A 60,948-nucleotide genomic window follows, 5' to 3' on the forward strand; every position below is an offset into this window, starting at 1 on the left:
ACATTATATAGTCCTTCTTGGTTGATCTTAGCCCTCCACTTGTTGGTCAGGCAGGTGCTTACTTCTGTACCCGTCCCATCAGCTGTCCCCTCTTACTTTCTGTTAGTTGCGATGATCGAAGTCACACCGTCCAAGCGTCTTTTCTCATTAACATGACCAAGATGCTGGCGGGTGCATTTAATGCGGAGGGGACGTATTTTCCTTGATCCAATTTTGCACTGTACCTCCACGTGGGCCCCATTCCACTCACATCCCCTTCAGGGGGCTGTTCGGGGATAGCCTTCATCGAGACGTTGCTCTTCCCATTGAAGTCCTGGAGTGCCGAGGATAGGGTTGTCCTCAGCTGTTCCCCTTGACACTTTGGCCTGTGATCATTCGTCCTTGGCACACGACCTCCTCGGCACGGGCCCTGAGCCCGGATAGAGCGTGGGCCGGATCATAAGCCCCCCGGCCCCACAATAGCCCCTAAAAATCCTGCTATCCGACTCCTCGGACGGATAGGAGGGTTTTGATGACATCAGATATCTGCCAACGCCTGTCAATCCTTGTCACCTATCGGTTCCCGAGACTTTTTATCTGCCCGAGACACGTTCCTAGAGCCCTTGGAAGGCGAAATGTGGCCTCATTAAATACGGGCGGCTTTGTGTTTCCCACGTTCTACGGCATGATGAAGATCGAACGGTGGTGATCCCTTGGTCTTTATGGGCGGGAAAATTTGTGCAGTTACCCTAGAAAGTATAAGAGATTTTTTGGAACGGATCTGTCTCTTCAGTTTTGCACTTAAGAGTTCTAGCGCGTATATTCTGGGTTCATCTGAACTTTCGTCCAAACTCAAGTCTATCTCCAACACAAAAAGCCTATCCGAAGTGCCTTTCCTCTTTTATGTAAGTTCCCTACCTCCATTAACTCGTGCTTTTTCTTTTCTGGGTTTATTTTTCTCTGGTTCCCTTCCTTCTCCCGTTGCTGGTTAAGTTTGTTGAGTAAATCATAGAAATGGTTAAATCGAGACTAAGAAAATTAGTCGATACTGAGGAGGCGATGAACAAGTTCATCGCCGATTACAAAATTCCTCCCAACGTAAGTCTGAGGCATTGTAAGATGGGGGAGTGGCACTATAAGAGGGAAACGGGCGAGGTAGTAATTCCCGTCCTCGCCTTTGTAGAGGGGGGTATGAGAATCCCTATGGGGCCAGTAACGAAGGGTTACCTCAGGCACTTCCGATTAGCCCCCACCCAGTGCGCCGGCAACGTGTTTAGGATTCTGGGTTGCGTGGATGCTTTAAACGAAAGGATGGGGCTAAGACTGACCCACCATGACGTGAATTGGTGCTATAATCTCCAAAATTTGAAGGGGAAATCCTACTACATGAAGACGAGAGACGAGAGGGTTCGACTAATCCAGTGCTTCCCTGATTCCAACAAGGGATTAAATAAGGATTTCCTTATCGTCTCTGGTGAATGGCACGATGGCGATCCGTGCCCCACAGTAGAAGGAGAACCAGGTGGGGTACTGGGAATGGAAGGGTGATGACCCTTTACGCCATTTTAAGCTGATGTTGTTCGGTAACTAAGCATGCATACGTGTTTTTCTTTTTGTAGATCCACACGCCTATCAACGGCATTTTCACTTAGTCAATCGGGCGAACTTGGAGACTGTTCTACAAGTGGCAGTTTTCGTAAATGACGGAGATGGTCAAGTCCGAGCCGCTCACAAAATACTAGGGTACCCTCCTGTTCAGAAGTCATTTGCGGACGCAAGGCACGTGATCAGCGCCAGCCGTCCTTGGCTTCCAAAAATTACCGTGGTCGAGAAAGGATTTTTAATCTCCCAGGAACCATCTGTCCCCGAGAACATCCCACCGGTGGGCCCTTCCTCGTCTCATCAAGTAGCAGAGGACGAAGGCGAGCTAGACCAGCCCGAGGAAGGTTTTGGGGTATTTGACCTAGCCAACCAATCCGAGGATCCTTCTGGTGACATAGGTGATCCAGCCTTGTCCGAGGTGGAATTGTCGTCAATAGGCACCTCTTCTCAAGCCGAGATGGGACTCAAGAGAAAGCCCCCGACCCCCCTACTCGAACTTCTCGCGGGTCAACTTGGGAAGGATACGCAGGGAACGCCACAACCCAATGCTCCTTCCCCACCACCTCAGCCCCAGATTGTTCAGACTAGGTCATCTTCCACCAAGTCACAGCCACAATCCCCCCGCCCCAAACTTCCTGCTTCCTCCCAACCATCTCTGCCTCCTCGGCCGGAAGGCACTGATTCAAAGAGAAAGAGGAGCCCCAAGGGCAAGGAAACCATGGACGGGGGAAAATCCCAACCTTCTAAGGAGAAGGAGGAGGCTCCGCGTATAAAACAACTGAAGATTGGGCACCAAAGCAAGGGTAAAGAGACTGAAGTCCAATCCTCTCAAGGCAAGGGAAAGGGGATCGAGGCTCAGTCCTCTCCAAGCGCCTGGCTTCCTGCCCCAATGCTTCACGGGGGTCCACTGTTGGAAACTACATCCATGAGGGACCCTGGAGATGGCTAGGGTGGCTACATGGCGGACGCACTAGGGAGAACCATGCTGCTTCCCATTGACGTGGATGGATTGAGGAAAATGAGGATGTAGGAGGTCTTCCTCAGTACTAAGAGGTACTTGGGCATGGTAAGGTTTCTTGAAACCCAAAACTTTATTAACTCTCACTTCTGGTTTGTCATTAACTATGCATTTATCTCCCTTGCCAGGCCACCTATAGGATGGAGGAAGAGGTGAATAATAAGAGTAAGGTGGCCGAGAATGAACGCACCAAGCGCTTAACGACCGCGAAGACTCTCCAAGCTTCTGAGGAGGACCTTGCCAAGGCCAAGGTTGACCTAACAGTCGCTATTCGTGAAAGGGATAGCGCCTCGGCGGGCTTAGCTAGAGCCCAAAAATAGGCCGAGGACCAAACAAAACGTTTACTAGAAGCCGAGGATCAGTTGCAAATAGCTAAAGAGCTGATCAAGGATTTAAGTAAAAAACTGGCCGCGGCAGAGCATGACAAAGGTGTGGCGGAGTATGCCCGTGACGAAGCCATAAGGGCCAAGCAGGAGGCCGAGTTTGCCAGAAATGAGGCTGAGGTTGCCAAGGAAATGGCTGAGGATGATGGTTATAATGCGGGGGTAGCTGAAACCCAAGCCATCCTTAAAGCCCAGATTCCTGGAGTATGCAGGCTTTATTGCTCCCAGGTTTGGGAAGAGGCATTGAAGCGAGCTGGGGTGAATGCTTCATCCGATTTGTGGAAAGCGGAGAACATATTCTACCCTACAGCCATCCGTGAGGCCACTTCCTCCAGCTCCGTGGCTATGAGCGACCAACCCGAGGAAGGGGTCACTTAGTCGAAAAACTTACAAGTCGGCGGCTCTCCTGGCAAGATGCTCAAAGAGGGAGGACTTCAGGATGTGATAGAAATATCTCAGCATACGGATCCTGAGGTACCCAAAGGGGTTACTGAGCCCGTGGTTGGCACTCAGATGCCTAATGCTGAGGAACCAGCCATACTTGCCCAGCTTCCACAGGCAATTCCCCTTGCTGTGGTCCCCCAGAGTACCGATACTGACCCTGTTCGGCCTTCCCCAGAAGGGACTATCCTCCAGGGCGTCGAAGCTGATTCCGTTCCGCCTTCCCAGGACATGGCCGACGCAAGACTAAAGAAGTAGAAACCCTGGCTAGGCTCCGTATTTGTTTTTAGTTTAACGATTAACTTGTTTCTTTTTCATTTTTATACTCTGAACAATGGTTAGGGCAAACATCCCAGTTAAATAAAAAGACCTTGTTCCGTGCTCATTGAAACTATTCGGCGTAATAATGCCGATCTGAACAAATAATACTTAGGGCATAAACCCTTACTACTAAGAAAGAAAGAGATATTATGATGAACTTATCAGAGCTGTCTGGCATAATAGCGCCGACCTAAGAAAACAATACTTTAAAGCCGAAATCCTTTATCAAGAAAAACGATGTTATTATGAACTTATTGGAGCTATTGCGTGCAGTAAGACCGACCTGAAAAATGGGTCGTATACCCCAAATTTGAATGAGACGATGGCCGAATGCTCGGTGCCATGTAGGAAGTAATCATCCGAGGATACATAACCCAAAATGAACAGCCCCTGTAGGTCGTTGAGAATTATGGCGCTTCGCCCGCTGCCTAATGACCTTCATAGCCTTAGTATTTTCTGGTGTTTGGTTTGAGGACTGGGCGACTTAGAATTTTTCTTAAGCGGCTGACTTTTCCATAGGTTTGAGTCCGAGGACCATGCAATACCTTGGTTCTGTCCAAAACTTGATTTTTAAGTAGTTGGTTTCCCCATAATACCTTGGTTCTGTCCAAAACTTGATTTTAAGTAGTTGGTTTCCCCATAGGTTTGAGTCCGAGGACCATGCAATACCTTGGTTCTGTCCAAAACTTAATTTTAAGTAGTTGGTTTCCCCATAGGTTTGAGTCCGAGGACCATGCAATACCTTGGTTCTGTCCAAAACTTGATTCATAAGTAGTTGTTTCCCCATAGGTTTGAGTCCGAGGACCATGCAATACCTTGGTTCTGTCCAAAACTTGATTCATAAGTAGTTGGTTTCCCCATAGGTTTGAGTCCGAGGACCATGCAATACCTTGGTTCTGTCCAAAACTTAATTTTAAGTAGTTGGTTTCCCCATAGGTTTGAGTCCAAGGACCATGCAATACCTTGGTTCTATCCAAAACTTGATTTTAAGTAGTTGGTTTCCCCATAGGTTTGAGTCCGAGAACCATGCAATACCTTGGTTCTGTCCAAAACTTGATTTTAAGTAGTTAGTTTCCCCATAGGTTTGAGTCCGAGGACCATGCAATACCGTGGTTCTGTCCAAAACTTGATTCATAAGTTGGTCTATGGCGCGAGACCTTGGTTTAGGGGGATTAGCTCCTCGGCCAAGCCCCTAGTAAAGAAACGTAGCTCATAACGAAGAAACGTAGCCCCTAGTGGGATTTTACGCTAGAACACTACATCCGGAGGTTGGGGACTGACGCGAGGGATTGTCTCACCACCTGTGTCAAGACACAAGCCTTCCCCACAAACGGCGCCAATTGTAAGGACACGATTTGGAAACGACCCAAAACGATATTGGGCTCGCACGTAAAAAGGCCCAAACAATATCATTTGTAGAGCGTGGGTTTGAAAGGCTAGGCCTTGGTCACCGGACGGTGGGTTTTTCGTGGTGTTCATGCATGGTTAAGCCGTTTTCGCCCTAGGAGTCCTTCTCCTAGAGGCGGGCTGGGAGGCTCTGGTTTTTTGCCATTTTTCCCAGCCCCTTTCTTGGTGCACTAACTTTTACATTATATAGTCCTTCTTGGTTGATCTTAGCCCTCCACTTGTTGGTCAGGCAGGTGCTTACTTCTGTACCCGTCCCATCAGCTGTCCCCTCTTACTTTCTGTTAGTTGCGATGATCGAAGTCACACCGTCCAAGCGTCTTTTCTCATTAACATGACCAGGACGCTGGCGGGTGCATTTAATGCGGAGGGGACGTATTTTCCTTGATCCAATTTTGCACTGTACCTCCACGTGGGCCCCATTCCACTCACATCCCCTTTAGGGGGCTGTTCGGGGATAGCCTTCATCGAGACGTTGCTCTTCCCATTGAAGTCCTGGAGTGCCGAGGATAGGGTCGTCCTCAGCTGTCCCCCTTGACACTTTGGCCTGTGATCATTCGTCCTCGGCACACGACCTCCTCGGCACGAGCCCTGAGCCCGGATAGAGCGTGGGCCGGATCATAAGCCCCCCGGCCCCACACTTCCCTTTCTTGAGCCTCTAACACCCTCCCCTTTTATTTACATTAATAACAAAGTATTTTAAATTTCTTTAAGAATCTCTTATAAATTTAGAATAAAAATACAAAATTTATCAAGTACCAAAACATTTGCAACTACAAATCTCTCTATAACTCATTGAGAAAAAAAAAATTATTACTTAATATTTTAAATTACACTTTAATTTAAAATTTAAAAATAAGGGTTTTTAATTTTGAAATTGAAGATAATTTTGGAAACCTACCCTTAAGCACTAGGTTAGTACACAATATTTTAATATTAATTTAATAAAATTTGATCAAACAAATGTAATGGGGAAAATTTTTTTTCCCTTCAAGTTTGGGGTGAAATGTCATTTCTCCAAACTTCAAGAAAGGAGAATGTAATCACCCCTAAAAAAAAACGTGTATATTTGTTAATTTATTAAAGACGTTAAGCTAAAGTTCGACTATTAAATAATTGAAATTCAAATATAATAGTATATTCATGAACAAGTTATTAAATATCAAAATATGAGACTCAATCTAAGTTATATAATATTATATGTTTATATGCGTATATAATAGATTTGAAATTTTAGACTTCTGGCTAATGCCATTACCTTCACATCTATTAAATTATGCCATAAAAGTCATAACATTAACGTAGTCCTTTTAAAATAAAAAATAAAAAATCATAAAATAGTCCAGTTAAGTAATCAACATGGTCCAGCAAGCTTACAGTTTGTGGGATCAAAAAAATGAATAGGACTATAATATAATATCGTGTTGACATTTTAACACTATACTATGGTTGTGGCTTTATCTTGGCCATAATTGCCAACTGCCTGATAAGTGAACAAATGAATGGTATAGAGCCTAACACGCTCAAAAGTTAGCCTTCATAAATCTTTATGTACAAATCTATAATTGCATTTGTAGAAACTAAAATGAAGTAATAAAGACATCCTTATTATGAAAGTAGGTTCGCTCACTCAATAATACTGGCAAGACAAATCTATAATTGCAAGACTATTTTGTGTTAGCAAGACAGATAGCAAACGTGATTGTTGTGCTCACTCAATAATACTGGCAAGTCACCCCACCTTAAATATCCTGCATTGTTCAATGACTTTTTAAGGGAAAAAAAATGACTTATTATTGTAGAAGAAAATGTTACACAGATTTATTACTTTGAGAAGATAGTTACAGATAGAAGTATATAGCAATCTCACTTCTATAATCTCAAGTATAAGGCACCTAAAACATGCATTGTAGTTGATGGCATCTAAAACATACATTGTAGGCTTGTAGCTGATAGCATCTAAGGTTTGTGATGTTCCAGTTTTACTTGGAATTGATCGCCCACCAAATACCAAAGCTAATTTCATTTGATCTCCTACTTGAATTCCAATCATAGCACGAGGGGCTGAACATCAAATAGTTCACCGCAGTAAAACCACAACCATATTGGACACCATCAATAATCCAGATGAAAGCAAGTTTACAAAAAAATTTCCATGAGTAGCATCACATGCATGTCAAAGGAGGATGATGGAAAATAAATGCATACTCCCGAAAGCTTCATGGCTATACACAAGTCACAGCACACAAAAGGTTCAAAAATCTGGAATTACATGTAAATGTTGGATGCAAATTCTAGGCTCAAAATTGAAAAACTGAGTTCACTGGTCATAAATTTCTTGGTGTGCAGTGTGCCACTGCTTCACGATATTGTTTCTTGAACTCCATGACATGCTACATTAATGCGCCTATGATATGTTAATGGAGCATTGGAGCTTCATCAATCAACACTGTTGTGTCTACAAATCAAGCATAGAGATTTTCCATTTTGCCCGTTGGAGCTCTGTCATTTGACTGTGTAGAGCTTTAGCAATCAACTGTACTTGTACCAGAATGTAAGAAGTGGCTTTCTGAGGTACATCGTTGCTTATTAATTCCCACCAATTTAAAATATGCTTCACCAAATGTTCAAGACTGCACAGCCAAAGATGTAAGGGGAAAAAATTGTTAAAAATACTCATCAGCAAAGCCCATAAACAAAAACCTCCAAACTAAAGGGGTATTTAGACAACTCCATGGAAACCTTAGCTTTAATACTAAGATCATTTTATTAATTCACAATAATGGTAAATCCTCTCAATCACCCTTTGATTTGTAGGTTATGGTATTGGTGGATTAACTGACTATAAAATTATTCTTGTGAAAGTGTGAACCAGAAGTGAATTTTGATGAAATTCTCCGCTCCAAATTTTGTGAAAGTGTAAAGAATATGAGAATAACTCCAACATTTAAGCACTTGTAAACTCAATTGAAGAATCAATCAGGTGCTTTCACAATTAAATGTTTTGAAAACCATATTAAACATCATGATAAATTTTCCCAACATTGGATGTAAGACCATCATTGCTATGAAAATTTTAGTGGATTTGACACCAAAAGAAAATCACAATTATTTAGTGTAAGTATACAAAACGTGCAAGATTCAGAAAATTATGTAATTCCCAATGGCAGAAAAGGAAGAGTTTTAATTTGGCTGGAGTAGAGCATAACCATTGCCTACAATAACATAGTATAATGATATTGAGCAATGTGTTGGTTATAATAAGAAAAATGGAAATTATAATTACAGATTTAATTGTTTAAGTTCTTAGATAATATGAAAAAGGTAAGATGATAAAGAAGAATAAGGAGAAGTAATTACCTACATGTTGAATGAGATACACAATACCATAGCCTGTACTTTATGGCCTTCAATTTCACGTATATGCAAATAAGTGGCCTTCAATAACTGTAAAATTTGTGGACACTTGGACTGTAAGAGCAAATTAAAAATTTTAAATTTAGTGTATGGTTGTAAAAGATTACAAAAACGACATTGATCAATGAAAAAAGCTTTCAATATATCCCTCACTACCTTGAATTCTCTAGCCGCAAATACACAGGATAACATTGCTTGCAAATTTATATGACAAAATGCCCCATCAAGTCCCTTTCTCAAAATATGCTGAGTTCAAGGTAACAAAAATCAAATTATCAAGGTAAGCCTATTGAATGAGAGAAATCAGACTATGTTAAGGCTACAAAGCACAAGACTGGAAGCCAATCTTTTGGACCATCAATACAAACAGTCATGAACTAGGAACTTCTAGTTATAAGATAAGGGTAAAGCTCACCACTGCAGCGTGCAAATCCTTCTCAATGCTTACAACTTCAAACATGGGCATCAATACAGCATGTTAGGCCTCATCCATGTGAGTGTCAGAACCAAAAGACTTTGTAACCTGAATCAGGATTAATAACCAGCTTGAGACAATTTTGAGATTAAATTATATGCATCAGGAGATAAGATCAGACTCACAATGCACAGGTTAAACAAAGCATATGATTACCGGAGTTCCACTATCAATGTTTTATGGGGGTCCAGCCACAATATCTTTGAATGCACACCTTCTAGTTTCCTACAGAGAAGGATACTCTTTTATGCAAGTTACACATTTGTAGATTATCATTTTCACAGCAACTTATTAATGTTCCATTGCATAGCCCACGCCTCTCAAAATAAGGGATCATAAAATGAATCCAATTTTACCTCTGCAACAAGAAAACCAATATTCACGCCAACCCGAATTTCCTTACCACGTAGATCATAGAGTACCTCTTCAAGTTCCATTTAATCCAAGTAAATGCAACTGGTTGGAATGCATAGATAAATAACCACTGAACATATAAACTGGAGTTGCCAAGTTAATGACAAATATGAAAATGAAATTATAAAGTTATTTGTGGCAAACAATATATATTTAGTATATTCCCTGGGCCTGAATGGTTAAACTACTTTGGAGGCATCACTAACCCATGTGATGTCCAGATTATGGTGCTACAAAAAAAATTTACCTTTTGCATGACATTTCCCTCTTGCACAAGATTTTCTTCCATGAGGAACATTGTTTCAAGTTCACCTTGCATAATAAATAAGACAAAATGAATTATAAATAAAAGAAAAAGAATAACATCATCTTTAAAGATTGCCACATAAATTATTTTGTGTTTATAATTGTGCATTCTAAGCCTTTGAATTGTTCTTGTTTTTGTTGTTGCCATTGTAGTACTAACTGTGCATTCAAGTGCAAATTCTAAAATCATAGCCACCAAAATGGTGTCTAACAAACTATGCATTGTTTTGGTCTCTTTATCTCTCCTCATTGCCCCCTTTCTTCTTTAAATTTTATAATACAAAATATTAATCTTAATTTTATGCTTAGAAACTAAACAATCTTCCAACTCATAATAATTCATTGAGAAAGGAATCAATATAAGATCGCAGACCAATTTTAAAGAAATTTCTTTTCGTTAGTAAAAGATATCAAGGTGAACTATAGTGCTTCAGAATGCTAATCAGATAAAAGCTAAGCAACTAATAGTAGTCAAGCAGACGTTGGCCCAAAAGAAAGGTAGCCTTGAACTCTTGTTACGGTGTGGTTTGTTATTTACAATTACTTATTAGTCTTTTACATAAAAAACAGATAGCAATAACATGTTGAAATTTAGTTCTAATCAATGGTGAGAAGATGCAGCAATTATTCAATGCAATGATGTGGGGCAGTCTAATAGGAAAAATTGACAACTAGTTAAGAAAAAAAAGTGAATTGAATTTATGAAACATGAGTATCTAGTTCTTGATTGTATCAGAAACCTGAAAATCCTCATAAATGAATTTATGACGTTTCCCTCTTGCACAAGATTTTCTTCCATGAGGAACATTGTTTCAAGTTCACCTTGCATAATAAATAAGACAAAATGAATTATAAATAAAAGAAAAATAATAACATCTAGTGATTCTCTCTTGTTGTTCCTTATTAGCTCTCTTTTTCTTTGTAATTAGTTTTTCCTTTATGTTTCTGCTTTTCTTTCCTTTTTTGTAATCTTTCTCTTGCTTTGTGCTACTTTGCATAAAGCAGATTTTTTTTAATAAACATCTTTCTTACTTATCAAAAAAAAAAATCATCTTTAAAGATTGCCACATAAATTATTTTGTATTTATAATTGTGCATTCTAAGCCTTTGAATTGTTATTGTTTTTGTTGTTGCCATTGTAGTACTAACTGTGCATTCAAGTGCAAATTCTAAAATCATAGCCACCAAAATGGTGTCTAACAAACTATGTATTGTTTTGGTCTCTTTATCTTTCCTCATTGTCCCCTTTCTTCTTTAAATTTTATAATACAAAATATTGATGTCCAATTGGCTTTTCAACTAATTTTAATTTTATGTTTAGAAACTAAACAATCTTCCAACTCATTATAATTTATTGAGAAAGGAATCAATATAGGATCGCAGACCCATTTTAAAGAAATTTCTTTTCATTAGTAAAAGATATCAAGGTGAACTAAGTGCTTCAGAATGCTAATCAGATAAAAGCTAAGCAACTAATAGTAGTGAAGCAGACACTGGCCCAAAAGAAAGGTAGCCTTGAACTCTTGTTACGGTGTGGTTTCAGTGTTATTTACAATTACTTTAGTCTTGTACATAAAAAAAATTCCGATTGTGATAAGATGTTGAAATTTAGTTCTAATCAATGGTGAGAAGATGCAGCAATTATTCAATGCAATGATTTGGGGCAGTCTAATAGGAATAATTGACAACTAGTTAAGAAAAAAAAGTGAATTGAATTTATGAAACATGAGTATCTAGTTCTTGATTGTATTAGAAACCTGAAAACCCTCATAAATGAATGCGATACATCAACACTAGAACAGTATGACAGAGAGGAGCAGAAAGGCACGAAGAGTCATAAGCAATTTTACTTTGCCTCAGCCAAACGAGGAGGGAGAAAAAGAACATAAAGATTTCCTCTGTGATTTCCATTCAAAAAAGGAAAGTAAAAATCTCCTCAGCAAAGAAATCATAATAAGCCAACAAGAAACTCTTATTCACTTCCATTAATGTTGGTTTCATAAAAGCAGTATCCGATAGTTACCTCCCATGCCCACACTCTTCCAGTTGGGATGTTTGTAATATCTTCTTCTACCCGGTGGTTGCTTCCCAAGCATGCCACAGAACACTCTAGCCTTGAGACAAGAAACAAGCATATGACATTGATTAAAAAGTCAATATATATATTTTTAATGTAATAGTTACGAGCATTCAAAAATATGGATAAGAGATTCCATAAAGATTTTGCTGGCCAATTACCTCGGTTGCTTTTTATGTGTCACCAAATAGACTGGCCCCTACAGAACACCAGCATTTGAAGTCAAGATTGTTTTTGCTGCATCTTTGAAATGATAACAGAGCTTTGTAGTTAGAAATTTACTCACAATGTCTGAGGCCCAAGGGAACACAACATTTTGCATGATGTCTAGCCAGAATGAAGGCTAAGTATTCCTCGACCCTTAATAGGTTGGAAATTATTGTTACTAACTATGGAGCAAAAAGAAAATGCAGCAACATCATGGAAAGAGAAGAATAAAAAGTTACCTGAAGGAAAATTAGAATTGAGGTACCCTTATCAAAGGCAAGAGTTATATGGCTTCAATACCTATATTTTTTGCTCATTCTGATGACAAATTTGGATTTTTTTTTTTTCTTTAATTGGTCCAATCTTCTCTTGTCCACCTTTTATTAAGCCATTCCAGAATTAGGAAATTATGGATGGTAACAAAAGGTAAGAATTTTATTTATTTTTTTTTAAAAAAGGAGCATTTACTAGTCTCTCTTGCATGGGATGTTTTATCCAAACACATCACAGTTCCCAACTCACCCTGCATAATGAACAAGAAGAAAGAATGAGAGAATTAAAGGAGAAGATTTTTTTTATTGGGTGTTACTAAAGGGGCATTCTAGTTTCACTTCTAGGATTACAGATACCATAATTATGTCGAGCAATATTTTTGGCCTAAAAAATCATTGTCATTATCCTTTCTCAACTATACAATTTTTATAACAAAAAAAATAGAAGGGCTAGTTGCTTCTTTACGACTAAAATTCTTCTCTTGCTAGAAACTATAAAATGCTCCAACTCATAATTGCTTAAAAGGAACGGACATAAGAACACATCCTATTTTTCAAGAAATTTGTTGGAAAGCGAAAGCGAAAACAAAGAACATAAAAACTATTCATTTCACGTGTACCTATTTCTTAACTATAAACAATCATGTAATGTAGTTATATGGCTTTCTGCTAAGAAAATCAATTAACTAACGCATACAAGAAATAAACGAAAATTTATGGAGCATTTTTAACTATTTTGATTGTTTGAAAAGCTAGAAGTACCTAGTAAATAAATGTGTGATCAAACAAGAGAGCTATGGCTCCAAAAAGAGGTGAAAAGAGAAAGAGGGAAGAGAAATCACACTTTGCCTCAACCAGAAATGGAGGGAGAGGGAGTAGTTACAAAGTACATTTATCTTCAGCATTCTGTAATCATCTGTATAATTAAGGAAATAAACCAAAATTAATGAGGAAACTCCAGGAGTGAAAGACATGATGGGATTGAGGCAGTAAAGACCAAAAAAGTCATAAGAATCTAGTAGAAAACACTGTTCATTCAAGAATCTAGTTGGTCCTCATATGGGAAAATTTATCTACTTTACTAAAGAAACAAAATACAGACCTTCAAAGTAAGGCTGATAAGAGGAAGAAATCAGACAATGCTAAGTCTACAAAGAAGCATTTGGAAAAAGCCAATCTTTTAGATCATTATCACTTTGGAACATTCAAAAACTAGGAACTTCTAGTAAAAAGATGTGTACAAACCCTACCTGTAATGCACAACACCATTCTCTATGTGTAGAACTTCAAACACGGGCTTAATGAGTCTTGTTTACGGTATGTAAACAGCAAGGACCTTTTTCTGTGGCCTGCATTATGAGTGGCAACCAGATTTCGATTATATGAGATTAAAACATATGATTTCATTAGGAGATAAGGTAGATGTGATCTAAAACTCACCACAAATTATTCAAAGCATCCCAGACTTCCAATGTCTTTATCAATGGTTTTAGGAAGTCCATCCATAACAACTTTGAGAGCACACCTTCTAGTTTCCTGCAAAGAAGAGTGCTCTTTTACACAAGTTCAAATTTTTACTTATCATTTTGCAGAAGCTTCTTAGTGTTACTTTATATATATATATATATATATATATATAGTTACAACCTGGATGTTTCCATTGGAAACACTGAGATGTTGAGCTAAAAGGCTCTTAATATTACACAACCCAGTCCTAACAAAATCAGGGATCCTAAAATAATCCAATTTCACCTCCACAGTACAACAAACCAATATTTGTGTTGAATCAAATTGCATTACCACATATTAATATCACAGAAGTTCTTTCCAAGTCCCATCTACTCCACGAAAGTACAACTGCTAAGATGCAAGAGTTAACAATTACTAAACATATAAATTGGAGCTGTTTACCAAGGCAAAGACTACTATGTAAATTCAAATCTTAAAGTTTAATGTCAAACATTTTGCAACATGCTCTGCTCCTGAATTCTGCAGACAGCTTTGGAGATGCAACTGACCCCTCGAGATGTTCCAATCATGGTGCCAAAGTTTTTTGCATGACCATTCCCTCTTGTGCAAGATGTGCTTTCCCAAATGACACAGTTTGGAGTTCACCCTGCACAATAAAACAAGATGACGGAATGATAGAATGAAACACAAAGCATGAGCTGAGAAAATTTTGTCAAGCTTTGCAACTGAGATTATTTTGTGGTACCAAACATGAATTCTAGTGAAACTTCTAGAATTACTCAAAAAATGAAAATAAAAGATAAAACTAAAAAGCATATCTAGCAATGGATTTTTTTTTTTTTTTTTTTTTTATTAGTCATATCTAAGCAATGGATTATGGACACATATACTTTCTTATTGCACTTTTCCTCACAAAATTTGTAATCAGAAAAAAAATGACAGCCAACTGTCTTTTTACAAAACTAAATTCTCTGCTTTGAAACTACTCAATATTTAAAGTAAAGGCTAATTGCTTATAAGAAAGAATTGACATAAGACCACAACCCATTTGAAAAAAAATGTAACAGTTGGGAAAAATACAAACGTAGAAAAAAAAGGGGGGGGGGGGGGGGGGGTTATGAAGCATGATTAAACAGTTCTTGATTTTATTAGAAAGTTGAAAGCCCCCATGTATGAATGTGTGATAAAAGACATGATGACAAGTGAAAGAATAGAGGCAAGAAGTTATAATTTGCCTCAGCCAAAAGCAGAGAGAGAGAGAGAGAGAGTACATCTATGTGTAGTGTTTCTATAATTACCTATATCACGAAGGAAATAAACCATAACCATAGAGGAAACTTGTCGAGTGAGGATAAGATTGAGGCAGCAAAGAAGTTGTAATAGGCTATTAAGAAAATGTTATTCACTTCCACCGTTCCACGAATGTTGCTCCAGAAAAGAGTATCCAACTCTTTCCAACCAACTAACAAAGCCAAGGTATTTGTAATTTTTTCTTCTTGACTGGTGGTCACCTCTTATACTTCACACTCTTCAATGTAAAGAATCACTTCAGCCTCTGAGACAAGAAACAAAACATACAATATTGACATAAAACTTGCAAGCATCTAAACCTGTATCTATAAAACTTGATCATAAGCAAAATCATTTTGGAGCCTAAAGAGCCCTTCTCTTTCATCTTAAGATTAGCATATAGATAAAAGATGCGAATTATCTAATTATCTTTGAATTGATAATGGAGATTTTTACCCAAAAAAAAAACCTGTGCTATGTGCTAGGATTTTAAAACTTTTAAAATAATATACTCAATGATATCCATTAAAAAAGTACATGTATCACCAAATCAAATCAGATTGAATGAGGCCCGAGGAGCATGAAACACTTTTGCATTATTTCTGGACTAAATGAGAGTGAAACATACCTAGACCCTTGATAGGTTGGACATTGTAGTTGTTAAAAATGTACAAAGAAGCAAATGCAACAATAGCAAAAAGGGGCTGAAAAAAAACAAGAAGTTACCTGTAGGAGAACTATAATCTAAGTGCCCATATTAAACAAAAAGTTGAATGGCCTTGATTCCAGAATTTGGGGAATTTTTGAACTGGTCCAGTCTACTACTCTTCACCTTCTACATCGTCATTCCAAAATTATTCAACCATGGATGGCATAAACAGACAAACAAACAACAGACTTCTATCTAGTTATTCCCTCTTATCCCAGTGCTAACATCCTACTCTCTCTCTCTTTATTTGCATGAAACACTCCAATCGAAAGGACAAGAAAACCACATGCACTCCTCTGGATTCAAACTCTTTAAACTGCAATGTTAAAGCTGATGATTATGAGCTAAATGCTCATGCTAAATATTTATTCTAGAAATTTAATAGATAGAAGACTGCATAAGTTGCAAATGATCACATACCTTAATGACCTTTCATTTGTCAGTATGCAATACAAAATGCAAGCCTTTCTTTTGTGGGTGTTTTACAAACATGCATCCATACATGCAAATTTTCTCCAGCACAAGATATGCTTCTCATTTGATTTCTGGTTTAATAAGGCCTACAAAATAAATATTTAGCATGAGGATTTTACCACAGAGAAAACACTATAACAAAGAAGAACTTTAACAAAGAAAAGTCTTCTTGTCATTGGTATGAAGAAGAAAAACCATATAAAATAAAAATACAATAAACAAAGGTAACTTTCTTTTTTTTTTTTTTTGTTTGATAATCATAAAACAAGACAGCATAATGATGAACAAGGGATTATGAAAATAATTAAGACACAGTAGTAAAATCTCCAACACATTTTTGTAATTTTGTGAATAGTATTAGTGGGCAAATGAAATTGAACTATTTGGTCACAAATCTGATGAATTTATCTACGAACATTGTTAATTTTAATTTTTTTTCTATGGTGGGAATTATTTTCCTAGACAAATAGAATATAAAAAGAAAGAAAGAAAGAAAAAAAACGAAGAAGACAAAGTGAAAGAAGTTACCTTAACTGAGATTCAAGTTTGCATTGGACGACCATCTCTTCGCACAGATCTATAATCAATAAGGATGTTGGGTATGTGAGAAATCTTGGGCCATTGATCTCCTATATCTGTTTTGCAACATTCACTGAGAATTGGACTATATTCGATATCCAGATTCTTTAAGGGAGTTGTAGGAAGGAAGTCTGGCAGCGATTTCAGCTTGGGGCAATTATGAATTCGCAATTCCTGAAGACGTGGCATAATAGTGATAGTAACACCACTTTCTTGTGCTTCTTCTTCTCTCATTGTTCCTCCAATCCCATCCCATTCTTCCCACTCTTTCAACCTCCAAAATGAGAGGGACTTTAAATTAGGGAATAAGACAAGTGAAGATAATGATGATGATGTTGATCCCTTCTCTTCGTCTATCTTCTTCTTGTTGTTGTTGGATTCTTCTATTCCCAAAAATTCAAAGCCCACCTTTTTCACACTTTCCGCATCACATATCGTTAATGATTCGAGGAACCGCGGCTTCCCCAAAGTGGGAAAATGCTCTCCGCTATTCAGATTGTGACATGTAAGTGATTTCAATCTGGGTAAATGGCATGCCAACGTCATCCAATTGGAAATTCGACAATCGATAGTCAATTCCTCTAACGAAGTTTTCTCGAGGAAGTTGGGCAGTGACTTTAGCTTTGGGCACTGGCAAATTGTCAAAACCCGAAGACGTGGCATAATTAGAACTGATTCTGAAACACCACTTTCTCCCATCCCATCCCATTCTTCCCACTCCTCCATAAACCTAATATCGAGATATTTCAACTTAGGGAATAAGATAAGTGATGATGTTGATGTTGATGCCATCTCCTCATCCTTCTTCCTATTGGATTCTATTCCCAAAAATTCAACACCCACCTTTTTCATACTACTACAATCACTTATATATAATGATTCGAGGAAACGCAGCTTCCCCAGAGGAGGCAATTGCTCTAACTTATTGCAGGAATCAAGCACAAGCTTTTTCAAATTGGTCAAAGACATCACCCAATTGGGCAGTGCCTTTAGCTTTGGGCATGAGTAAATAGTCAAAACCTGAAGACGTGGCATAATTAAAACTGATTCTGAAACACCACTTTCTCCCATCCCATCCCATTCTTCCCACTCTTCCATATTGCTAAAACGGAGAGATTTCAAATTAGGGAATAAGATAAGTGATGATGTTGATGTTGATCCCATCTCCTCATCCTTCTTCCTATTGGATTCTATTCCCAAAAATTCAACACCCACCTTTTTCACACTACTAAAATCACTAATATCTAATGATTCGAGGAAACGCAGCTTCCCCAGAGGAGGCAATTGCTCTAAATTATCCCACGAATAAAGCTCAAGCTCTTTCAAAATGGTCAAAGACATCAACCAATTAGGATACCCTGTACCCCTGTAGTAATGAATCGATAAACTCTCCAACTCTGGATGTGGCTCCAACGCATTAAGAACTAATTCATCATTCTCCCCTCTTCTATCCTCCTCATCATCCTCATCATCCTCAGCTTCCCCACCAAACTGTAATCTCAACTTACGGAGGTGTATCTTATTTTTTAGTTGTGCATTTTCAGCCTCTTGTACATCTGTTACGTTTTCCAGGCCTTCTATCCCAAGAGACCCTTTAAGGTGGACTAGATTCTTCAAATCTCCAAGTTTACACTCTCCAAAATTGTTTAGACCACCTATTATGAATCTGTTTAATGTTCTGAGAGAACTCAATCTTCCAATCCCTTTTGGAAAGGGTTCGGTCAATCCTTCACACTCATCAATAAGAAGATGTCTCAATTTAATTAGTTTACCCATTCCTTGGGGTAATTTCATAATTTCACCACAACCACTAATATCCAGTGTTTGTAAATTACATAAATTACACATCATTTCAGGTAATTCTGTAATGTTAGAACCTGATAAATTGAGCAATCTTAAATGTTCTAATTTTTCCACTTCATTTGGAAGTTTCTCAAAGGAACTATCTTTCAAATTCAATGACCGGAGGCATGTCAAATGTAGGAATAAATCAGATGAGAAGACCATTCTTCCAAAATAAGGAGTTCGTAGAAAAAGACTCCGTAGATTTTTTGCACTATAGAGAGATACAGGAAATTGTGTTTCCTCCTTTAATTCTAATGTCAAATGACGGACACTTTTACAATCTGTCCCCAACTCTTTGTCACCATCAATTGTGACGCATTCATTTGTTGACATAAATTGGGCAAAGTCATGAACCACATCATGCATTTTGCATCTTATTATCTTATCATCATCATTGTCGTCTTTCTCAAAATCTTGGAAGAAGGAGTGCATAACTAATTTTTCAAAGTACCTTTCTCCCGTATCCTCCATATTAGATTTTGAGCCACAATATCCTTGTGCCATCCATTGGTAGACCAACTCATTTCTAGAAAAGGGATAATCCTTTGGAAATTGAGCACAATACAAGAAGCATTGTTTTATTGCTGATGGCAACTCATTATAACTAAATAATAATGGTCCTAAAAAAATGTCCTCTTTAACTTCTTTTAATTCCCATAAATTACTGTCCAAAAGGTCCTTCCATTTTTGCCTACTTCTTTGGCTGCCCATGACACTTCCTAGAATCTTTGCAGCTAGTGGCAAGCCCTTACACTTATTTGCTAGTTCTCGACCAAGTTTTCCTAGTTGCTCATCATCTCTGTCAACAGATGCCATTTGACTGCATATCAACCAGCTGTCTTCATTAGACAGTACCTCCAAATTGATGGTATAAGCACTATTTACCATCTTTGCAACTCCCTCCTTACGTGTGGTGATCAAAATTCTACTACCTTGAGCCCCACATCTGAGTGCAAGTTTGAATGGCTCCCAATCATTGTGTTTTTCAGACCACACATCATCTAAGACAAGAAAAAACTTCTTTCCCCTAATCAAATCACAAATTCTATCTAATAGATTTTGCAATTCAGAAATGTTGGGGGATTGACGTTCAATAGATTCAATGATTGCTTTGGCAACCCTGATCTGATCAAAAGGAACAGAAACACATACCCATATTCGCATTTCAAAATGGGCCCGCACATCATCACTATTGTAAGCTAGTTGGGCAAGAGTTGTTTTTCCCATACCTGCCATGCCTATTAAGGAGATGACATGGGGGCTCTTTTCTTCTTGGCTACCCTTGCCCAAGAGGTTGCTCACTAGCTCACTCCTTTCCTTATCACGACCACATATTTTAGACACATCAATAAGGGAGGTAGTTTTTGGTCGAGCAACTACTTCAGTATCCCTATTCGAGTAAATCCTAAACTCGAACCTGGCATTCTCTTTGTGAAGTTCATCTAAGTTTCCACTCAGTTCTTTTATTTTGTGAGCAATATCGTGACGCAAACCAAGTTTTTTAAATTGACGAAAAAAACACAAAGAGGAAGGGATGAAAGAGCATACCTTCTTCTTTAGAATAGGGGAGCTTTCAGCTTTTTCTTGTTTCTCAATTTCTGATTTGATCATTGCAGTGTTCCACTCATCCAGCACATTGTCCATCTCGTAGGATACGTCTTTGAGCTCTTGTAACCAAACCTTCACAGCTGTGTCTGTCAGTTGTCTTTTCTCAGCATCCTCAAGCACTGCATGGATGGTTTTGAGTTTGCGTTCAAGCTTTTCGACTTCTTTTTTAACACCAACTACCAATCTTATCTCTTGTTCCGCCTCCCGAGCAGCAATTGAAACAAACTGATCCAAGATAGCAGAAACTAGAGGTTCGGCCATACTTGCAGTTGAAGTTTGATAGATATCAGAAGCAAATGAAAGAAACTAAGGTAATGGATTTGCGAAAGTGATTAGAGGTGCTACAGATGTTCTTCTTTCCTGCTTTTATATTTAACAGGAAGAACCAAGGAATCTATCACGGGCACTCAACATTATAAAAGGCAATTATGTAGGGACAACTTCCTGTTGTATGCTGGCATATAATTCTTACAAGATCTTTGCCACCAAACAAAGAAAAGCATAACCCTTGAGAGAAAAAGCAAAAGAAGGAAGAAAAGAATCAGAGGAAAAGCTAAAGGACCATCTGATGTTTATTACGCTCGCTCAAGCTTTGTTGGATGCTGTTAGGAGATTAACATTTACGCAACGCAAGGGATCCATATATATGCATTGCTTCTTGTCTTGGTAAAGTATTTATTCCTCTAGTTTTTTTTTGTGAACTTGAAACAGAGACTATCTGAACACATTACCTTTTTGCAGTTTGAAAGATTGATGCTTGCTTTATACATTGAGATGGGCGGTGACCTTAATTAAAACTCTCCTTGTGGGAAATTAAACGTTGCAAAAAATATCAAACTAATTAAACTATTTAATGTTTCTCAAAAAAAAAAATTTTTTGAAGTAATTAATTTGTAGAATCATTTAAGTCGTCATAGAACGAAGGAAATGCTAGCCCTTTTCAATCTATGGTGCTCTGCACCAACAACTTTACCCCAATAAAGCAAAGCTACAGTCGTTTTATTAACTAAACAAAGCTACCTGTCGTATTTCCACTGTTATGTGAGATGAGTTGTAAAACACGTGATATGCACGTGGTTAGTTAGTTAATCAAGAATCTTTTAGTTAGTCGTGGAACTGATTTAGCAGTAAGTTAGTTTTTCTCTTGGATTCCATTATCTCCGTTTATTCACATATAGAAGCAGAGGACCATATGTAATTATTCAATTTTATTCATTCAATGAAATCTGAGTTTTCCTCTCAGTCTTGATAGATAGGTTTCTTTGTTTGTGGTGCTTCTTGTGGCTCTAATGGCCCAATTATGTTTATATGCAGATTTTGAGCCTTTTTTGTGGGTTGTGTCTTTAAGCCCAGGAAAAAATAAGTCATAAACAAAATTTTTCCAGTATCAAAGGATGGATCTATGTTAACATTAAAAAAAAAAAAAAAAACATATATTTTTGGGAAAAATGCTCATATATCCCCTAAACTTTCAACCACTGGCCAAAACATCCCTTGAACTTTTATATTGGCTAATTTACTCCATAAACTATACACATCTACCAAATTAATACCTCTGTTAGTTTGGTGTGAAAAAATTAACAAAATTAGATACACATGAGATTTAAAAATGATCAAACTTAATTTTATTAACATGAAATTGATGGAAAGAAGAGAAAGCTAGGTCTGTGGCACTAGAGAAAGGAGAGACATGGCAGAACCAAAGTCATCGTGATAGGTAGCCCTGTCGTATCGCTGCCAATGTCTCGATAGCGGCTTGTGCTTCCACCGCCGTTCGACAACCACCACTTGGTATGTTTGTTTTTTTTTTTTTCTTTTCTTTTTCTTTTTCTTTCTTTCATTCTTTCTTTTGCTGGTATTGGTATTTAAATCCACAAAGAACCTCTGTTTATTTTTATTTCCATGAGTGAATTTCTAGAGGAATTTCTTGGTTTGGTTTAATTTTTTGGAGTTGGGTTTCTATGAGCTTGTTAGTTTCATAGAAGTTAATAGAATTTACAAATCAAACAAATATTAAAATTTGGGGTTGAAGTTATAGTATACATATCAGGTGAATGGAGTATATTCTTTATATTGTTTTGCAATTGATGTTTATGTGGCTAGTGCTCTAGTGAACGTGTATTGCATTATTACTTTTGAGTATGCTATACAACTGTTTGATTAAATGCATAAGAGAGATATCTAAGAAATATAAGAAAACAGAGCAAGACTTTTTGAATCCTCGAGTTTAGTGTTAAAGTTATGGCTTTTGGTTTTTTTTTTTAATAAATCTTAGGACACCACGAGGTTTAGCTTCCCCACCTTAAGGGTCTCAGTGTAATGATTTCAACCATATGGTCTATTGACTAAGCCACCATACAAAAGAAAGAAAGAAAAAGGAGCACAACAAAGCAAGTAAAGAAGATAAAGCAAATTGAGTTGGTATTTGTTACAGATTATTACCCCATCTATTGGAAATTAATTTATAATATATAATCCTATATGTTAAAAAAAAAAAAAAAAAAATCAGTTTAATAGTAAACCTTTTGAAAAATTCAAGGAGAATCCTTTCCCCCACACGTATTATATTTTTCTTATGAAGTTTTGTGTATTTGTTGTTTTCTTTCACCAACTTCAAACATGAAATTGTTGTTGATGAGGCCTTTGCAAATAACCTTGTAGAAACACCAATCCCAAAGATTAAACCAAGCAACCAAACCCCATTAGCAGTAGTCATATCTCTCTCAGGCATTTAATCAAACGAATCTGTAGCATACTCAAATGCAACAGCTGGTGAAAGGCACATGGAGATAAAAAATAAAATAAAATAAAATAAAATAAAAACCAAGAATTTGGCGGATGAGTATAGTTTATGGAGTAAATTGGCCAATATAAAAGTTTAGGGTTTGTTTTGGCCAGTGGTTGAAAATTTGGGGAGTGAATGGGCATTTTTCCCAAAAAAATTACAATTTGCACATGCAAATAAGCATCATTGCTGCTAATTCAATTCACATAATTCAAAATATTACCATATGCATGATTGCTGCTAATCAATAGCATTGTTTACCATTTATAAATAGATTATGCACATGATCAATGATGCTAGTTTCCACGGTAGTGGCTTAGCATGACCCACAAAATACTGAATTAATACTCAAATTCTATCACATGTTCTTAGCTTTTACAATATTAATCAAATAAATAAACTTTGGAAAAAGTAATGGAGCAGGGAATTGTTCAAAGATGGGGTAATAATTTGTAACAAATACCAACTCAATTTGCTTTATCTTCTTTACTTGCTTTGTTGTGCTCCTTTTTCTTTCTTTCTTTTGTATGGTGGCTTAGTCAATAGACCATATCACTGGAATCATTAAACCAAGACCCTTAAGGTGGGGAAGCTAAACCTCATGGAATCGTAAGATTTATAATTAAAAAAAAAAAAAAAAAAAAAAAAAAAAAAAAAAAAAAACTAACCAAAAGCCTTAACTTTAACCCTTGCTCTGCTTTCTTATATTTCTTAGATATCTCTCTTAGGCATTTAATCAAACAGTTGTATAGCATACTCAAAATTAATAATGCAACACACATTCACTAGAGCACTAGCCACATAAACATCAATTTCAAAACAATATAAAGAATATACTCCATTCACTTGATATGTATACTATAATTTCAACCCCAAATTTTAATATTTTTTTCATTTGTAAATTCTATTAACTTCTATGAAACAAACAAGCTCACAGAAACCTAACCCCAAAAAATTAAACCAAACCAAGAAATTCCTCTAGAAATTCACTCATGGAAAAAAAAACAGAGGGTTCTTTGTGGATTTAAATACTAATAAAAAAAAAAAAAAACGAAAGAAAGAAAAAGAAAAAAAAAAGTACCAGGTGCTGGCTGTTGAACAGCAATGGAAGCACAAGCCGTCGTCGAGACACTAGCAACGATACGACGGGGCTACCTATCACTGTGGCTCTGGTTTTGCCGAGTCTCTCCTCTCTCGGGTGCCATAGACCTAGCTTTCTCTTCTTTCCATCAATTTCACGTTAATAAAGTTGAGTTTGATAATTTTTAATATATGCACAGTTATTGTAGCATGTGTATTTAATATTTTAATAATTTTTTCTCTCTCCTGGTCTCTGCTCTCCCTCTCACTCTCACCTAACTTTCTCCTTATCTCTACTCTCACCTCACCTCACTCACCCTTTTCCTCATTTGCTTTCACTCTCACCACTCTCTCTTTTCCTTATGCCTCCATTGCCGCCAATCATCAAACCCTCACTCTCCCTTTTCCTCATTTGATCAAATCATTTGATAAAATAGAGAATAAAAGCCATTCAAAAAGAGAACTAAACAAAAAAAGAGAAAGCAAAAATTAATTCTCTTCTCATCTTTAGATCTGATTGGGAAAAAAAAAAAAAGTCTTCTTCATCAAGTTTTAGCGGCGACTTTGTCCCTTTTTTTTTCAAGTATGGGAGCAGCATATGGAACAGCGAAGAGCGAAGTTGGGGTGCATTGATGGGTGTGATGAGACCAAAGTTGGTGATGAAGTCGATCGTGCCGGTTTCGGATTGAGCTAGTGATGAGACCAAAGCGTCAATGGCATCGATTGACTGGGTTTCAGATTGAGTGAGTTTCGAAGTGTTTGTTTCATGGATTGAGTGGGTTGATTTTCCTAGATGATGCTGGTTGGGTGGGTGATGATGGTGGCTGGGTGTGGAGAGATCATTGGTATTGTTGGGTCTATGAGAGAGAGGGGTAGTAAGGGAGAGAATAATAAAAAATTGTAAAAAAAATGAATATTTTATTGAATAAATGTGTAGAATAGATAAACTGATATGGGTGTTTTGTAAAATTGGATGTGTAAAATAAAAAAAGTAGGTTTTTTTGTGCAAAATAGAAGGAAAATTTGCACCCACTGATGTGGATGCTCTAAGAGGTATTAATTTGGCATATGTGTATAGTTTATGGAGCAAATTGGCCAATATAAAAGTTCAGGGAGTGTTTTGGCCAGTGGTTGAAAGTTTAGGGGGTGTATGAGTATTTTTCCCTACAATATAACCAAATTTGAAATATTTTGAATGAAATAAAAAAATATGGGCTAATGATTTGTTGTCATTTTTTTTTGGGAGATAAATTTTACTTTAAACCCTCTAGTTTAGAGGTAATTCAAATTAAACCTGTAGGGACACAAAATCTTTAACGGCCCAACAACGATGTTTGGCTCGCACACGGAAAGTCCCTCACAATAATATTTGTAGAGAGTGAGCTTAAAAGGCCAGCGTTGGATCACGGGGCGACATTTCGGGCCGGACTATAGGTGAACCAATATGAGAAAGAGCTTTGGGCTGGATATTCAGGCCCTTCAATCTTGTATCTAGGAGGATTTGGCTCCTCGAATCATGTCCGAGGAGAGATGGTGCTGTCCCCGGTTACCCGTCGGCGGGTTTTTAGGTGGCGTCCAGCGTATATTCTCCAGGCATTCTCTTTCATCAAGTCTTTCTCAAGAAGCTAGATGGGAGCCCCCCTCTTTTGGTCACATAACATTCTCTTTTATACTAGCTTACGTTCGTTGTCCTTCGTCCACGTGTAGGGTCCATCTTTCCAGGACAGATATCTGTCCCATCAGTCTAATCCCAAAATTGCTGGAGATGATCCATAAAGCCTAAGATCCCGGCTCTGTTAGGGGCAGTGTCATGTCAGGGAAGGGTATTAAAGACAACTTCCCCAGGATATTTTCTGATCTTTCTAGCTTACTCGTGTTCCATTCCTATCCCTGAGGTTTTGGACCTGCTGAGGACGAAACCGTCCTCGGCTGTGTCTTCGGGCCACTTTTTATGTTTCCTAGTTTCGAGTTTGGGCCCTGGCCTCATTCAGTTTAGAACCGGTGGGCTTCCCATAAGCGCGTGGGCCGGACCCATAAACTATTGGACCCCACAAAACCCTATAATTTCAAAAGTATCAAATTAAACTTTATATATGAAATTTTTTGTGTCTATATACTTTCTCCAAATTCGAACTCCAAAAAGAAATTTGTTACCTTTCACTAGAATTAAATTGTTTATGCAAAAACAATTAAACTAAGAAAACAATGTTCCCTTTCTCCGATTTTCTTAATATATTTTATTTTTATTTTTTTTGGAGGTGAGTTGGGGGGCCAGCATTAATTCAAATGATATATTAAAGCATTTTCTTGCCATAAAACCTTTTATGCCTAATAATGGCGAGACTTATACAAAAGCTCACCAAAAATAAATCCTCCCTAAAAACAATAACAACCCTCTAACACCCAATTATTATTAATTTTCAAAACCCAAACTTTCTCTCATTCCCCACCAAACCCATATCACTAAAACAAAACAAGAAGACTATGTAAACAACCCAATTCCTCCTTTGGGTTCCACAAGTGTAGTAGAAGTTTTCGATTTGGAGAAATTCTTACATGCTCTGGGAGCAATGTTCCCTCCTCTCACATGAGAGATGGGCCCCATTGTGGGACCCATGTGTGAGGCCCTCCCCTCATGTGAGAGGAGAGAACATTTTTCTCAGAGCACTTAGTATTTCCCTCGATTTAGGTATTGCATAAACCCTATTTACTCAATTGGGTTTGTGCAATTTTTGGAGAGCAAGGCTAGTGAGGTTGACTTTGATGATGTGAGGACGGTTTGGGTTGACACTATATTGTGAAGAAGGAAGACGAACAAGCATTCTTTTGTTAAATTTTTTGGGCCGAAGAAGATGAACAAGCCTTTTCTCTTTTTATTTTTATTAAGTTTTCGTTAAAAAATTTTGGGCTAATTATTTGTGGACTGTGGCGATTTGGGCTAATATGTTGTTTTTTGGGTTAATTTATGGAGTTATTTTGGCTAATCTATGTAGGGAGGCCAAGATTTTAGTGGGAGTTGGGAACCAAGTTTTATTTTCCTTGGACCAATTCAAATTAGACCTTAATATATGTACAAAAAATTTTCTTTCATGAAACTCAAGGGGGCAGGGCCTCTTTAGGCCCTGGTGTGGTTCCATCCTGGTTTAATATCACACAAATAACATCCTAAAAATCAAGATCTTGAAAAGAAAAGAAAAAAGTGTTAATGTAAAGTCTTATTTTAAATAAATAAAAGACGATGCAATAAGATTTATACATTTCAATTCAAAATGAAACAAGATGCAAGACTCCAACAATGGAAAGTTTAGGGGCTTTGATGTCTGAAGGAGAAGGAAGGTTATATAACACAAATAAAAGAACGTTTAGAAACAAAATAAATAAATAAATAAAAAGACTTGTTTTCGACATCATTTAACAGATTAGTATTTGCATTCTAGTGACAGTTATGGGTTCCACCATTCAATGCAATAAAGTAAAGCGTTCTATCTCCTGAAAGGTTTTATCTATACTATTTAGAAAAGGATCCCCACTTTGGACTGGACTTTTATATGATTCAGAAATATTCTTAAACCTTAGGTTTAACAAGAAAAAAAGTTAAGGACAACCTGGTAAAAATTTATCTCCAGCACCACTTAAAATGCCTACAAAATAGGATACTCTCCTACTAATCCATGTCTTCAAAACAAACTTATTGATTTTTTTTTTTTTAAGGAAAATTATGACACTAGACCCAAAAAAAAAAAAAAAAAAAACCTCATTGCATGCGCAAAACGCGTGTGATGTGGCTAGTTTTGATACTAATTGTTTAGATTTACTTTTAGAAATAAATGTTTTTAAAATATGTTTCATATAAATAGGTGAAAATATTTCAATTAATGTATTAAATTATAAATTATACAAAATGTTAGATTCTTTTTCTAATGCGTGTATTTTTTATAAAATATTAACTAACAATACATGCATCTATAGAAAGAAGTTACCAAAATTTAAATTGATAAAATCATATTTAAGATTGACTATGTCACAAAAAAAATTAAGTGGATTAGTGATATTACCAATTGAAATGAAAATTTAGGGAAACTTGAACACAAAAGCATATTATTAGTAATCTTGCATCTCATAAGGTAAGTTTTTTTTTTTTTTTTTTTAAATGGAAAATATCAAAACATAAATATTATTTAATTAATATTTAAAAATAAGAGAAGACTCCACTATAAATTGCTACCTTATGTCCAAAACTATGTTGAGGTGGCCATAATTGAGCCCTATTATTGTGGACTGCAAATTTGAGCAAGGTTTGAACGAATCTATTTAAAGTTATACGAGGTATTCGACACAAACAACACCATTCAAAATTTACAAGTTTTTTAAAAATTTATTTTATATTTAAAATACATTATACATATGCAATATATTTGGGGCCATATTTTGCATGGAATGCATTTAACGTGCTAATAACAAACTTAATATTTCATGATTTTGGCATGATCATTCTAGTATTAGTAGAGAGAAATCAATTTAATTGAGGCTTAAGTTATTATAAACACACAAATATCAAAATGATAGTTGAAATACTAGTTGCGAAGAAGTGTTCAACGATTACCACTATTAGGATATTGGAAGAAACTAATAATTCTTCACAACCAAGCCAATCGTTGGGGGGAAAAAGCTATGCACTTTATTCTTTTCTCAAGCACATTCATCATCATCACTTTTTTTTTTTTTTTTTGGCAATAATGGTATCCATAACAGGCCAAACACCTAATTCTACTCTCTTTAATAACTGATTTAGAATCTTTCTTAAATGAATCTTTAAATGAGAATTGAAATTTGCAATCTTCTTTCCATAGCAGCAATCCTAGAAAACCCATGTTTTCTACTCCTTCCCATACTCCATGATCTTTCTTAACAAGGTGCTTTTGCCAATTCAACTGTATTGAAATCTTAATACTCAACAAATGCCTGTTCTCTTGAAATTCATTCTTGCCTCCAAAGCTGTCTCTGCCATCTCTACACATCCGTTTATTAGTAATTGAAGATTTGGATATGTCTGGAAAATTGAGTCAACTCCTCGAGGAGTTTCTTGAGGTTGAATGCATTGCAGTCATGTATCTACAAGCTAAATCTCTCTTTGTATGGTTTTTTGATTGGAGATTCTAAGTTGTTGTCAAGATCATTCAAAAAATAGTGGCATTCTTGTAACATAGGTTCAAAGGTCAAACTAATATAGCATTTGGCTAATTCATTGATCAAATCAACATGGAAGAACAAGAGAGAGGAGATATTGGGGACAAAAAATGAACTTTCTTGATGCAAGCAATGACATTTTGGATAGGAGTAGGACCTTTCATTGTTTTTGAGGGTGAAGCTTCATTTATACAACAAATTATTCATTGTAACAAATTATATATTCATTTATATAATTTGAGGGTGAAGCTTCTATGTATTGTTGTGTGTGGCTTGAGGGTGATGAAGATGGTGGTGTGGGATTAGGAGTAGGATCTTTCATTGTTTTTGAGAGATGGGATTGAGAAAAAATAAAGGGAGAGATAAAATGAGGGATTTTTCTGAAATACTAATTGCTTGTTCTTTACTCAAATGGATCAGCCTAACTAATTCTCCCTCTATTATTCATTTCAAAATTTACTAATAGCTACTAGTTACAACGAGATACCACGTGACTGTTTTGAGAGAGCATGAGCATTAGTTCCAAAACTCTAACATTTCTTCAAAGTTTTAGGGTCTTGTTGTGCTCTTTGTTTCATGGTAACATTCAATTACTCTATTATCAAAACTAACTCCATTACATATATAAGTTAACTCTTTTTTTCTTTTCTCTTTTTTTTTTTGCTAAACTACATATATAAGTTACCTAATTCATAAAAGAAAGCAAAACAAAATTATGGAGCATTTCTAACTGGTTTTTTACTTTTCAAAAAAGCTGGATGCACCTAGTAAATAATTATTTGATCAAACAAACTTCTTCTACTTCTTTTGTTTTTTTTTTTGGTAAAATTTTATATACTTTCTTTGACACATAGGGATATAACCGCACCCAAAAGTTTTGCAAAAATAACAATCCTCTTTGTGATAAACCTAACAATTATAATTAGGGGTAGAATTAGGATTGCGTGAGTTTTAGCCAAATCTCTAGAACAATATAAAGTAATAAATAAGTAAATAATAACCTCTCTCTCCAAATTATAAAATTTCCTAATAGAAATTACTATTTTATTATATTTTTAATTGATACGAAAACAATAGACACCTATTATTATTTTGTCAAGTGAGGCAAAAGTGTAGGTGTAAGTGTAACCAAGGTTGTCAAAATCGGGATCTTACATAGGATCATTGAAGGTAGGTGGGATCGTAGATCGTAGATCGTAGGATCGGATCGTGAATCGTAAGATCTTACATATTTTCATATTTAAAGCAAAAAACACATTGATAATGACTTTGTATATTGAATAATCACATAAATTATAAATTCATCCACAAAAAAATAAGATTTGCATTATATGATGTAATTTGCATGCCATACAGCGCTAAGTCTATACTAACGAAACAAATATATTTAAGTTTTGACCAAATATATCTAAAAAATCCAATAAATGTTTAATTAGCAACCAAATACCAAAATATTTATCAAAACATATGAAAAATATTTTCTAAGTTCTAAGTTCCAAGTTTGAAATCCAAAATAAGTTAGCAAATGGAAACTAGCTAACTACAATATGAAATCCAAAAGCAAGATGAATATTAAGGTGAAGTAAACATTTAATTATTCTCATTCTAAGATTCTTATAACAACCGTCCAAAATTCCTAATTATCATCATCCATTTCATCATCTATGTAGACATTATATATTTGTATACTAGAGCTGCAAAAGACATCAAAATACAATTTCACTCTCAACTATTTAAGTTATACCACTTAGTAACAATTAAAGAGTATGCTAAAAAAAATTCAATCAATCAATATACAAATACAAGCATAACTAATAAAATTATATATAAAAAAATATTTTAGTAATATTAGAACACAAATTAGTATATTGATAAAACAAATTTAACAAAATTATAGCTTAAAAGGCAGCAAAACCAACATCAAATTCTTCATTTAAAAATGATGAAGCATTCCTTTATTTTGATTACAAGTGAACTAGAAACTAGAAAACATTTGCTTAGGTTAACATAATTTTATAAAAATAAAAAATAAAAAGTCATACCATCACAACATGAAAAAATAAAAACCCTTAAAATTTCATCAAAACAAAAAATTTATCCCATAAAAAAATTTTATGTTTTTGGTAGGATCGATAGGATCCCATACAATCCTATGCAATTCTACACGATCTTACGTATGATCCTACCATTTTTAAGATTCTAGTGCGATCATAAACGTTTTGGTGAGGTGGGATCATAAAATCATGCGATTCTACGATCCAAATCGCAATTTTGACAACCATGAGTGTAACAAGAGTTAACCTAGGTGGTTTGGCACTCGGTTTCAAAGTGCTTGTCTCAGGTTCGATTGGTTGTGCTCCCTAGTTCAAGCTCGAGTATCTGCATTTTTAAAAAAAACCCCTAGGCTAGCGATTTACTCCATTAGGACCCATCCATCGCGAACAATGATTAGTTTCTGGTTGAAACTTTGAAAATGCACCGTGGGAAACCAAAAAAAAAAAGTGTAACAAGAGTTCAAATAAATTACTTGTACTACTACTAACCAAACATTATTAATTAGTGTTCGTTTGATTAAGTTTTTTTTTTTTTTTTCAAAAACATTTATTTTGTTATTAAGCATAGGTTTTTATCTTCTATTTTATTCAAATAAATTTATCTTGATCTAAATAAGTAAAGAAAGTATCTTCTAAAAAAAAAATTAAAGAAAGTATCAAAGTACACTAAAAAAAAATAGGGAAAATAAAAAACTCTAATTATTTTTTGAAAAAATAGATTTGAAATTCGCGGGGTTCTGTCATATATTTCAACAAAAACCCCTCTCACATAAACCCTAGATAAACCCAGTCCAGGACACACACATTCTCTCTGTCTCTCTCATATGCAAGTCTCAGACATGAGAGCTCTAAGACTCATCTTCTACACCCAAAACCAGAGACTGCAACGCCTCAATCCTTCGATTCCCAATTCACTCTCTTCTTTTCCCCAAATTTCCCGCCACTTCCCTCACTCCACTCCCTCTCTCCACCATTCCAACCCCACCGCCGAAACCGCCCCTCGCGCTTGGTCTATTTACGACCCTGCCCCTGGCACCGACGGAAATGGGGATGCGAAGAAGCCCAATTTGGACATTGTCGGGAACAAGAAGAAAGGGAAGGCGAGATTCTCTTGGGTCTGCGCCGATTGCGGCCACTCCGACGGGCAGTGGTGGGGCACGTGCCGCGAGTGCAATGCCGTTGGTACCTTGAAGCGGTTCTCGGAAGGTGGATCAGCTGAGGTTTCCGAGGGGAAGACGTGGCTCTCGCACAAGGCCGGAGGGTCGCGGCCGATGCGGTTGACGGACGTCAATCGAGGGATCAATCAGTTGAATTGGCGAATTCCACTGTGAGTTTGGTACTCTCACTCTCTGTTTGGTTGCTAAGAAAATCACTTCATTTCCACCAAGAAAATGTGTCACATAAATTGCTGACTTGGATCATCAATTTGATGACGTGGATCATCTTGTTGTTTGCCACATCATCAACTGGATTGGTACTTGTTTTGTAAAATTTAATTATTGTTTGATTATCCTCAAAAAATAAAAGGTCTTTTTTTTATTATCAAGTTCTTTGAAATTGATGGGGGAGTGTATATTTTGTTTATTTAAGAATTGCATAGTGGTTTTGTTCTTAAAGATATGTGATTTTGTGTTTTGTGATTCGTATTTAGGTACGGACCCTTTGGAAATGAGGTTTCTAGGGTGCTTGGTGGTGGTATTGTACCAGGTTTGCCATTTAGTGTTTTTATTTACTTTTTAATATTTTTTGCTTTTGTTTTCTCGACCTTTCTATGACTATGATGAGTATTGTTAGCTAAAAGTTAGTAGAACATAATATTGACATCATGAAATTCAATTAATGTATGTTTGATGGGTATTATTTAACGTCAATTTAGCTTTTGGGAATGATAAGATTATGCTATTTGGCTCTATTTCTTTGTGGCTTGTTGACCGGCTATTGCTATAGTTTCTGCCTCAAAGGGAAAAAAAAAATACACACACATTCTTTTAATAAAATTAATTTTCGTTGGATGTTAAATATAAAAATCATAAGTTAAACAAAATTATAATTTCTCTCATCTATATTTTTCAGTTCATACATCAGCAATTCTTTTGGTTTCTGAATTGTGATTTTTGAACACAAACATCCTTTCTTGCAGAGTGACCTTGTTTTGATTTATACAATTAACATCTGATGGCTATTTTTTTTTTGGAAAAAAATTTAGTGTTGAATTATATAGAAATGGTTTTGAACTATTTTTCACTGAGTTACATTTTACTTAATGTTTAAAAGAACAATTTATATACAAGCCTCTGCCTTGGTTATTAATCTGGCAAAATGAATCCTGTTCTGCTATTTTTTAGCCTGTGATAAATTTTTTCATTAGTTAATTCTTCTGCTCCCGTGACAAACTATTCTATTAGTTGAATGTTTGAGCTTCTAATTCAAAGAGAGTTCAATGCTTATTTTAGCTGTGTGTCTTTTGGGTTTTGAAGGTTCTTTGGTTTTAGTTGGTGGTGATCCTGGAGTTGGCAAGAGTACACTGTTGTTGCAGGTATAAATTTGTTAAGGATCAAATTTTCATCTATGTAGCTTTACATTGTGAGCATACAGATGACTTTGTTTCTTAAAGTTGCTCAGAAATACTTGAACTTTTTATACCTGGCTGCACTCGTAATTATTATATTTCTCTACAAATGGTTTTATTCTGATATCAGTTCTTACTTATAATTCGAAGATTGCTGCTATGATAGCTGAAAGGAATGATCTTGGTCAACCAGCACCAGTTGTGTATGTTTCTGGTGAAGAGGTTAGCGTTTGTGAAACTTCATACTGGCTTGTTGCCTTGATGAAAGCAGAAAACTGTATTTTGTCAATACATTTTTGGTCGTGTTCTGGCTTCCTAATTCTTGGTAGGCATATTATTTTCCTTGTTAGGTAAGAAGCACACAAACATGAAATAAGGGTCAAATTTTTAGTTTTAATTTTTAACTGATGGTTTAATTATACTCAATTAAGTTGGGGAATATTGCTTCTAATTCCTTTGAAATAGACTCAAATCCTCTTATTCTTGAAATGGTTTCCATAAGCCTGTGATGTGTTGACTCTAGATGGAGTTAAATCTTCAACTTAGTGTTTCCAAAAATGGAATTTGTGATTTCACCATGTTTGTGTGGATTTTTTTTTTTTCACTTTCCTTGGACCTTGCTATGCATCTGGAAGTAACTTTAATGCTGTTTCTCCCTTATGGCAGAGTGTTGAGCAAATTGGAAACAGAGCTGACCGTTTGAGTATAGGAGCAGATGAACTTTTCTTATATTCTAATACTGAGATTGAGGTGCATGATTCTGGACTTGACAGTTTTTATTTTTTTATTTTAATGATTATTTTAATTTCAGCCAATCATGTTGCTCGTACTCAGATCATTCTAAGATTTATGTAATTTTATTTTGATATAAATCACTCTTGTTTTATGAGTTTCAAATCTATGTTGTTGGATTTCTCATTGGGTTACATAGTGTTGATGTAAGATATCAGCATCAAGTGGCAGAAAAAAGACAACTTTCATTAAATCCAATATATAATGTTATAAATGCTAAGTGAATGTTTGAAGAGGACATTGATGCAAAGTGAAAACTCTTGTTGATTTAAGATGAGGTGCAATCTGACTTGAAAAAGATGAGGTGCAATTTGTCCAGTAAGTCATGCTTAGAAACTACTACTTGTATATATCTATCAAATGCTTCATAAGTATAAAATTGCTGGTCTGCATATCTGGAACATTGGTGAATGTAGCCTAAAATAATTGATGCATTTGCCTGTTTTCAGGACATATTAGGGAAAAGTCAGCCCCTCTCGCCTCGGGTTATAATTGTCGATTCAATTCAAACTGTTTATTTAGAAGGTGTGGCTGGAAGTGCTGGAGGGCCTGCACAGGTTAGAATTTTCAATCCTTATACCATACCAGGCAAACAAAAAAACAAAATCCTGGTTTTAGCTCAAGATGTTTGACCCATATGGGCGGGCTAGTTCTGTTCTGCTTTTTTCAAGGTGATGCATACAATGGAATAGTCCTAGGCTCCTAGCTCCCTTTTCTGTTTGAATATATTTTTTCTATTTGGTAATGTTTCCAAATCCTCTGATTTTAGAGTATTTCGTGTAGCATTTATATCCATGCTAATTTCTCTTTTAGGTTGTCAACAACTCAAAAGGTTTTCAATTTGAAAATGATTTCTTGTATTCTTACCTTCTCTCAGATTATGAATATAATAATGCACTTTGGACCAGAATATAACTTTTAAAGTGCACATATTTGCTGTGATGTTATGTGGTGGTTTCTGGACAGTACATATACTGGGTTCTGAGATTGCCCTGATCCATGACAGGTGAAGGAATGCACATCAGCCTTGCTGCGTTTTGCGAAGAAGACTAACATCCCCATTCTTTTGGTGCGTATACATTGTCTAAGTCTGAAAGGAAGCCAACATTTGACATTTTTGGATGCATATTCATCACATCTAGGTCTGAGTGTTTAAGCACACCACTAATCTTTTATTTATTTTATTTTTAATTTAATAAGACAATTTAATGTTTTATGTTAAATCCTTTAAGTTGCATTTGTCAGCATCTGGGGTTTAAAATAGTTTGGCATGTCTTTACCGAGGAAACACGGACACAAGCACGGGTTCTGATACTACACGTCAATTTTTTTAAAATTAGGACTCGGCACAATAGGGATACACATAAACTTAAATATTTTTTAATTTATATTTTTAAATATTGTTAAGAATTTATTTTTTCATATAATGTTAAACATATATCAGTTTAAGAGCAGTAATGGATAATAAAGTGAATTCATGACTTAAAAATGATGTTTAGAAATTAGAATACAAACTAAGAATGAGATCCAAAAGTGTAAATAAAAGATAACTAGATAAGCGTTCAAGATTGAAACTAAAAAGAAATAAAAGATAAGTGTCCCTCTCGTGTAACGCAATTTTTCAAAAAAAAAAAAAAAAAGTAAAAGGAAACGGCTGGGACACATATGTAGAAGTGTCCTAGTCTCCCAGATGTGTCCTGTGTCTGAAACAGGTATAGAACCCCAAATGAAGTGTCTATACTTCATAGGTCTTCAACTTCATTAAAAGTTGCCAAATTTATGGTTGTTTTGAATGATAAGCACTTGATGATGGGAGAAGATGATTTGCCAATGAGTTGTAGCTCAAATGGTACATTCTCCTCCCATTATAATGGGAGAGTGGGTGAGGTTATGGATTCATGATTCACTGGGTGCCTATATATCTTACCAATAAAAATTAATTCGAATAGATGTGTTTTTTCGTTGATAGTCAGTTAATCATTTTTTACTTCATTATTTGGTGGGTTTTCACCTCTGTGTGTTGGTTATATTGTGTTTCTGTTTAAATTTAAAATCTTTATTATATTGCCACTGTAAAAAGAGACTGTGATCAACAATCTGCTCTGCATGAAATTGTTTCATGATTCTCTTGTTCCATGCCATTTTCTTGTCAGTTATTAGTTATTACCACCTATGTCCTCTTGTTTTGAATAAACATGCAAAGCAATAAAATACAAGCAACACAAGATACAAAATTAATATGGTTTAATAAACTCTATGCCTAGATCCATAGGCAACATCAATAAAAAATTACTATCACAATTATGAATTACAACGTCATCCACAAGCTCTCACAAATATAATTATATAAACCAACCTAAATCCACTATATGCCCAAAAGTGCTCTCACCCTAACATATCTGACAAATCTATCTTCTAACTCTCTCACACACTACAAAAGCTACACCACCACCCTATTTATTGGGGTTGTTACACCTCTCTATTTCTTTTTTGATATGTGAATAACACTCTATAAGAATTATTGCACCCTCATATTATGCTTCTAATCAATATGGGATTCTAAAACCAACAAGTAAACCTCTAAGCTTATCCCCTCATGGGTCGGACTTAACAATTTCCACTCCAGCCCATGTGATGTCTTCATTAGTATCCCTTTTTGTACTTTCTTTGCTCTCTTTTGTTGGGAAAGGGAGCTCCCTAATGTCCTTAACAAAATATATGATTAGTTGAGTTTAAGCAATTTTTAAATTCACACTCAAACTCAGCTTATAACCAAACCAGTTGCATTCTCTACAAATTATCCTCTTTTCTATCCATTAGTATCTTTCCTCTTCGGTTGTTGAACTAAAGGCTCCTCTTTGCTTTTTCTCCTCTATGCACTTCACATATCTCTTCCTTCATTACCATCAAAACAATTCTATTAACTTATATAACATTGCCTCTTATAGAATATTATCCATAGCCAAAATAATCCAAGCAACCTAAAGAAATTATATTTCTTCTAAGTTTTGGTACATGTCTCACACTACCCAAAATCTTCACGCTCTCATTGAACATCTTAATTTTTATTGTACCTGTTTCTATTACTTTACATTCCACATTTCTAATAACAGAACTTTCATCATAATCTTTTTTTGTCAGACCTACCTCTATTCCTACACATATACCTATCTTTATTACTACACATACAAAAGGAGCTGGCAGAATCTAAAACCCAAAATTTTTTTTAATGAAATCTGTAATTTTGCTAACTACAAGAACATCGCCACTATTTTCATCCATGATATCTATTGCAGCAATTGTTGTATTTGTGTCCTTCTGCTATCTTGACTTTTTCTTGGTCAAGTTTTAACTTCTTATGTTGATATTAGTTATGTTGTCTCTGTTGACAATATTATCACTAGACTTTGATCTTGACTTCTTTATATCAAAATTCTTCTTGCACAACATACTCCTACCCTGGCTTGATTTGGATTTCACCACAAATGTCTCAACTTCCAAATTATTTGTTCGCTTTTTAAACTTTTTTGTCTCTAAAAAAAATTGACATCTCGTCTTCAAACTTGAGTGTCTCCTTACCAACAGTGCAGTCACCAGGTATCTACAGTCACCAAGTATCATAGGAAGGTGAAAGTGAGTCTAAAAGCAATAGGGCTTGATCCTCCTCAATCTTGGTATTTATGTTCAAGAATTGAGTAGTTAAATTATAAAAGCATACATATGATTCTTAATTTTAGTAATTTCCTCCACAAGCAGTTGATATAACTCTCTCTTCAAGTACAAACGACTTGTAAATGGCTTTTAACATATTTATCTTCTTTAAAAATTTTCACTGTTCTTAAGGTGAAATCTCGTTCAACACACTATACTTCTAGGGAAAGACTTAAACGAATAATACCCACCACCTTCATCTTAAGTTCTTCCCATTATCATTGGAAATAGTGGCCAGCTTTTGAATTTTTACCCAATTCCTTAATCAATCCTTATTGCACTAAAAATACGATATCTTTGATAGTGATTTGCAAAGACTAAATTGTTTTTTTCATCAAAGGCTCCATCACCTTTGTTCATCAACGTGGGATCCCAAAACTAACAAGTGAACCTCCAAACTTATCCTCTTTTGGGCTGAACTTATAATAGTATGATTGGTAAGTTGGATATGCAATACTGAGCATCACCTGAACTCATAACAAGTGAACCTCCAAACTTTATCCCCTCATGGGCTGAACTTATAATAACATGACTGATAAGTTGGATATGCAACGCTAAGCTTCACCTTTGTTTAGTATGACTGATAAGTTGGTTATGCGATGCTAAGCATCACCTTTGTTTTGGCACTCGAGTAATTTTGTCAAGTGTTTTGATTTTTTATTTGTCTTCTATACTTTAGACATGCATTTAAGTGTAACCTTTTCTTTTGCAGAGTATGATCAGTTGATAATATGGTATTGTATTAGACTGATCTATAGGCTTTTCTTCAAATATTGTCTATCAATTGTAAAGTTTTCAACTTTTGTGATAGCTAAGTAATGCTTTTCTGCTCTTTTGTATTTCAGATTGGACATGTGACAAAATCCGGAGATTTAGCAGGACCTCATGTCTTGGAGCACATTGTTGATGTTGTTTTATATATGGAAGTTGGTACCTTGTTACCTTTTCTTTTCCAGCATAGTTGGTAAAGGTGGCACATGGTCGCTTTGTAGTCTTCCTTTTTATATTTTCTTTCACTAGTGCTAGGAGTCTCATAGCTCAATTGGCACCTCCTGATGTTTCCAACGGAGACATCCAAGACTCAAACCCCCCCCCCCCCCCCATTGTAACTATTGGATTTATCAAATATATATATATATATATATATTCTGTTACTAGCATGTAGTCTATTTTTGGATCCTTAATATCCTGTATCAAATTAGAACCACAACCATAAATTATCCTAGACTTTGCCAAGTGAGCCAGTTGGAGATCAGATATTCCTTGCATTGGAAGCCATCAAGATTTTTACTTTATTCTCATCTGAGTGGTTTTATTATATCCTGTCTTGCATGCATATTACTAAAAATAATTAGCTTCTAGCAATGTATGTATTTCATGGTTAGTTGGAGCTTCCAAATGTGATGGATGTGCTAACTATGCCATGATGCCAGAAATAGATAACTGATATTCTCATGTCAATATTTTAGGGGGAGAAGTACTCATCCTATCGTTTGCTTAGATCTCTGAAGAATCGTTTCGGATCCACCGATGAGGTATTCCATCAAGAGATGCTGTTGCTTCAATTTTATTTATAATATGTATCCTACATCATTATGCTGTTTATGCTTCAAATTACATTCCACTTAAAAATTGCATGCAGAACCATTTAGAACTAAATGGGCATATTGCCCTTCAATCCTTATCTTTACATCTTTTAATTGGCAGCGCTGATAGTGATGATTGTCATGACTGTATTAAGTTTTATTTTTGAGTTTGAGGTTGTTGCTTCATGTTTTGGTTGTGCTTGCTTTTCTGTCCATGGCTACACTAGCTGACGCACTCAACAAGTCATCTTGAGCTTATTGATTTTTTTTTTTTTTTTTGGGGGGGGGGTGGGGGGGGTGGGGAGAGAATTGAGCTTATTGATGTTGATTGAACAAAGTGGTCTGTCTTCAATCTTTTTTGTGTAAGTTGTGTAGTTTATCTCACATGGTCTAGCATCGGAATGAAAAAGAACGTGTTGACAAGTTATATAAGTTACTTATCAAAAAGGCATGGTAATCAGTAAATAAAGTTTCATTTTGAATACATTTCTTAAAAAAGTAGTATCCGTGCACAAAACTTCCACTTTTCTTGTGGGGTCTAGGAGAGGCCATGGTTGGGCAGCCTTACCCCAAATTTTTTTGGAGAGGCTGATTCTTGGACTCAAACCTGCGACTTGTCGCTTTTGGTGGAAGGCATTTGCCATCGCACCAAAGCTCAACCTCTAGCAATGAATTGAATGCATTTCTTACAAAGCTCTAAGTTAGTCTAAATGGACAATAGGCTTTCTCCTTGAAGTTTTTATTTTCTAGTGTAGCACTTATATTACTTAGGCAATTATGTATTTTTTGAGCCATGAATTTTTTAGAGGATAGAGGATGCATATGATTTTCATTTTTGTGAAGGGTATTCACCTAAAAATTGAATGGTAAGGTTTACTTAAGGAGCTTCATCATCCTTCTAAATAATACTAGAGTTTCTTCAGTTTGGGTTGATAATAGGATTAATGCTTGCTGTCAGCTTGGAGTATTTGAAATGTCACAATCTGGACTGCAAGCTGTTTCGAACCCCAGTGAGATGTTTTTAAGTGATCAGTACTCAGATTCAGAGTATTTAGCTGGACTAGCTGTGGCTGTGATTATGGATGGATCTCGAACTTTCCTAATCGAAGTTCAGGTAGTTTTTTGGTAATTTTGTACTTCATTTTTAATCCTTTGTTGCAGCATACATTTGAATTTGACATGTTTCCACAAACTATATGATTCTATGACACAAAAAGGAATAAAAAAAGTAGCGCTAGATCTCATTCTAGCTTGAGCAAATCCTTTAATTCATAAGGGGCTCGGTAAATTAAAAAGAAATAAATTTGGATCCACAAGATGAAAGAAATAAACTGATTGCAATTTTATTGATAATATCTACAATAATTTTCAATTGATTTGCAACATTAACTAGCAATGAATTGAAAGACCAAGTCAAAATTATCTACTTCCAGAAAATCTATAGAGTTTGAGGTATTGCTTTCCAATGAATAAATGGAATCCATAGACTTGACTGTAATAGGCTTGCTATCATATTTGACTTGTCTAGAAACATTTTGACTGACGTTTGAATATCTATGTAGGCATTATGTGCATCTGGGTCAATAGCTTCAAGGCAAGTTAATGGCATTCAAGCAAGCAGAGCTGACATGATTATTTCTGTAAGCAATGGTCTGGAGTTCTTTTAATATACATGCTCATGCAATATCTTCCATACCGATCTCTGTCTTTTTGCTATGTTTCACAAAATTTCCTTGGATGGTGAGAAATAATTAAATTAAACATTCTCTTTGTCATGTAATCTGACACCCACCTTATCAAATTGTAGTTTTCAAATGCTCATTGCCATTGTGATGTTTTACTCTCATGCTACTAGTGCTTTGCAGGTTCCAGTTCCACTTTGTTTGTGAGATTACAATGATTCAATTGAACCTATCATTTGTATTTAGCAATCAGATTAGGCCAACCTTTGATTTGTTTATTAAGTCAATTAGGCCAATGTGGTTGTTCATGCATTGACCTAAGGACAGGGTTCAAACTCAAGACTACATGCTCTAATATCATAACAGATTATTGATTCTCCCAATAGTTTAGGCATTTAGGAAATTGTGAATTTAATCATTTAACTATAATTCTAACAATGATCTTTCCTCAACTGCAAGACAAACTGTTGGGATTATTTGATTTTTTTTTTTTTTTTTTTTTTTTTTTTTTTTAAATTTAGAATTCAAAACAGAAAAAAATGTAGTCTTAAAAAATCTTCTTTTTTTTTTGGAAATATGTGTTATATTTTATTTTCAGCAACCAGAGGGTAAGGCCCACTTTGTCACTATGTTATTGCTTTTCAGTTTTTTTTTTTTTTTTAAATAAATAATTCAAATCACTATTCTAGATGATCATCAAGATGACATTGTACTTATTGGCAGTGAACATAAAAGGTTGCCTTAAATGATGGTCCACACTTGTAAGCTTACCATCTTGAATCTCTTAAATATTGTAGGTTCTGATGAAGCAAACTGGCCTCAAGCTTCAAGAGAATGTAAGTTGATGTTTCCGCAATAGATAAAGTTTTATCTTAAATCAGTTTGGATGAATATTTTTTAACCTAGTATGTGGCAATCAGATGACCATCAACATGCATTTTAATCGCACAACTCATTAAGTATTTAAACAAGTCACATGACTAAATAAGTTGTATAATAAAAAATGCACGTGGATAGTCATTTGATAGCCACATATGGATTGGAAGAGAATTTCATCCCTCCAACTCCATAAACCTCCATAATAGTTGTTCCCCAATTTAGTTTTCTTCTCTGTAGTTATGTGGCTTATAATTGGGTTCTGTCATTTAATTTCTTTTGAAGTTTTTCCCGGATTGAGGCTTTCAACTGAAAAAGATTAGTGAAAACTTTATAATGTTTTGAGGACAAGGTAACAAGGGAAAACATAATGACTTATTAAAAAAAGAAGAAGGTGCAGAGCTATTTTTTAAGCTTATGAAGCATGATGAGGGCAACACGTTATGCTTTTAATAACAATAGAATCAGCTTTTTTAATATACAGTCAAACACATGAATATAAGAGAAATATCAGTTGACAATAACATTCAAATTATGTTTGGAAGAATTTGAATATATGCCATTTAAACACAATACTATTATTCCATACACAGCAGATCCTGATAAACCCTACTTATCCTACGCTCATACCCAACCTCCATGACATACACGTTTGATCTAGGAGACTAGCATAGTAAGACTGTAAAAATTTTGACACCAGACCATTATTCTAACAAATTCATTGAAAAATCTGCACATCACCTTAAACTGCTAAAAGCTGTAATGCATTTTCATTTTAGAGTACTATAGCTAGTAGAAGTATTCAATCGCATGATTTTTTTTTTTTTTTTGGTTTCAATGCAAATCCTCCATGGTGACTTTATTGTTGCCATTGGTATAATTTTTTAAATACCGAGCCCTTTGGTGCCTTTTATTCAGAGATTGATGTATTTCAGGAAAAAGAAGATGCAGTTGATTATTTGATTATGAAATGTGTTCCCTTGTATTTTGCTATCTCTTGAGCTATGTTAAGCACTTGGGCCTTTATTGATCCTTTTTCCTTAAATGGTTAATGTATTTTAACTCAGTGGTTTCCCTTGTTTTTGTACTTTTTACTATAGGCAATCTTTTTAAATGTTGTTAGTGGGGTGAAGCTGAGTGAGACTGCTGGGGATCTTGCAGTAGCGGCAGCAATTTGTAGCAGGCATGTGTTTTATGATCCAGTTCACCTCATTACCTTTTCCCTTTTCATGCTTTATTTCTTTAAATTAAATATTGGATTTTACATACTTTATGAGATTTTTCATAGCAAATTTTAAACATCCAACTTGATGCATTTGTTAGTATTTTTCAGCATTTCTACAAGTTTTGCAATGTTGATTGAAATAAAAATAAAAATTGCCTCCTGCAGTACTTTCTTTTTTCACTCTCTTGCCCCTTGGATGTATTTACTGATTACAATTATCATTTTCCTTTCTTTTTTTTTCTTTTTTCTTTTTTTCTTATTTTTGCCTCCAGTTTTTTGGAGTTTCCTATTCCAAACAATATTGCGTTCATTGGTGAAGTTGGACTTGGCGGTGAGGTTCGCACGGTAAGCAATATAGTTCCATTTTATTGGTATTAATTGTTAACATTGCTCTAATAATTTATTTAAAAAAAGTTACTTTCAGTAACAAAGTTTCAGACGTACAATCTTTGTTGAACTTAGCCAGTCTGGTAGCATCTCCTTCCCTGTTTTCAGTTATGGAATCTTCTTTCTATTCCATTTGTGACAGTTACTTTTGTTGCTTATATTGCATTCAGTTATATATTTCCTATGCACAAAGTATATCCTCCAGCATTTCCAGATTTTATTTTTCTGCTAGCCCTTCTGAAAAAAAGAATGTAAAACGGATTTCAGGCAGCCCCACCAGATTTTACTACTTTTTGGTTTTTGTTTAGTGATACTGTAGTTTAGCTGAGTTATCACGCTCTTCATGTGTAGAACTTATTGGAATTTGGACTCTATCAAGGCTTGGCCCTCTTTATGGTCTGCTTGCCAAACTTTTGACTAGATTGGTGAGCCTGATTGTGAATGGAGCTGAGCCCAAGTAACCTTTCTGGTAGTAGTAAGCCTAGAGCTAGGCAAAGCAACTAATTCCATGCACAAAATTTTGATAAAATTATTGGATATTGTTGATTGGTGTTTAGAATTCATTTCAATAATGCAGTACCAAAGTTTATAAGTGGTCCTTGTCTTAGCAGTTCATATGAGATTTGCTAGCATTGCAGCTAGCACATATATTTGGAATACTTTTTCCTTTGTTTATTTATTTTCCTGCTTAAATGGGACTTATGATTTTTGAAACTGTTTTGTTTCAATATTTTAGGTACCTAGAATGGAGAAAAGGGTAAACACAGTGGCAAAACTGGGCTATAAAATGTGTATTGTTCCCAAATCAGCTGAGAAATCTTTAGGATCTCATGGTTTTGAAGGAATGGAAATCATAGGCTGCAGGAATCTGAAAGAGGTTATTAACACCGTGTTCAGGGCACACTGAAATGAAGAAGGAGATCAGGTTTACTCCTTGTGTTACATTAAGATTTGTAGAAATTCTGTAAATCTTAGGTATGAAAACGTTACACATGAAAAATAGTACAATTATTCCAACCGCATAGCAAAATGAATTAATTGTTTATTTTGGCGCCCTTTGCTGATCCCTAATCAATTATATTGTATTTTCCTTTATGTATTTAAATGTGCTGCTGCATTCCACATCAGTCCTTGGTGTATCATTGACAAATATGTAAATGATAAGATGTTTCATGTTCAAAACCTTGTCAGAAGAATGTTAGTGCCAAAACTAATCAAATGTTGCCAGAGAAACTTCACAAGAATGAGCATCTCATGCATTATTCAAGCGAGTGGTGGCAATACAAATTTTAATTGGAAAAACTTTTCCTGTTGAGAATGATGTGGTTATGTTAGTAGGGAATAATGTTTGCTTGCCAGTTGCATTGGTGTAAGCTCCTAAGCAAACTGACATTGTACGTGACAGAAGTATTTGCTTAAAGATTCCTTTTGGCCTTGGTAAACTTAAAATAAAACTTGTTCATAGAGTGATGCAAATGATTGTTATTGAACTCAAGAGTTCCACTTATCCTGTTGCTTCCTTATATATTGGACATATTCTTCCTCCAGCCCATTACATGATCATTGATGATTTATAAAACCTTTTTCGTGTAATAAACATTTAAACAAATCACATAACTATTAAGCAAGTCATGTAATAAAAAGTAAACGCATATAATCTTTTTATTTTTTATTTTATAAATATGATAGTATTTCAAACTTATGGTGTCCATTTCATAATAATTGTTCTTTATCATTAAGCCAAAACACCAATTGGTTTTTAGTGTAGACTAAGGTTAAACTCTAGATTTTTTATTCAACAACAAAAGACTTTATTTGTTAATTGAAACTCATAGTAAATAATCTTTTGAGTTGTCACGAAGTATATTTTGGAGTAAAATTCTGTCCATGCTGGAAATGGCAAGATTGACTTGTATTTGCTAATCACTAAAGTCTTATAGATGGCCTTGCTGGCTTCGCGTTCAAAGCTACGAACTAGGGTTTTCTCATGGAAACGGTATCTTTGATTTAGGGCATCCTAACAGATGGCCTTTGGTGGTACCAGCCTTCAAAGCAAAGCCCTGTCTTTCTCATGGGTATGCCTGGTTTAGGGAAGCCGGGGGGCGCGGGGGGGGGGGGGGTGCGGGAGAGAAAAATTGCCATGACATGTTTCCTCAAGATCTTTGATGTTTATAACTCTCTCTCTCTCTCTCTCTCTCTCTCTCCAATCTGATCTACAATGAAGTGGAGAAATGCTCGTAGACACAGAATTTAAGTGCAAATATATCTATTTAGTACTTATGAAATGCTCAGAGATAATTGTATATTCCCGTATAATAATGTCATAACCACCGTTCAGAATAATATACAGTGGTTCTTTATGAAAATATTGTAGCCCCCATCTATGGTAGGGTAATTTCACACTAAAATTATATGAATCACCACTGGGTATAGGGTTCACTTGGTAGAACTTATATCAGCATGCAACAAAAAAAGAAAAGAAAAGGGGTACCCCCAATGACAGATAACTTAAAATTAGCAGCTGCTCAAATTGAATTGGTGCTGCTAGTCACTTTTGGTTAGCCATTATGGCTTCTAAATGGCTGTTCCCATTTACTAGCAGGATTGGTGGTTCTTCCTCTCTTGTGTCCTCAGTGACATCTTTCGGCTCTCTATGCTTAGTTGCTCTTGCTTCTAAATGGTTCTCCCCATTTATTGATTGGATTTGTGGTACTTCCTCCTTCTCGTCTCTGACGACATCTTTATGGTCCAAAAAGCTTGGCTGATTGGTTGAACACAGCAACCTTGCCCACATCCTGTCAGTTATCACAACCTTGTTTTGTGTCTCGATCACCCGCTGCACAGAAAATTCGATTTACTTGAGCATACTAGTCCATATGAATTTAAAAAAAGAAAGAAAGTTGTAGTTGCTTTTAATGAAACTGATATTGCTCCAGCTTTTTAATTGAAAGAGCTCATCTCTCGTTTAATCCACTAGAATTTTTTTTCTTTCTTTTTTGGATAAGTTGCAAATTCCCTTCGGCAATATTTAAAGAGGAGAAAATTAGGCTTGATATTATCAAATGTCAATTAAATCTGTTCAATTTACATGACATCGTAAACTGGAACTTTGTTCAATTGGGCTTCCTGGATATGTATAATGTAGCAAGAAGCATAGTTTCAGATTGCTCGCACATGCAGGGGCCATACATATGCAATTCCAGCAGTTACGTGCAAATAGCCCATAGAGACAACTAAATATGATTTAAGGGAAGATAAGAAATTTGTTTGGAATCAAAGAAACTCACCCGGAATGGTATGTAAGTATGTCTTCCATTAACAGGGCCAACTGTGAAGCCTGTATACCCTGCCATTGCACCATGAACTGCACTGTGTGCAAGGAGGGTGCAATAAACATTATCAGATGCATTGCAGCTAGCACAAATAACCTTTCTGATAGTAGTAAGCCTAGAGCTAGGCAAAGCAACTAATTCCATGCACAAAATTTTGATAAAATTATTGGATATTGTTGATTGGTGTTTAGAATTCATTTCAATAATGCAATACCAAAATTTATTAGTGGACCTTGTCTTAGCAGTTCATATGAGATTTGCTAGCATTGCAGCTAGCACATATATTTGGAATGCTTTTTCCTTTGTTTAATTATTTTCCTGCTTAAATGGGACTTTTGATTTTTGAGACTGTTTTGTTTCAATATTTTGGTACCTAGAATGGAGAAAAGGGTAAACACAGTGGCAAAACTGGGCTATAAAATGTGTATTGTTCCCAAATCAGCCGAGAAATCTTTAGGATCTCATGGTTTGGAAGGAATGGAAATCATAGGCTGCAGGAATCTGAAAGAGGTTAGTAACACCGTGTTCAGGGCACACTGAAATGAAGATGGAGATCAGGTTTACTCCTTGTGTTACATTAAGATTTGTAGAAATTCTGCAAATCTTAGGTGTGAAAATGTTACACATGAAAAATAGTACAATTATTACAACCGCATAGCAAAATGAATATATTGTTTATTTTGGAGCACTTTGCTGATCCCTAGTCAATTATATTGTATTTTCCTTTATGTATTTAAATGTGCTGCTGCATTCCACATCAGTCCTTGGTGTACCATTGACAAATATGTAAATGATAAGATGCTTCATGTTCAAAACTTTGTCAGAAGAATTGTTAGTGCCAAAGCTAATAAAATGTTGCTGGAGAAACTTCACAAGAATGAGCATCTCATGCATTATTCAAGCGAGTGGTGGCAATAACAATTTTAATTGGAAAAACTTTTCCTGTTGAGAATGATGTGATTATAAGGAATAATGTTTGCTTGCCGGTTGCTTTTGGCCTTAGTAAACTTAAGATAAAACTTGTTCATAGAGTGATGCAAAGGATTGTTATTGAAATTAAGAGTCCCACTGATCCTGTTGGTTCCTTATATATTGGACATATTCTTCCTCCAGCCCATTACATGATCATTGATGATTTATAAAACCTTTTTCGTGTATTAAACATTTAAACAAATCAAATAATTATTAAGCAAGTCATGTAATAAAAAGTACACCCATATAATCTTTTTATTTTTATTTTATAGATATGATAGTATTTCAAATCTGTAGCGTCCATTTCATAATAATTGTTCTCTATTATTAAGCTAAGATACTGATTGGTTTTTAGTGTAGACCGGGGTTGAATTCCAAATTTTTTATTTAACAACAAAATACTTTACTTATTAAGCTAACTGGAACCCACAGTGGATAATCTTTTGAGTTGTCATGTGGTATATTTTGGTGTAAAACTCTGTCCATGCTGAAAATGGCAAGATTGACTTGTATTTGCTAGTCTTATAGATGGCCTTGCTGGCTTAGCCTTCAAAGCTACGAACTAGGGTTTTCTCATGGACAAGGATCTTTGATTTTGGGCATATAAGATGGCCTTGGTGGTACCAGCCTTCAAAGCGAAGGCCTATCTTTCTCTTGGGTTTGCTTGGTTTAGGGAAGCAGGGGGGAGAGGAAAAAAATTGCCATGACATGTTTCCTCAAGATCTTCGATGTTTATAACTCTCTCTCTCCAATCTGATCTACAATGAAGTGGAGAAATGCACGTAGGCACAGAATTTAAGTGCAAATATATCTATTTAGTACTTATGAAAGGCTCAGATATAATTGTATATTCCCGTATAATATTGTCATAACCACCGTTCAGAATAATATACAGTGGTTCTTTATGAAAGTATTGTAGCCCCTATCTATGGTAGGGTAATTTCACACTAAAATGATATGAATCACCACTGGGTATAGGGTTCACTTGGTAGAACTTATATCAGCATGCAACAAAAAGATAAAGAATAGGGGTACCCCCAATGACAGATAACTTAAAATTAGCAGCTGCTCAAATTGAATTGGTGCTGCTAGTCACTTTTGGTTAGCCATTATGGCTTCTAAATGGCTGTTCCCATTTACTAGCAGGATTGGTGGTTCTTCCTCTCTTGTGTCCTCAGTGACATCTTTCGGCTCTCTATGCTTAGTTGCTCTTGCTTCTAAATGGTTCTCCCCATTTATTGATTGGACTTGTGGTACTTCCTCCTTCTCGTCTCCGACGACATCTTTATGGTCCAAAAAGCTTGGCTGATTGGTTGAACACAGCAGCCTTGCCCACATCCTGTCAGTTATCACAACCTTGTTTTGTGTCTCGATCACCCGCTGCACAGAAAATTCGATTTACTTGAGCAAACTAGTCCATATGAATTAAAAAAGAAAGAAAGTTGTAGTTGCTTGTAATAAAACTGATATTGCTCCAGCTTTAATTGAAAGAGCTCATCTCTCGTTTAATCCACTAGAATTTTTTTTCTTTCTTTTTTGGATAAGTTGCAAGTTCCCTTCGGCAATATTTAAAGAGGAGAAAATTAGGCTTGATATTATCAAATGTCAATTAAATCTGTTCAATTTGCATGACGTTGTAAACTGGAACTTTGTTCAATTGGGCTTCCTTGATATGTATAATGTAGCAAGAAGCATAGTTTCAGATTGCTCGCACATGCAGGGGCCATACATATGCAATTCCAGCAGTTACGTGCGAATAGCCCACAGAGCCAACTAAATATGATTTAAGGGAAGATAAGAAATTTGTTTGGAATCAAAGAAACTCACCCGGAATGGTATGTAAGCATGTCTTCCATTAACAGGGCCAACTGTGAAGCCTGTATACCCTGCCATTGCACCATGAACTGCACTGTGTGCAAGGAGGGTGCAATAAACATTATCAGATGCATTGCTCGGAACAGCACGTATCATGTAAGTGGGATCTGCAAGCAAACAAAGTCTTATCATTTTCTAATCATATTGAAGGACAAACTGAAAAAGAAACATATAATAAGAAGAAATTATTTCAATAAACTAACCTATATATTTGAGATTTATAGCCATCTTCGGTTTCTTGAAGTGATCCTGAGCAACAAAAAACCTATGATTAACTTGGAAGAACTTTTCATATTTGTAATCTAGTCACTGGTAATTAACAGCATTTCTCTGAAAAGAAATAAAATTATAAGCCCCCACATGATTTTCTATAAATCATATCAATTGAAGCGAGTGACACTCAATTCACCATGTTGCAGTGCTAATCTCGCTTACTATTTGTCAAACTGAGAAGGGGCACCTTATACAGTTGAATAACTTGAATTACTTCATAAGTCTCCAGTATCATATCCCAAAGCAAAAAGGAAATTATAGGCAAAGCCTCTAATTAGAACTTAGAAGTCACTACACAAATACTCCTCTTACAGTCCTTTCATTGCTAAATCAAAGCTGATATGTTCACAATTGCAAGGCATGGCAAAAAAATATACATTTAACACCATAGTGAAATAAAATATCCTAGAATTTATACCTTAATCCTCTGAGATATCCATAGACCCACATCATTGAGTAGCTTATTACCAGAAGCATCCTGTTGGTCATTGGCGCGAATGCTTTCAGAAAGCAGCTCTTGTCCTGCACCTTCAGCCATTACTATAACCATGTGTCCATGTTCTTTCAATCTTTTCTCAATGAATTCAAATAGCCCACCAGGTCCTTCAAGATAAAAGGGTGACTCGGGAATCAAGCAACAGTCCACATCTCGGCTAGCAAGAGTAGCATACATTGCTATGAATCCTGCATGACAAGAATAAGGTGAAGCTAATTTAAGAAACATTGTTTCTCTTTATAATGGCTGATTTAATTAAGAAGAGTTTATGAAAGAGAAATGCCTCAAAAACAGAAAAAAGGGGGGGGGGGGGGGGGCACTTAATGAGAACACTAATTGACCTGGATGCTTAATTACTAGGCGGACATGCCCCATTCAGCAATCAGCACCCTAGGTTGATCAATGTGATCATTTAAGAATGCTTGAGGCTTGCTCAAGTAGAATTAAAGACGACCAAGTAAAAAGTGAAAGAAGTTAAAACAGAAAGACTTAAATAAGGAGGAGAAATATTAATATTGGTATGGATTAGTAGGAAGTGATTTAGAATTTAAATTTTCTATTCCATAAAATGACAAATGCAAAAAAGATGAATTTTTGCTCAGAATGCTACGATTTGCCACGTGAATCAATGAAAAATCTAAGAATAATTAGCAAATTATAAATATAGCTCAAATAACGAGAAAAAGTTCTAAGTACAGGAAAAAAAAAATTGGGGGGGGAGGGGGTGGAAGAAAGGCAACAAGGAAAGAGAAACTTCTTATAAATTATGAAGCCGTCAACATGCATAGATGTCACGAAATCAATGAAAAAAAAAAGAAAAAGAAACGGAATAAAGATATATCCTAAATAGTGGCCCTAGTTGTGTAGCCATGAAAATTGAATGTTCATTACTAAGGAAAGTCTTTAGCTCTCTTTTCAATGTAAGCTCATTTCACTGTAACATTAAGCACAGGTTCAAATCAAACCAACAATTTTTCAGGTGTGACTTCTTTGATCTGTTAAAATAGCTGCTAAAGAAAGAAGCTTACCACTGTAGCGGCCCATTAACTTGACAAATCCAATACCATTCTCAAAGCTTTCTGATTCAACATGGGCTGCATTAATAGCTCGTTGAGCCTCCTCAACTGCAGTGTCAAAACCAAAGGACTTGTCTATAACCTGAACCAAAAAGGGCATAATATTCAATATTGAGTCAATTCCAACATCATATCAAAGTTTTGGATCAGAAGATGGGTATAAATAAAACTTCAGATGTTGAGCTTGAGAACTACCGGAATGTCATTGTCAATGGTCTTTGGTATTCCTGCCACCACAACTTTAAGGCCACGCCTTCTAATTTCCTGCATTCATAAGTTATTTATAAATAACTAAATACTATGACCAGCAATTATTCTAACTCAATTTTATAATTATCTTTTTAGCAAAACTCACACATAATCCCATCATTGTAAGACTTGTTTATCAAAAAAATCATTGCTTCCACATTAAACTGAATTACCTCAAAAATCACAGAAGCCCCTTTCTGAGTTCCATCTCCTCCAATTATGTAAACCTGAGATGATATTTAAAAAGAGGAAAAAAATCAACATATGGGATTAGTTTGCAAAGGTAGATGCAACAATGTAGAATGCGGTCAGATGTATGAATTAAAAAGGGCAGACAAATTAACCTGATTAATTCCCCGGTCCTGAATGCTGTCAACAATTTTAGAGGTATCATGGCCTCCACGTGATGACCCAAGGATGGTGCCACCACGTTTATGGATGTCATTCACCACCTTTGGTGTCAAAGGAATTGTATTTCGAGCATAAAAACCTCGGTAACCTCCCTATATGTACAAAAAGACCCTTTTAATCAATATTGTATAATTATGCATTCTTTTTTTAACACTATCACAAATAAAGTACTAACCAACACCAGAGTTGAGTCATAAAATCAAAGTGTTGGTCTCCTTTCAGATGTCAAAAACTTCAACAAGAAGGAAAAGAATATAAGAAAGAATGCTATCAACAACATTTTCTAGCATTGTCAGCATTCTACCTTCCTTTTCCTTGTACTTCCCAAAAATCCAAACAAGAACCTATACTGAAGTTTAATGTAATGACAGAAGCGTTTGCTCACCTCAATCCCAAGAACTTTGTGGACACCATACATGTGGTATAATCCACATACTATTTCCCTAATCACTGTATTTAGACCAGGGCATAGACCACCACATGTTACAATACATGCATGCACGTCCTCTGATTCAAAATACACCTGAGAAACATTCAAAACATGTGCCGTTATTCACAATAACATGGACAGAGAATATCATGAACTCTAAGGGGGAGTAAAAGTCTAGACCTTTTGACGAGGTCCAGCACGACGAAAATGTGTCCCTCTTGGACTATCCTTCGCAACAACAATCTATACAAAGGAACAATATTGGAATTAGAAAACAATACACTTACATTTCAGTAAAACCATTAAACGACAAAAATTCATCAGAAAGAACAACCAGTACAGATCATTTACCTGTTGAGCAACCGTATCATCTACATTAACAAAATACTGCCTGGTCAAATCAGAAGACAATTTTAAATTAATCATCAAATCTGTTTATAGCATCCGGGCAAAAATTAACCATCAAACTCGGCTACAGAAAGGAGAATTTATGCATCAACTTACTTAACAACTGAATAGGCAGGATTGTCTTGTAACGGATTCGGATATGTCTGCATGATAACATAATATAAAGAATAAGCTACATCTCACATAAACTCCTTTCCTCTTCAAGTCAAATTTAATAGAAGTAATCACAGTGCTTATAAAACTTCAATTGTTGATTACAGACCGCTCTTTGAAATTTATTTTGTTACATTGTCATGAAAGTGATCACAGTCTATACTTTTCTTCCCAATTATTAAGTTTCTTTCCTTCTTTCTATTTTTTTTCCCCTCTGTTTTTCTAGTTTATACACATTAAATACAACAACAACATATAATATAAAACAAAAATATTTTTGAAAAAAAAAATCATGATTTCTCTTAAAGCTTATTTTCTAGTGCCTTCTTAGAATTTTTTTTATATATATAAAAATAGTCCCTGTTAAAAAAATAAAATAAAAAGAATTATCTGACTTTCTTTTCAGCTATATGGTTTCCCCTAGAAAAAAATAAATAATTAACACTAAAAAAATTTAACTCCTATAACTATTACATAGTATTAATTTCCAAGAACATAAACAAAAGCAATAACAATAAAAAAAAGAAAAAAACCGAAAAAAAGCTTATTAATTCCTTTTCGTTCTCTTTTAATTCAGTTCTCTCCGCAACCAAACAGGCCGAAAATAAGAGAAAATTATAAATTCAAGAAAGAAAATTTCGTAAATTCCATTTCCATTTCTTTCTTCTGTTTTCTCTGCAACCAAACAGACTCATGCAATTTTATCAAAAAAAAAAAAAAAAAAAAAACAGACTCATGCAATATTATAATATAAAACAACATCGAGTCATAAATTGATAAAATTCCTTGCTCTCTCTGTTTTGTTCTCGGAGACCAAACAGACTCTCATGCAATAATATCGTATAAACACAGACCGGAAGTCATAAGATTCGTTTCATTTCCTTTTCCCTTTCGTCCCTTCTGTTTTTCTCCTCCACCAAACAGACCATCAGAGAGAGAGAGGGATCAGTTAAAGTTAAAAATTTTAAAATTAAAAATTAAAAAGTTCAAAAATCACTTTTCCTGTTCTTTCCTTTCATTTTCTCTGCAACAAAAGTCATAAAATTCATTTCTCAGCAACCAAACAGAGCCTTAGAGAGAGAAAAAAAAAAAAAAGACTTTTTTCTTCTCTGTTTTGTTCTCGGCAACCAAACAGACTCTCAAGCAATATCATCGTAAGGCTCCAGACGAAAGTCATAAAATTCCTTCCATTTCCATTTTACCTTCCATTCCCTCTGTTTTACTAGGCAACCAAACAGACCATCGGAGAAAGAGAGAGAAAAGCTAAAGTTATCAACTTCAAAAAAAAAAAAAAAAAAAAAAGGTTCTAAAATCACTTTTTCCTTCTCTTTCCTTTCATTTTCTCTGCAACAAAAGACCGATGGTGATAAAAAAAAAATTCATTTTTTTTTTCCTTTTCATTTCTCAGCAACCAAACAAAGCCTTAAAGTGAGAGTGAGAGAGAGAGATACGGACAGGGAGGTGAGGAATGTAATCGGTGAAGTGAGGAACGTCCTCAAGAACATAACCAGCTTCGCCGGAGACGATTTTGGGCTCGGAGTTGACGGAAATTGCCAAAGTGCCCTTGTAGTTGTTGCGGTGGCGGGGAATTGGGGTGTGATTGGGTGTGGTGGTGGTGGTGGTGTAGGAGTTGGTGGGGTCGAAGCAGCGGAACCTTGAAATCGGAGAAGAGTCCATTGACTGTTATGGAATGGCGCCAGCACTGAACAGAATACAAAACACTACCTGCCCCCTTATTTGTAGGCACCGTTCATCCAACGGTGTGTTTACTTTTTTTGTACTTTTATTGTTTCACACAATTCAATACATGTCTATTTCCAAGGTAGTTTTTTTTTTTTTTTTTCTTTTTGGTAAAATAAGTTTAAACTAAATAGTACTAATTAAGTATAAACTTTTTTAAAACCGACCAACTTAATCCTTAAACCTAATCTAATCCTTGAATTGTTACTCTTTTTTTTTTTCTTTTTTTTTCACAATGATTAAAACCTAGTTGATCGGTTTTGAAATGTAATAGACTTAGACATCCACTTTTGAAAATATTTTACATTATATTATCTACTTTATACTACATGTCATTAAAATATCAATTTTTCTTGATTTTTTAATTATTTTTCTTTCTTTATACACAACAAGCCCTATTAACTTTATTCTTTCATCTTCAAAATACGTAAAGAAATAACAAACTACTAAATAAAAAATAAAAAATGTCAATGTAAATTTATTTGGTTACTATGACAAATTTGTAAATTTACACAATTATACACAAACTAATGTGAGTTATTTTTAGACAAAATTATATAAATTTTATACATTTTTCTATTATATATGAACTAATGTAAATGCTTTTATTTAGTATTAGCCCAAACCCCATAATTGTTAATTGTATTTTACCCTTCTTTTAGTGGGATTGGAATCCATTTAAGGGTAAACTCATGGGTAAAATTGAAAGTCCTTGAATCAAAAAACAAAAATTATCTTTCAATTTTTTTAACCTTTATTTATTTATTTATTTATTTACATGTCACAAATTACATTGAAATTATCTAAATCTGAGGTAGGTACATACCAAATATAATTCATTTCTCATTTTTTGTTCTATTTTACATTTCACCAATTATGATATGATGTGTCTAATTTTTTTTTTTTTCATTTTAAATTTTGGTTATTTTATAAGAAAAGTAAAACAAATATATGCTAAGTAATGATTAAATATATATTGGAACACAAAAAAAAAATTAATTATTTTTGATTATTTTATAAGGAAAATAAAACAAATATATGCTAAGTTATGATTAAATATATAGTGGAAAAAAAATTAAAACAGTAGGTTTGTGTTTGGTACATACTTACTAGTGGCTGCAGCTATTTGTTTTATTATTATTATTATTTTCAATTGAAGATGCATGAACGAGGATGCAAATAAGGATGTAATGGAAGGGAAGGAATCTCATGCAAGATATTCTTTCATCTGTCCTGAGTTCTACATCCTTGGAGGTTCATATGTTGAACACATATCGTGTGAGAAGTAGAATACATACGTTGTATGCAATAATTTTTCTAAGGTAGGTGAGTTGGAGTTTAACCTCTTTTTCTTTTTTTCTTTTTTTCTTTCTCCAAAGGTGGTAATAAAGATATTAACTTAGTTTAGATACTCAGAGGTTTTTCTATTTTTTTAGATAAAGATTAATAATTTGCATCTATTATAATTTAAAAATATATATTCTTATTTTAAAATGAAATTTGTTATTTGACATTTATGATATTATTTATAAAAGAAGTTACGATTCATTAATGAGGGTATTTTTAAACTACATAAAAGTCCATTTGAAAGAGAGAAATTCTCTTATATATAGTATAAAAGAGAGATATATATATATATATATATATATAAATATATTAAATAGAATTCTTTAGTGTTTATTTTTTAGTCCTCTAAAAATATTTTAAATATGTAATCGAAAATAATTCAACAACAAAACAAATTCTTTAAAAAAAAAACAAATTAATGTTAAAAAAAATTAATTCAAATTCCATAAAAATATAATACACTTTTCATACTAAAAGAAAAACAAGATAAATCTTATACTTAAAATATAAATATTCCCTGTTCAAACTAAAATATAATGTTTCTTACTAAATTTAAAAAAAAAAAAATTTAAAAGGCCTCTGAACAATAAAACTAAGGCTATATAGGTAAATTGATAACTTTAAAAATTAAAAACTCTTAAAATTGGAATACACGTAAATATATAGTTATATACTTTTTTTACCCAAACAGCTCAAAGGAAGTTGTGAGTTTCAGTTAGCTCAATTAATAAACTCTTTGATAGTTGAATAAGAGATCTAGGGTTCAACCTCCGCCTACACCAAAAACCGATTGGCGTCTTAGTTTGATGATAAAAAACTATCATTAGGAACAGACGTCATAAATTGAAACAATCGGCAATAGGTGAAAGAAAATAACCTTTAGAAAGTTGGGGCAATAGGTGAAAGAAAAGAACAAAAGAACACTTTAGAAAGTTGGGCTGAGTGCACATGAAAAGGTTAATGGTTTGATAACTATAATTAAATGTAAGGATTAAATAAAGGTGAAACCTAGATTAATGTCAAAGGAAAAAGAAAAAAATGAGAAGACAATCAACACATAGTAAAGTCTCTTGTCGTTAAATAAAATATCTTAATATTATTATTTTTTGTTTATATATAATCAATAGCAACAAGATCTTCTATTCTAAATGTGTGTGTGTATATATATATATATTATAGAGAAAGATAGAGAAGAATTATTTATACTCGTTGTATGAATTTTCTCTTTAAATAATTAGTTTTTTAAAGTAAAAAATTTAATTTTCTATATTATAAATCAACTTCTTTTTCCTAAAAATTAAATAAAATATCAATAAAAGTACATAAAAGCTTATGTGATGTATCTAAATATGGGACTCTCTAAAATTTTGAGTGCAATACTTAAACTCTGTGGTATTATTTTATTTGTAAAACTTTAAACATTCATGAAAATAAATTATGAGTTGATCATATGATGACATATATTCATATTTATGGCACAATTTTCATATAAAATATTATCATATGGACAATTATATTACACTAAAAAAATTTCGAGGATAAGTGTTACTCTCAAAAATTCAAAGGAGTTTTATGTAAAAAAAAAAAAAAAAAAAAAAGGGTCTTGTCTTGTGTTCCTCCCACCCAACCCCCCAAAAAATACTATTGTAAAAGTTTAGCATTTGTTTAGCTTATTTATTTATAGCTTATTTGCTTAAATGTGTGACAAAAGCGATTTAAGTAAATAAGCTGACTTATTTGGGGAAAAAAAGTTAGTTTATTTACTTAAAACCATGTTTTGTCTCACATTTGTTTGATTAGAAACAAGTTATATATATTTTTCCTTTATAGTAATAATTTTGCCATTGAGAGGAAGAGATTGAATGTTTAAAATTTTGAAATCAGAAATAGGGTAAGGTTGGCCTATTTGATTTTCTCATTTCCTTTTTTTTATATATATATATATATATATATGTTAAGTTTTAACAAATGATAGTTTTTTTAGTTTTTTTTTTTTAAATGATAGAGGTAGAGGTTATATATAGAAGTAAAAGTTCCAAGTTCACTCTAAAGTCAAGCAATGACGTTTGTCTCACAATGTTCAACATAATTTGCTGATCGATTAGAATAATAATTTTTGGGTAACATGTATGAAGAGTGCAAGTTTCCAAGGTTAGACTTAGTTGAAATTCGTATTAATACGAAATATTTTACGTGTGGACAATCAATATGTTATGCGTCTATAAAAGCTGCGGGTAGGTTTTTTTTTTTTTTTTTTTTTTTTTTTTGCCATGAACATCTATATTGAAGAAAAATGGTTCAAGATAGTACACTAGTAATAACTCCATATTAATGCAATGTCGCATTCTGCATGGTATAAATTACCTAAAATTGGAGATAAAAGTAAGCTACATTATGAATGTAAACATTTCCTCCTTTATTGTCCACTTGAAGTATATTTATTATTTTGAAAAAAAAAATTGCATCATTTTAAAATAAAAGTCGGGTTTCATATGGATTTAAACTTTAATTTCCTCCTTTATTGACCAATTGAAATAAAATGACAACATTTTAAAATAAAAATCGTGTTTCATATGGATTTAAACTTTAATTTCCTCCTTTATTGACCACTTGAAAAGATATTTATAATTTTGAGAAAAATGGCATCAGTAGAAAAATAGAAGTTAGGTTTCATATAGTTCAATTCCTTCCTTTGACGAATGAATGGTATACTTTGATTACTTTCATTATAGCTAGGGAAAGAACCAAGAAAGAGGTCGTGTCAGCCGTCTCATTGGAACGTCATGAACGTGATACTTTCCTTTTTTTTAATTATGTTTAGGTCAAAGATGACAGGCATTAAGCATACAGCAAAGAAGGTGAGGCTTTAATATATATATATATATATATATTGTTAAGATGTATATATAGGCATAATATTATAGGTTTTTTTTTTTTTTGGGTTGAGAAGAACATAATATTATAGCTTAATTATGATCTTCTTTTCATGTATATATATATATATATATATTGTTGCAATTATTCGCTAAATTATGGAATATTCGTTCAATGATGTCGTACCTGTCAAGCAACTTGGTTCCATCATTCATTTCCACCTTTTGGTTGAGCTTTTGAGCCAATGTATACGCAATAAGAAAAAGTTCAGGATCGCATAATTTTTTATATTTTTTTGTCACAATTGTGACGTGGTATTCCACCTTTTGGTTGAGCTTTTGAGCCAATGTATACACGATAAGAAAAAGTTTAGGGTCACGTAATCTTTTATATTTTTTTGTCACAATTGTGACGTGGTAAAATGTGATTGGTAAATAAAAAAATGTAGATCCATATATAAGTAATAGTTAACCACTCACAATCTGTCACATTAAAATTATAGTAAAAAAATTGTGAAATAATTTGTAATCTTAAAATTACTCATATACAATAATACAACAAAATATAGATTATAATTTTATTTTTAATTTCTCTTTCTTATATCAGCAAGAGCAACCACAAATATATATATATATATATATATATATGAGTGATTCTCCTAATTAATGATATACTTACGAGTCTAGTGCTTTGATTAATTGTGTGGCTTTTATATTTTGTCCTTCAAAGTAAAAGTGCATTTACTTCGCTAAGATTATTGCAACATTTTTTTTTTTGGTTCTCGAGAATCATTGCCTCAAATGTATTGTTGAGTCCTATAAATTCAATAATAATTTTTTTCATAACGTTTTTATTAATTACTTAGAAAGTATATATGTATCACAGATTCATAATGAAATACATGTTAATAGTTGATCTATATAAAAGTGAGATTACACCAATCATGATTTATCAATTTATCACATAATAAACTATGATTTCCTTACCATTATTTTACGGATCATCCCAAAAATTAAAAAGAAAAGGAAAAAAAATTCACCGTTTATGTATAATATATATATATATATATATATTGAAAATTTTTACG

At 34.7% G+C, this 60,948-nt stretch overlaps 3 protein-coding genes across 22 annotated transcripts; 1 reads left to right on the top strand and 2 right to left on the bottom strand.

Annotated features, from left to right (window-relative positions):
• Positions 1-7,213: 7,213 nt before the first annotated feature.
• LOC126725327 (putative disease resistance protein RGA3) lies at positions 7,214-20,944 on the bottom strand. 18 transcript variants are annotated; one of them, XM_050429971.1, is made up of 22 exons: positions 16,788-20,943; positions 16,206-16,345; positions 15,803-16,101; positions 15,085-15,341; positions 14,278-14,432; positions 14,117-14,173; positions 13,757-13,852; positions 13,567-13,665; positions 13,159-13,232; positions 12,513-12,567; positions 12,284-12,421; positions 12,124-12,197; positions 11,999-12,036; positions 11,784-11,874; positions 10,501-10,582; positions 9,702-9,766; positions 9,397-9,496; positions 9,197-9,265; positions 8,981-9,088; positions 8,719-8,811; positions 8,509-8,586; positions 7,214-7,781 (listed from the first exon to the last, which is right to left on the bottom strand). In XM_050429971.1, the coding sequence occupies exon 1, from the start codon at positions 20,550-20,552 to the stop codon at positions 16,800-16,802; it is 3,753 nt and encodes a 1,250-aa protein (XP_050285928.1). In that variant the 5' UTR covers positions 20,553-20,943; the 3' UTR covers positions 7,214-7,781; positions 8,509-8,586; positions 8,719-8,811; positions 8,981-9,088; positions 9,197-9,265; positions 9,397-9,496; positions 9,702-9,766; positions 10,501-10,582; positions 11,784-11,874; positions 11,999-12,036; positions 12,124-12,197; positions 12,284-12,421; positions 12,513-12,567; positions 13,159-13,232; positions 13,567-13,665; positions 13,757-13,852; positions 14,117-14,173; positions 14,278-14,432; positions 15,085-15,341; positions 15,803-16,101; positions 16,206-16,345; positions 16,788-16,799. The 18 variants fall into 18 exon arrangements, with proteins under 18 accessions (XP_050285928.1, XP_050285927.1, XP_050285931.1 ...); XM_050429970.1 differs by having other exon boundaries at positions 13,079-13,232; XM_050429974.1 differs by lacking the exon at positions 13,159-13,232.
• An 11,215-nt stretch (positions 20,945-32,159) lies between these two features.
• On the top strand, positions 32,160-48,217 carry LOC126725329 (uncharacterized). Of its 2 annotated transcripts, XR_007655432.1 has the most exons (16): positions 32,160-32,724; positions 33,049-33,104; positions 33,875-33,933; positions 34,117-34,188; positions 34,633-34,716; positions 35,208-35,315; positions 35,765-35,827; positions 39,315-39,395; positions 39,939-40,004; positions 41,014-41,169; positions 41,618-41,695; positions 42,535-42,573; positions 43,714-43,796; positions 44,111-44,183; positions 44,962-45,200; positions 48,166-48,217. XR_007655432.1 is itself a non-coding variant. In XM_050429991.1 (15 exons), exons 1-15 carry the CDS (start codon positions 32,222-32,224, stop codon positions 45,130-45,132), a joined length of 1,692 nt encoding a protein of 563 aa, XP_050285948.1. In that variant the 5' UTR covers positions 32,160-32,221; the 3' UTR covers positions 45,133-45,320. The 2 variants fall into 2 exon arrangements, 1 of the variants encoding a protein (XP_050285948.1); XM_050429991.1 differs by lacking the exon at positions 48,166-48,217 and having other exon boundaries at positions 44,962-45,320.
• Positions 46,692-55,655, bottom strand: LOC126725330 (ATP-dependent 6-phosphofructokinase 7-like). 2 transcript variants are annotated; one of them, XM_050429993.1, is made up of 13 exons: positions 55,356-55,655; positions 53,844-53,890; positions 53,691-53,730; positions 53,520-53,582; positions 53,295-53,432; positions 52,843-53,001; positions 52,672-52,725; positions 52,445-52,513; positions 52,202-52,331; positions 51,096-51,361; positions 50,608-50,653; positions 50,357-50,511; positions 46,692-47,061 (listed from the first exon to the last, which is right to left on the bottom strand). In XM_050429993.1, exons 1-13 carry the CDS (start codon positions 55,575-55,577, stop codon positions 46,774-46,776), a joined length of 1,677 nt encoding a protein of 558 aa, XP_050285950.1. In that variant the 5' UTR covers positions 55,578-55,655; the 3' UTR covers positions 46,692-46,773. The 2 variants fall into 2 exon arrangements, with proteins under 2 accessions (XP_050285950.1, XP_050285949.1); XM_050429992.1 differs by lacking the exon at positions 46,692-47,061 and adding an exon at positions 49,370-49,909 and having other exon boundaries at positions 55,356-55,648.
• Between the last annotated feature and the right edge of the window lie 5,293 nt (positions 55,656-60,948).

The sequence above is a fragment of the Quercus robur genome, chromosome 5 (genome assembly GCF_932294415.1).
Source record: "Quercus robur chromosome 5, dhQueRobu3.1, whole genome shotgun sequence".
NCBI lineage: Eukaryota > Viridiplantae > Streptophyta > Magnoliopsida > Fagales > Fagaceae > Quercus > Quercus robur.

Excerpts from the sequence above, each read along its gene's own strand:
- LOC126725327 (XM_050429984.1), bottom strand. The coding sequence starts at position 20,552 with ATGGCCGAACCTCTAGTTTCTGCTATCTTGGATCAGTTTGTTTCAATT.
- LOC126725329 (XM_050429991.1), top strand. The coding sequence starts at position 32,222 with ATGCAAGTCTCAGACATGAGAGCTCTAAGACTCATCTTCTACACCCAA. Across the intron at positions 32,725-33,048 it reads TTGAATTGGCGAATTCCACT|GTACGGACCCTTTGGAAATG; the intron begins GTGAGTTTGGTA and ends ATTCGTATTTAG. Across the intron at positions 41,170-41,617 it reads CTTTCCTAATCGAAGTTCAG|GCATTATGTGCATCTGGGTC; the intron begins GTAGTTTTTTGG and ends ATATCTATGTAG.
- LOC126725330 (XM_050429993.1), bottom strand. The coding sequence starts at position 55,577 with ATGGACTCTTCTCCGATTTCAAGGTTCCGCTGCTTCGACCCCACCAAC. Across the intron at positions 53,002-53,294 it reads ACAAAGTTCTTGGGATTGAG|GGAGGTTACCGAGGTTTTTA; the intron begins GTGAGCAAACGC and ends TTGTACATATAG. Across the intron at positions 52,514-52,671 it reads GGGCTTCTGTGATTTTTGAG|GAAATTAGAAGGCGTGGCCT; the intron begins GTAATTCAGTTT and ends TTATGAATGCAG.